The following is a 72,089-nucleotide window of genomic DNA, read 5'->3' as shown; positions in this document are numbered from 1 at the left end:
TTTTTTACTCCAAACCTACTGATCGGAAAACATTATGTGATGCTGGAAGTTTTCATCCTATCCATCTGCAAAACAAGTTTACCTGTAAGCCAACACATTAGACGTAAGCAAATTTGTGAAATTCCTGAACAATGTGCTTTGTGGAGTAGCAGTAGTACTAGAACTAGTACTAGTAGTCCTAGTATTCTGCAGCAACCAGGCTTCAAGAGTGATCACTCTTCTGGCTTTCAAATGGTGAAAACATGTCACAGTCTTAACCGCAAATCAGAAATGTTGGTAAATTTAAAAAGGAATTTAAACGTCAGCTTTGACATAGACACAGACTTTATTAATGCCACACTCAGGAAATTCACATGTTACACATGATTTAGCTCACCTGCTAAATCCCCAGAGCAATAACCACATCAGCACCATTAGCCTGAGTGTTGATCCTCCAGGTGAGTGAGTGGAGTTGAGTGTGTGTGTGTGTGTGTGTGTGTGTGTGTGTGTGTGTGTGTGTGATCAGAGGTGAAGCTGCTTTCTGCAAAGTCTCATCAACAACCAGGAAGAGTCTAAAAGCACTAAATATGAAACAGACCATTTACCATACCCAACACTGAGCTCCTGCATAGTCAGATGGAGTGAAACATAATGTCCCAGTGGTGTTCTGTTGGATTTAGCAGGTGAGCGTTGTTGCCAGTCAAAACCTTTTTGGAAACTCTTTACAAGAATCAATGTAATTATTTGTTTTACTTGAATCAAATGTATTGGTTTATATACCTGAAATAAAACTTTTTTTTGGAAACCCGTTACATCAAATAAAACTTTCTTGGAAAAGCATTGCAAGAATCAATCGAGTTATTTGTTTTACCCCATTCAAATCTATTGGTTTCATTACATCAAATTAAATAATTTTGGAAACCCGTTACATCAAATAAAACATTCTTGGAAAAACTTTACAAGAATCAATGTAATTATTTGTTTTACTTGAATCAAATGTATTGGTTTATATACTTGAAATAAAACTTTTTTTGGAAACCCTGTACATGAAGTAAAAGATTTTTGATCTTGTAAGTTCTGGCTTTAATATTTTCAGCTGATAAAGTGAACTTCATACAAACTCTGTGTTAGAAAAATCAAACTGTGTCTCGTGCGGGTGTATTGTGACTGCTCCATCACAATGTATAATTTGACTTGTGAGGTACACACAACAAGGCCAACAAGAAAAAGTGAATTAGAGATTCATTACAAAATACAAAAAATAAAAATAAATAGTGCACAAATTTAAAACAAGCAAAACACCTATGCAAGAGTAACTACTAATGATTTACAAATACTTGTCATATACAACCAATACACTCAGAGAATTTTACCATATCAGTATAAAGCATATCAGTATAAAGGTTTATGTCTTAGATCTACGGATACAGCTAAAACACTCTGCTTGTATAATGCTGTATTCTCTCCCAGCTTATCCTTTTCTCACAACAGGGTGATTCCCAAAGTACGAGTCAATAAAACAATCACTCTAAAAACCAGAACAGAAAGATAAAGTTGCAAAATAAAAGATTAAGGATTGTGTTTTTATAGCATGTAGTAAACTATCCCATTTTTCTAACACAGAGTTTGTATGAAGTTCACTTTATCAGCTGAAAATATTAAAGCCAGAACTTACAAGATCAAAAACCTTTTACTTCATGTACAGGGTTTCCAAAAAAGTTTTATTTCAAGTATATAAACCAATACATTTGATTCAAGTAAAACAAATAATTACATTGATTCTTGTAAAGTTTTTCCAAGAAAGTTTTATTTGATGTAACGGGTTTCCAAAATTATTTAATTTGATGTAATGAAACCAATAGATTTGAATGGGGTAAAACAAATAACTCGATTGATTCTTGCAATGCTTTTCCAAGAAAGTTTTATTTGATGTAACGGGTTTCCAAAAAAAAGTTTTATTTCAGGTATATAAACCAATACATTTGATTCAAGTAAAACAAATAATTACATTGATTCTTGTAAAGAGTTTCCAAAAAGGTTTTGACTGGCAACAACGCTCACCTGCTAAATCCAACAGAACACCACTGGGACATTATGTTTCACTCCATCTGACTGTGCAGGAGCTCAGTGTTGGGTATGGTAAATGGTCTGTTTCATATTTAGTGCTTTTAGACTCTTCTTGGTTGTTGATGAGACTTTGCAGAAAGCAGCTTCACCTCTGATCACACACACACACACACACACACACACACACACACACACACACACACACTCAACTCCACTCACTCACCTGGAGGATCAACACTCAGGCTAATGGTGCTGATGGGGTTATTGCTCTGGGGATTTAGCAGGTGAGCTAAATCATGTGTAACATGTGAATTTCCTGAGTGTGGCATTAATAAAGTCTGTGTCTATGTCAAAGCTGACGTTTAAATTCCTTTTTAAATTTACCAACATTTCTGATTTGCGGTTAAGACTGTGACATGTTTTCACCATTTGAAAGCCAGAAGAGTGATCACTCTTGAAGCCTGGTTGCTGCAGAATACTAGGACTACTAGTACTAGTTCTAGTACTACTGCTACTCCACAAAGCACATTGTTCAGGAATTTCACAAATTTGCTTACGTCTAATGTGTTGGCTTACAGGTAAACTTGTTTTGCAGATGGATAGGATGAAAACTTCCAGCATCACATAATGTTTTCCGATCAGTAGGTTTGGAGTAAAAAAGAACTGGACATATATTTGTCTTCTTTGGGCTACTTTTATGTCAAGAAAGTTAACTTATTTAGAACTGTGATCAAGGATAACACATAAACCCTTGCAAATGTGATGGTAAAAGACTCTAACATCTAGGTGTTACATGGTGTTGCAGGTGATAAAGATCCATAAACTACTTCCATTTGTTTAGAGGTGATTGCCAGTTTTGTTGGGATTTTTAGAGATACAGAGATCCTGTTCTGCTTTACTTAAAAAAAAAAAAAAAAGGATTTTCAGAGCTGTTGATATATTAATCAGTGTTCATAGAAACATGGATCAACCCTGTTTTGACAGTGAGAGTGTTACATTGTGACAGTTTCCATAAAAGTCTGCAAATTCTCTGAACAGGTAGCCATGAAGCAGCCATTTTTTTTTTAAGATTAATTAAACTTAATATTATTTGTATGGCCATATCACAACAACAGCATAGCCTTAAACCAGGTTTGGAGTAAAGAGAACTGGACATATAGTTTCTTTTTTTGGGTTACTTTGAAGTGAAGAAAGTTAACTTGTTTAGAACTGTGATCAAGGATAACACGTAAAACGTTGAACGTTTCAATATAAAAAGTGTACAAACTCCAGAAAAGTGGCAACTGAGGTGGCAAAATTGCAGGCAATTTTCACTTAAGTAGAAGTACAGCTGCTAGTGTCAAAAACACTCGAGTAAAAGCTTGATAAAGTATCGGGTCAGAAATGTGCTCAAATTGAGGAAGTCAAAGTAGTAACCTAACTGAAACTTGTGCTATAATAAAAAATAAAATAATATTAGTAGATAGGACTACAAACTTAGTCTGGTGGTAAAAGGCACAAAGGCCTCAGGGGGACATTTGGCAGTCAGGGTTAGAGCTCAGACACCTGGAGCCTGGGGGTTGGGGCTAACAACACTGACTGGTAAAAGAATCTAACATCCAAGTGTTACATGGTGTTGCAGGTGACAAAAAGCCATAAACCACTGTTTAGAGGTTGTTGTGGAAGTTTTCCATTTAATAAAGCCTGCAGACAAGCGATGAGCGGTAGCTAACATTCTTTAATCAAGACAAAGAACAGAAATCGAGCTTGGTGAGGGACTGCCATCGCTGGGGCAGAGGGTGAGCAGAGTCTCTCACTGAGCCTAGCATGGCTCTCAGTTTTGTCTTTCCCGCAAAGAAAGTTTCACACTGCCTTGCTATCTTTTACAGTGGAGAAAAGACAAAAAGACTCTTCCTATGGAGTTGTCTGCTTCCCCCCAACTTCCTTACCAGACCCCACTATCTGTTAAACTGTTTAAATGGAGTGTGAGGCAGACATGCTAAAACAGTGACCTAAAAGCATTACCAATAAACAATGGGATCAATACATAAATGAAAGAAATGCAGCTGATAAAAAAGCCATAAACTACTTTCATTTGTTTAGTGGTGATTGCCAGTTTAGTTGGGTTTTTTTGAGACACAGAGAGTGAGAGATCCTGTCCTACATTACTTTAAAAAAGAAGATATTTTCAGAGCTGTTGATATATGAAGCTCTGAGCATTGAGTGTTGCATTGTGAGAGTTTCAGTAAAAAGCCTGCAAATTATTGCATTTATACTGGAGAGCAAAGAAAAATTAAATTCTACTTGTACTATGGAAAATCAGTTTCATAAAAGCTACATAACAGAGCTGAAGAAGACTGCGTTTGTAAAACTAGCGGTAACGTGTGAGAACTATAAGTTATAAGACTGTTTCTGCTATCGATACAATTTGTGTTGTTAATCCTAAATGATTCACGGTGACAACATCATAAGAACAAGGTCATTTTACTCCACACACACACACATTTGGAAAATCACATAGTTTGACCATAAAAATTCCCAGAATAATTAGTATTTGAGATTGCTGAAGCAACATCACTAAAGAAAAATATCCTTGCATGTCACTTTCATTTAAAAATATAAAAAATGTGAAGTTTTTTTTTTTGTAAAACATAAAAACAACAAAACTTAAGACCTTAAGAATCTCCTTATGAATTTTGTGAATATCTAGATCATTGGTGTTTGGATTTGAGGGTCAACAGGGCGAACACTGAGGCTGGGTATTAGAAATACAACATGGCAACCTGAGACATGTTAACTCTGAGAACACTAACATCTAGATTAAGGTGTGAGAGGTAAATACATAACAGAAGCTAAAAAGGAGTTGCTTGTCTCTAGATTATTTTCAATTTATTTTAACTAAACTGATTTGAACACGTTTAATGCATTATACAAAAAAAAGGTTCATGATATAGTTCACATGATCTAAGCAAGAGTGACTCGGAATCTCAAATGTTAAAGTACACTTACTGATTGTACTTTTACTACATGAGCTAATGTAGATGCTCTAAAAGCACGCTGGCTGAAAAAGAACCACACGTTTGGAGAAAACTGTGCTGTAACTTCTCATACTGTGAAGTTTTCTGACAAAAGTGAATTGAAAACTTATGCTGTACAGCTTACTAAGGGGTCCTTTGCTGGGCCATGTGCAATTACACAAAAGAACAAGTTAAATTTCACCATAACACTGACTGGAGAAAAGCCAAATTGGGATTCTAATTGACATTACAACTGAAATCAGTGCTGTGATAGTTAGTTTAAGATCACAACCTGATTTAAAACACAGTCTAACATCAACATTCTTGCCCCTGAAAATAGGTCAGGATGGCCGAAAAATGTACTTTAAAAATGAGATTTTCTTTTTGTTTCATTGGAACAGTAAAGTACCATTACAAAGAAATGAGTACACCTTTGTAGATATCACTGATATGGAGTTTTTCATGTTTTACATACAGACTTTCTCATTTAAACCATGGTGACTTAAAAGTTTAGCAGCAAGACACTTGTTTCCTTTGTTCCATCAAACATTTCTTTCAACCATCTGTGTTTATCAGAGCGATATGTGACTAATTTTTTATTGAATCACCAGAAAGTACACAAATACAAGATTAAATATTTTATTTATTTATCAAAGATACATAATTACACATTGATACAATGAATAAGGTGTCTATAAAAATTACACATGGTGTAAGAAAAACATTATAACATACAAATAAGTGTTTTAAGATAATCTGACATACTTTAAAAGCATAAGAATAAAAGTTTTTTTTTTTTAAATCATGTTCTTTGATGATCTCATTACATGTATCACATTTTTTAAAGCATAACGTAGGGTGTTCACAAAAACAGTTTTATGATTACTTTTTCCACAGTGCTTGTATGCCTCTTGCAAAACTATGTACTTATCACCATATGACATAATAACTCACGATTATGCAAGACCAGCCATGAAATGTCCGTCGCTTCATTACAATCATTTGTCCCCGCTGCTGCCCTCAGACCCAGTCTATGGGGTAAAATTGCTTTTTTGATGGTTCATAAAAAATATCTCAAAAAGCGATGTTAGTGAGGGGACCAGAAACACTGGGTTGCAGAGCAGTTGGTAAGGACTTGTATATTTCTGGAGAGTCTGCAAAAGCTGTCTTGCTCGTGCTCCTGATTGGATATGTGGAGCCCGGCTCTGATATCTCACTGGTGGCAGCTAAAGGTAGGCATGCCTTGGAGGCGGAGTTGGTCTCGGGCGCAATCTTTCAAACGAGCCTCACGGCATTTCAGGCAACCTCAGGCCGGAAACAACATCCGGTCACTCGCGGTCAAAATCCACGCAGAGCTGGTGTTTCACAGGGATCAGGTTAACACATCTGGGTCTAAAAATATAAAGAAAAACAAAAAGAGTTTTAAAACACGCAAACTAGCAAAATATCAAATAACATAACAATAACAAGATGATATGAGATACCCGATGAGGCCATGATCGCTGCTATAGTTTAACTTACAAACGCACTTTTTAGCTCTGAGTGTTAGAGGGGAGCTTATATATATTTTAAAGTGTATTGTACGTGGGATAGGCTCCAGCGCACAGCGCGAGCCTAAGAAAAGGATAAGTGGAGGCGAATGGATGGATGGTGTATTGTACCTGTTACAAACCATTGTGATATTTATTTATTTTTTTTAAATGAAAGGATTGACAGAATGGTAAAAAGGAAAATACAAAAATGTAGTTAGAGAGGAAGATTAACACTTACCGAGTGATATGCACATAGGGCACGCGAAGGTAGTTGCTGTTGAAATCGGCCGCTCCCTATGCGAACTCGCAAGCAGTCTGAGCGGCGCCAGTTGTTGATACGTCTGAAGTCAGATCTCTTCTGGGTTCGAAGATAGTCTTAACATCAGCGGGAGATCGTAAAATCAGAGCTGGAGCGGATTGGCTAACCGGGGTGCGAAGGGAGCGGTGCAAGGGTTATGTGATTGGCAGCGGGGCGCAGTGAGGCGGAGTTGGTCTAAGGGGGGAATTTTCAAACGAGGTAAGCAGCGCATTCGGGACCAGAGCGGGGAGCGAACAAGCAGGAAAAAATTGTGCTCTGGAAGCTGTTGCGGGATCGGTGCGATTAAGAGCGAGGTAGAACTTAGACTCTGCGTAGAATTTTAGAGGTAGCTAGCAAGAGGCAAGTTTTTGAAGAAAAAAGAGTAAGGAGCTTTCCCAATGTTTTTGGATTATAGCGCTTTTTTTTTGGGAATAGAGGGGTAGCTAACAAGTTATTCTAGGGGTTTTGGAGAAATCGCGGAGAAATTTTTAAAAGGAGTTTTGGCTTTGTTTGGCTGAGCATGAAGGGAGCCGCGGGGCGCTGAATTTGAGAAAAAAGACTAAGGATTTTTTCAGGATTTTCCCTGTTATCGAATATAAGGTTTTGGGAATAGAGGGGGTACCCTAACAAGTTATTGTAGGGTTTTGGAGAAATAGCGGAGGGTTTTTTAAGGAGTTTTCCCTGCTTATGTATCTAAGGATTAGGTTAAGGGGGCTGCGGGGATCGCGCGAGTTGTTTTTTCTGAGTATGAGTTTTATTCTAAATCTACAAATGCATATAAATCTAAATAAAGTTTTCCCCCAAGGCATGCAGCATGTGTTTGTGGCCATACTGAACGTTACAAAAGCACAAGTTTAACTAAACAATTTTAATATGGTTTAATACATTTTTAAACACATGAGCACGGAGCCCGAGAGAGCACGGTCCGGAGACACGGGCGCGCCCCCGCGCGCCCAGACACACAGCCTCGGGCGCGCGCGGGCGCGCGCACACACTGACCCACCACCAGATGGCGTTTTTTGAGCATAAAAAAATAAATAAATTTTTTAATTGCTTAAAGAAATAAAAGAATGCTATTTTGATATATAAGAAACTTTCTAAATAATCAATTATATTTTTATGAATATCATATTTTTATGAATATCATATTTTTATGAATATCATATTTTTATGAATATCATATTTTTATTATTTAATTACTTCCTACTTCCGGACTTCCGGAGCTAATTTAATTAGAGGATAATTTAATTAGGGGATAATTTAATTAAGGGATTGCTTCCTACTTCCGGACTTCCGGAGCTCATGAATAATTAATGAGCTCCGGAAGCAACCTGTCACTTTTTTTGACGAAAGGGGTATAATATCACTCTCTTATGATGATTTTTAGTGCTACTATAATCTAGTTCTGATTCTGGTTCTGTCTTGGTTACTGTTGTAGTCCTGTTTTAATTCCGGATCAGTTCTGGGCCTGGTTGAATTGGGGTTTAGTCCCTGTGTCTTGATACAGGCCCGACTTTGTTCTGCCTTGCTGCTTAATTAAAAAACTAGTTTAAGGTGTGTGTTTGTGTGTGTGTGTGTGTGTGTGTGTGTGTATGAAGTCATTCTTTTTTTTTTTTTTTTTTTTTTTTTGAACAAAACTCAGACCATAATAATCTTTCAGTCATTTCTACCCTCACTTAATTTCCTTTCGCTGCTCAGCTCTCACAAAGTGGCTCAGTTATGCTCCAATCACTCCATATTGTGGCCAATCACATGCGAGGATATAGGATAATATCATTATGTGAAAAACAAAGAGGGTGAGAGACGCGACAGTCAAGTGGAGCATCCGTCTGTCCTCTCAGTAAGTGAGTGAGAGTAGACAGCGGTGAGGAGGGCTGTGCGAAAGCAAAAACTCATAAATATGCCTGACACCCGTAAACGAAGCAGCATCTGGCTGCAGTTTAAAGACTTTTTTTGTCTCGGTCTCAGTCTTGCTCTTGGTCTCGTCTTGACTCGGTCTTGGTCTCGTCTCGACTCGGTCTTGGTCTTGTCTTGGTCTCGGATTAGGCGGTCTTGACTACAAGTCTAATGAAGAGTAGACCGATACATGAAATATTCCTTTATTGGGTGAAAAAAATCATACCATTTCATAACTGCTTTAACACTAGATTCACTAAACCTGTGCAAATTTGCATAACTTCCCTCAACTCACCACCTACTAGAATTACTGGGGCAGATTCTGATGGAGGAGAGGTTTCATTTGTCCAGCAGGCCACTGATACCTCCTCAGAAGAATCTGTAAAGGAGACGGAACAAGAACCCAACATGCCTCCACGGAAGAGGCCCTGTGGTACTGGGAAGCCCAGCCAGAGCCACACGGCAAAAGACGGCACTGTGTGGGTAGAGGAGGACATTGGAATGCCCAGTGCAGTAGCAAATCGCTCGTGCTTCACTGTGCAAGCTGGACCCACAGAGTCTGCTAAGGTTTGTCACTGCCATATTACATATGATATTTATATAAACCCATTTAGAATGAGGTTCATGTAAATTGACCATTCTCTATTTGTTTATCTTCTGACAGCGTAAGATTACAAGTATGCTCCAAAGCTTCCTTTGCCTGTTAGACATGGGAATGCTGCAGACCACGTCCACATGTACAGTCCATCAAGCCCACAGAACAAAGCCGGACTGGAATTTGTCAGTTCATGAACTAATGGCATTCATTTCAATCCTGTTTGTAAGAGCAATCATGTGTCCTGTTGGTGCCATTGTGGACTGCTGGTCAGAAAGATTTCTGATGCTAGTAATCAAAGAGACAATGCCCTGAGATTCATTTCAATTATGCAACACCTTCGATTTGATGACAAGGACACGCGGGCAGAACGAGTGAAAACAGATAAATTTGCGGCCATCTCCGACATCTGGACACGCTTCAACAAGAACTGTGCTAAGAGTTTCACTCCAGGAGAACACATGACCATAGACGAACAGCTGTTCCCTACCAAGGTTCGTTGTCCATTCACGCAGTATATTGCAACCAAGCCAGACAAATTTGGGACCAAGTTCTGGTTGGCCATGGACTTGTACGCCAAATATGTCTGCAGTGCATCTCCTTACTTGGGAAAAGACCCCAGTTGTCAGAAGGGAGAGAGGCTGGCAGAGAACGTGGTCATGAAACTGAGGGAGCCGTTTTTGGATAATGGGAGAAACGTCACAACAGACAATTTCTTTACTTCACTGTCACTGTCGCACCGACTGCTGCAGTGCAAAACGACGTTACGGGGCACGGTGAATAAAGTCCGGCGTGAACTAAGAGTAGCAACACGCAGGTGGCCAGTAGCGGTTTTCTACAATATGCTGGACCTGGCAACGGTGAATGCCTACATTTTGTACAAGGCATGTACAGGGTGGACAGGCAAAAGAAGATGGTTTCTGAGTCTTCTAGCTCAGGGGTCCGTTCTTCGTACCTCGCTAAGTAAGTTAGCTGGATTTGATTGTTGACGATTTCGCGTGATCTTGGATCGTTCGGTTCTCTGAAGCTCATCCGGGACTTGCTGTCATAGCAACAGATCCGTAAGCATAAACCTGCTTGGGAGCAGGCTTACTTTATGTAAACAGGATTAGATTGCGGGAACTCAGGTATGTCCGCTTCATTTATACGAAAGCAACAGCGATATTTTACCACTGTCCATCCATCCATCCATCTTCATCCGCTTTATCCGAGACCGGGTCGCAGGGGCAGCAGCCTAAGCAAAGAGGCCCAGACCTCCCTCTCCCCAGCCACCTCCTCCAGCTTATCCGGGGGAACACCAAGGCGTTCCCAGGCCAGCCGAGAGATATAATCTCTCCAGCGTGTCCTGGGTCTGCCCCGGGGCCTCCTCCCGGTGGCACATGCCTGGAACACCTCACCCAGGAGGCGCCCAGGGGGCATCCTTGTCAGATGCCCGAACCACCTCAGCTGGCTCCTTTCGATGTGGAGCAGCAGCTGCTCTACTCTGAGCCCCTCCTGGATGGCCGAACTTCTCACCCTATCTCTAAGGGAGAGGCCAGCCACCCTTCGGAGGAAGCTCATTTCTGCCGCTTGTATCCGCGATCTCGTTCTTTCGGTCACTACCCACAGCTCGTGGCCATAGGTGAGGGTAGGGACGTAGATCGACCGGTAAATTGAGAGCTTCGCTTTTACACTCAGCTCCCTCTTCACCACGACGGACCGGTGCAGCGTCTGCATTACTGCAGCTGCAGCCCCAATCCGTCTATCGATCTCCGGCTCCCTTCTCCCATCACTCGCGAACAAGACCCCGAGATACTTGAACTCCTCCACTTGGGGTGGGAACTCATCCCCGACCCGGAGTGGGCACTCCACCCTTTTCCGGCTGAGAACCATGGCCTCAGATTTGGAGGTGCTGATCCTCATTCCCGCTGCTTCACACTCGGCTGCGAACCGTTCCAGTGCGAGCTGGAGGCCCTCACCCGATGAAGCCAACAGAACCACATCATCCGCAAAAATTGGAGATGAGATTCTAAGGCCACCAAAGCAAAAGCCCTCCGCCACTTGGCTGCGCCTAGAAATCCTGTCCATAAAAATTATGAACAGAACCGGAGACAAAGGGCAGCCCTGGCGGAGCCCATCACCCACCGGGAACGAGTCCGACTTATTGCCGGCAATGTGAACCAAGCTCTTGCAACGGTTGTGTAGGGATCGAATAGCCCGTAGCAATGGGCCAGACACCCCATACTCCCGCAACACCTCCCACAGGACACCCCGAGGGACATGGTCGAATGCCTTCTCCAAGTCCACAAAACACATGTAGACTGGTTGGGCAAACTCCCATGCACCCTCAAGTATCCTCGAGAGGATAAAGAGCTGGTCCAGTGTTCCGTGACCAGGACGAAAACCGCATTGTTCCTCCTGTATCCGAGGTTCGACTAGCGGACGAACTCTCCTTTCCAGCACCCTGGCATAGACTTTCCCAGGGAGGCTGAGGAGTGTGATCCCCCTGTAGTTGGAACACACCCTCTTAACCCTTTACAGCCGATCGGAGCGGGCACGCTCCATTTTGCGTAACTATTTTTAAATCCCGGTAGCTCTGCAACCACGTAAGCTAGCGCAATAATTTTTTTTGCATATGAAACCGGAGGAGTTGTACTTACATCTGATGCCATCAGCTTGTCCTAGGTCACAGTTTCCTTCCACATATAGCTTTGCAAAAACTGCATAAAAATCACTTGCAGCAACAAAAACATGATATTCCAGAAACACGCTTCGCCGATCCGATCAGCTGTTTGTAACACTTCCTACGTCCATCAGCGCGAACTATCACATGACCGCATGACCTGCCCGAAACCGGAAGTGACGTCATTATGCGGAAATGTAGTTTTTTTACGATCGGGGCCTTATGAGCCTATACTTGTGTTTTAAAAAGTTATGTTTGAGTTTATGACTTTCTGTGTCGTTTCTGGGATGCTTAGGACTCATATTGCACTGCTGGAAATAGTTTATTTTGATGCATATGCTGTTATTTTGCAAATTTGCACTATAATATTTATTTTCGTTTTTCCTGCAGTGTATAAAAATTGGTGTATTTCAAAAATAAAACTATGAAGATACTCAAAATAAATTTCCTGTGGTGGGAAACTAGTTTGTGCAACTTTTTTGTATTTACAGTTTTGAGGGATGAGCCTCTTAAATTTCTCTAACTAGAAATATATGTTAAAAAAACAAAAACGATTTTCAATTTTTTTGTAGTTTATTGCACTTTTTTGCAATTTATGTAATTACTATGCACCTAATGCAGACATATTATTAAAATTTAGGCTGTAATGGTTGTATTGATGTATAGCAACTTGAAATGCTCCCAAAAATGGCACTACAGCATGTAAAAATATAATATAAGCTCTGGCGGACTTAGTTCTATGGTAGGTCTTAAAGGGTTAAAGATGGGGACCACCACCCCGGTCTGCCAGTCCAGGGTGGTGGACTGTTTTTCCATAAATAAATATTATCAATGTAACTAAAGATAATGCAGTACTTGATTCTTTTATTGATTTCATACAGATACTGTACATACAGGTCATTTCCTAAAAAAAGGGAAATGTACTATTAATCATTCTATTTCATGTATTTGATTATTTCAGATGTAATTCATATTTTAGAGTAGTAATAGTAAATTACTTCATGTAATCAAGATGAGAGACCACGGCTATAAAAGCGAAGGTGGATCTGGGAAGTCTGTCGCAGCCATGTCCTGTCCGTATACGCGAGCCACCCATTGCGGAAGGTGCAAGATTGATAAGGAGAGTTTTCAGAATTCAGCGTATATTGCGGGATAGACAGGATCCTTTAGCTCAGCGCGACAGTGTGCTCATGGAGAGATATCGATTTTCCCGTGAGGGTATTATTTACTTAACCAACTTGTTGACGAGGGGGTGCAGGACTACCACCTGTCTTTTTCTGCTCTTCCCTTTTCTTGGTTGCTGTTATAAACAAACAAACAAACAGATTATTTCAGGGTCTCTTTTCAAGAGACTAAAAGCAATATAAGTGATAAATATTACCATTCTGTAGAATATTCTTATATTTCACTTTTACTTGTTCTAGTGGGTCCTGTTGTGGCTCTAATGTGAAAGAGGATATAATGTAATATAATATAATATGATATAATAAATTTACTCTACCGCCTACTGGTGTTGGCCAGAGGGACCGATGGCGCGATATGGCAGCCTCGCTTCTGTCAGTCTGCCCCAGGGCAGCTGTGGCTACAACCGTAGCTGCTTCCACCAGTGTGTGAATGTGAGAGTGAATGAATAGTGGCATTGTAAAGCACTTTGGGTGCCTTGAAAAGCGCTATATAAATCCAATCCATTATTATTATTATTATTATTATTATTATTATTATTATTATTATTATTATTAAATTACTTATGAGTTTAATTTGTCAGCAACTTTCTGCCAGCCCTCTCTCCTTGCTTTTGCAGCCTTTGCAGTGTTCCTTGCGTTTTAATTAAACTCTGAAATTCCTGAAATCCCTCAATCAAGAGTTCTTGCTCTGCTGCCGAAAAATACTGAGCGCGCTCCTTCGACATTTTCGCCGACCAATCAAAGGGTTGCCGATCAATGTTTCTACTATCGATGCGTAGCCCCTGTTAAGCCACCCAGTGATCTCACATTACTTCGTCCAGCTATACTAATCGTCAGCAACAGGTGTGTTCGGAGAACTGGAATAGCGAGCTCAAAGTTGGCGCGATGATTTGATCTTGGATGTGTCATTTGATCTTGGATGTAGTAAGCGAGGTATGAAGAACGGACCCCTGGAGCTTCATTGCCGATTCATGTAGCACAAGGAAATATTAGCACAGAGGCAGGCTGCTGAAGCTGCTGCAGCTGCTGTGCCAGGGACTGTAAAGACAACGCAGTGCCAGTGGAATTTGCGCAGGGCTAGTAAATCTAGTAGTAGGGACTTGCACCAGGGGAGAAAAGGCTCAGTAATTCTAGTGTTAAGTCATACAGAATAGATATCAGGGCCTTAAACAGGCTGACTTCTGCTAAATGGGTCAAACTGGGCAGAAAGTATACAAACACATAACATCCTTATAGAATATGATGTAACAGTATAGATCAACTTACCTCAAAATACATAAAACATATAAACAATTACAGCAATATGATGCAACAAACACAGCAGTACTACTAATCCAAAATACTCAAAGCTTCATAGAACTGAAACAAACATTTATTTTTAGGTCCATTCTGCTGCTGATACATACTTTAGGTTTCTGAATATTAAACTTGTTGCTGCCTTTCATAGTGTGTAACTTGAAGACCCTGAGTACTTTCTCCCACATTGAAAATACTTGAACGATAACATTATTTTAACTATTCCTAATAAGACTGATTCAGGACAGACAATTAGTTATGTTAAACTTTCCTAGCAGTCCTTCACAAACGGGGAACAGTCTGTCTATTCTCTCCATCTGTCAGCTGCTGCTGGCTCTTCCTCCTCCTCTTCCTCACACACTGCTGAGTTTGTCCTGGTGGATCATCAGGGGTGCAAAGCCTCACAGATGATGTGCAGCAGTGGGTCCCTCAGTCTGTCCTCACTCTGGACACTTGCAGTTGTCACATTTGGAAATCAAATGTGTGATAAGCTGCAGGATTCAAACAGTGTAACTTATAAATACATGTTCATACTTTTATTACACAATCAGAGAGAAAGAAAAGGAGAGAGAGTGCAGGTCAGACAGACAGGTGATAGTCTCAGGTGTATACACTGCTACAAAACAGCACAAGAGAAGGAGGATTTACCCAATGTATATACCAGTCACCCAATGTATATACCAGTCACCCAATGTATATACCAGTCACTGTGCGTGTGTGTGTGTGTGTGTGTGTGTGTGTGTGTATTGTTAAGGTTCAAAAATTGAGGAAGGAGATTACAAACCACCCATTGGTCCAGAAGATCTTGGTCAAACAATGATTCTAATGACTACACACGTGTGGGAAGAACACTCTGTACGCAGACAGCAAGTGATCTCCGACTTCCTCAAAGCATACACAGATTTTTATAGCATCAGGGTTTGATTTAATGACGCCCCTTCATGCGTCACAGACAGGATATATACATACGTCAATATCAAAACCACAACGACTTTTGACACAATTTGAAAGAACAATTGTCTTCTATCTTCATAACAGGTGCTTCCTGTCACTGCCGGATGCTCGCTTGTCATCTTGACACCTCAGCAGCAGTTCTGCGACAAACTGCTCTTTTTTGCAACCCCAAGCAAAACATAATTAAACTTTTACCTATAAATGATTCTCTCTAACTGAGTGTGTGTGTGTCTGTGTGCTAACCACAATTGCACCCTGTTTCACCTCGCTGACTAGCTCCTGACCTCTAGACAGAGAGACAGAAGCCACTCTGTAATAACCGAACTGAAACTATAGATATGTGTCATCTACTAAATAAATGTTTTAATCAAGAACCCCTACTAAAAGCTTAATACAAAAATATGAACATATAAAAGATATTAAAATGAACTGTTGTGTAAGCATGTATTGCAATTCCTTCTATGTTCTAGTTTTCCCTCAGCATGGATCATCTAGACACTCTCACTAGTGAAGCTTTAGACCATTAATGAACCTGAACATCAACTCAAATAAGCACAGATATGCATTGTGTATAAAATAGTTATAACTGCACCTGGAATACAAGATTAATTTAATACCTGTATGCATAAAACCTTAAGGCCATCTTAAAGCTATCTGTTACATTGTTAAAGCAATGATCAATTTGAATAACCTAGTAATTCAAATGGCCTCGTCTGGCCTGCTGCTCAAAATAACCTAAGACTGGTTTCACTTCTGCAAACTCTCTGCAAGCCTGTTTCCTGTCAGCCTGCGACTTTTAGCCTTTCTGAAAGACACACTGTTCAACCTCTGAATGCAATATAAACTACAGATTATATTATTAATGCAATGGTAATAATGATGATTATTTAACAATAGCAGTAAAATAATTTCCCTGCTCCACAGAGATATATAGATATCTTCTTCCTCTACCCCCCCCCCCCCCCCCACAATTTTTGCACATGTCAAGGAGCGTGTCAGGCTACATTTCACTGTGTGTTATACTTGTATAACTATGCACGTGACAAATAAAGAACCTTGAATTTAGTGTTTGTGTTATTACGAGTGCTAAACAAGAAGAGTTCCCAGATGGCACAGTGGACACATGTGTGACTCCTGTGATTAAAGCATCTTTCTTTCAGCTTAATGAGTGAACCGTCAGCTCGTTCATACACACGTTAAAGTCCGTTTGGCTCAACACCACCGAACAGAGGCAGCAATATAACATAGCTAACATTAACAGTGCTTTGAATCCTGCTTTTGCCGTGATATTCAGGACTGCCAACCGAGCAGAATCACTGACTTTCAGCTTGTTGTGTTTGTGGATATATGACTGACTTTACTTATCCATAAAATTATCACATTCTCTGTAGGATTAAGGTCGACTATTGAACGGCGTATATTTTAAAGTAAAGGCTTTAAAACAAGGTTACCGCTGAAAGTACAAACATCACTAATGTCACATAACTCTGCCGACATGTGGCCAACAGTAATGTTTTAATGTTCTTCATTATTAAACATTCGCACATAAATAAGTGACATAATATTCAGTACTTACTTTTAAATGTTTACTCTTCGGCTGCCCTGCTTCAGCCATCTGCCGTTTTTTTTTTTTTTTTTTTTTTGAAAAAAATATCCACACCCACCGCCGCACTATGAATTCTGGGATATGTTGGGCCACGAATGATATAGCTGACCCATCCTTAAAATTCGGGGAAATGAAGGACGGTTTTTCGGCCGCATTTGAAGCAGCCTTTGAATTTGGACAGCCTTCGTCATGTTGCTGTGACGTATTCGGCCTTCAAATGCGGCTTTGAAGGATGCAGACCCTGAATTTGGACACGCCATATATCAGGGGTGTCAAACTCCAGCCCTGGAGGGCTGGTGTCCTGAAACTTTAACTTTTACCCTGCCGCAACACACCTGAATAAAATTAGTAGGTCATTAGCAAGAGTACAGAACTTGACTGCATGCTGAGGTGACAACCCCCAACTCTACTCAAGCAAATTTAAGTAAATGAAAGTGTTTGGAAAAATATACTCCTAAAAGTATTTTATTCTATGATGTTCATTAAATCATGAGCTGCTGTAACACAAATCAAATGGCTGAATTGCCACCTCAGCGTGCACTCAAGTCTTGCTAATGACCTACTAATTGTATTCAGGTGTGCTGCAACAGGGACCCATTTAAAAGTTTCAGGACACCGGCCCTCCAGGATAGGAGGTTGCACACCTTTATATAGAGCAGGGGTGCCATTCTTTTCATGCAGCGTCTCTTCCTCAGGCAAAATGGGACAAAAAAAGAGATTTAAAGGACTCTGAAAAGTCAAAAATTGTAAAAAGTCTTTCAGAGGGATGCAGCACTCTTGAAATTGATAAGATATTGGGGTGTGACCACAAAACCATCAAACGTTTTGTTGCAAATAGTGAACAGGGTCACAAGAAACGTATTGAGAAAAAAAGACGCAAATTAACTGAGAAGAATCAAATGTGAAGCTACCAGGAACCGATTATCCTCCAGTGCTGCCATATTCCAGAACTGCAACCTACTCGGAGTGTCCAGAAGTACAAGGTTTTCAGTGCTTAGAGACATGGCCAAGGTAAGGTAGGCTGAAACCAGGCCACCTCTGAACAAAACGCACAAGTTGAATTGTCAAGACTGGGACAAGAAATATCTGAAGACAGATTTTTCAAAGGTTTTATGGACTGATGAGATGAGAGTGACTCTTGATGGACCAGATGGATGGGCCTGTGGCTGTATCAGTAACGGACATAGAGCTCCACTTGGACTCAGACGCCAGCAAGGTAGAGGTGGAGTACTGGTATGGGCTGGTGTTAGTAAAGATGAACTAGTTGGACCTTTTGGGGTTGAAGATGGCCACAAAATCAACTCTGAAACCTGCTGCCAGTTTTTAGAAGACACTTTCTTCAAGCAGTGGTACAGGAAAATCTTTCAAGAAGAAGAAGAACATTCAAGATCATGATTTTTATGCAGGATAATTCTCCATCACATGCATCAAAGTACTCCACTGCATGGCTAGCCAGTAAAGGCCTTAAGGATGAAAAAAAAATAACGACATGGCCCCCTTCCTCACCTGATCTAAATCCTATTGAGAACCTGTGGACCCTGCTTAAATGGGATATTTACAGTGAAGGAAAACGGTACACCACTCTGAACAGTGTTTGGGAGGCTGTGTTTGCTGCTGCACAAAAAGTTGATCATCAACAGATCAAGACACTGACAGATGAATGGAAGGCTTGTGACAGTTATTGAAAAGAAGGGTGGCTATATTGGTCACTGATTTTTTTTATTTTATTTTTTTATTTTTTGACATGCCAGAAATGTTTATGACTTTCTTAAACATTCAGGTTTAGGTTCATTAACATTTTGGATTGACTGAGAGCACTGTAGTTGTTCAATAATAAAATTAATCCTCAAAAATACAACTTGCCTAATAATTGTGCACACAGTGTACAGCTGAGGATGGAGGACTTCCCCAGAGCGAACACTCACTCAAACCAATGGCACAGAGACAATAATAACCACCATTGATGCTATCAGCAAAGTGCCAGTCCAATTTATTTTGAGAGGTATATGTCTATCTTCTCATGTTTTCATATTTTTTTAATATTTCAATCTTTTACAATATCAACCATATGCTCTGAATTTAAATTATAGTTTATATTCGGGGTGATCTTCACAGTGAGTGAAAATATTGTCTGTCCAAAGTTGCATCACTAGTTTGAACTGTGTCATGGCTCACCTCCAACATAGACACTGAAAAAAGGAATTCAAGCCTCAACAGATTTATTAAAAACACAAAGCTGGGAGTTGACGGTAAGGGGATGGTTTAGGTTACCTGATATGGCAAGCTGGTGAATGTTTCTGTACTGCCTCTGCTATGATTGGGCAGTCAGCTAAAATCTGCCTACAGTTTAGCCTCCATGAAGACTCTGATGGCAGGATTTTTGGTTCACAGGTTTAATGACCCTGGGAAAGGTGAAACTGCAACATACAGTACAAGGAATAATCACTTCTACTGGTTCACCATGTATAGTTATAACAATTGAAAAACCTACATCAATTCCCTTTCTAACTCAAATATAAATATGAAATTTTGATTCTAACATCTCTTGCTGTGATGAATTGCTTGCACATTTAATATGTGTGACTCAGTGATTGAGTGCTAGCATAAATCATAGGATATTGTTTTTATCATTAATTTTGCAGAAAATCTTTCTTCAAAATAAATGATCCATATGCACAAAAAAATAAAACAAATCTGTACAAAATCACAGTGCTAACTAGCTTAGATCACCATTGCACAAGCCTTGTCCTCAATTCTTTAACTGACTTCCTGTTTACTGATGACATCTTTCCTGTTACATACTACACTGATTTTATGGTGGTTGTGAGTTAAAAATAACATATTTAACATCTAAGAAATCTAAAACAACATTCTACCTTAAACTGATGTTACTTTTGATATCAGAAAACTCCCCGCCTGGCATGATTACAGCCACCACACTTACAGTTCAACACCTGACATCTGGAGGGAGAACAAGAACTATTCCTGTAAGAGGTTTCACAAACATTGTTTCTCCTCTGGGCTTGAAGTTTCTTCGTTGTGGTCGCGTTGGAACATTGGGCAATATGTTTCAGGATCCAGGGTCCTTCACTCATATCCACGGTGGAGATCCTGGATGTAGAGCTGTGTTGTGTCTCTCACTTTTGCACTCAGAACGCTGCCCTTGACCTTGAAATTCTTCTTCTAAGTGTGTTGATGCTAAACAGATTTTATTAATAATAATAATAATAATGAATTGGATTTATATAGCACTTTTCAAGGCACCCAAAGCGCTTTACAATGCCACTATTCATTCACTCTCACATTCACAAACTGGTGGAGGCAAGCTACAGTTGTAGCCACAGCTGCCCTAGGGCAGACTGACAGAAGCGAGGCTGCCATATCGCGCCATCGGCCCCTCTGGCCAACACCAGTAGGCGGTAGGGTAAAATGTCTTGCCCAAGGACACAACGACCAGGACAGAGAGCCCAGGAATCGAACCTTCCGGTTACAGATGCGCTTCCCAACCCCCTGAGCCACGGTCGCCCATTTTAGTTAATTATTCATTTGTTTAGGGGGGTTTTTTGTTTTTTTTTCTGGCACAAAATGTCTTCAACAGAAACAGATGTTAGACTTTGACTGTTAGACACTGAAATTTTAGAATATTTTCAGTCTATTCATGGATTTTAAAAAAAGTTATTTTAGCCTAAAAAAAAAAAACAAAACAAAAGAAAAAAGTTGGAAGTTAGAAGTTATGGAAGCTTGTTTCAGGAACTGAAGACTTTTTTTTCTTCTTTTATTGTCCATAAGTCAGTTTTGGGTATCTCAAAATTTGGACTGAGAAAAAAATGGAAATTTCTAAATAGTTTGTAAGTTAGAATAATGATATAACTTGAAATTCCAACTTGGTTTTCCTTGACAATTTTTCTTTAAATTCTTATTATAAATTTTAAAGGTGGAAATGAGCTTTCCTTCAACAACAGTGCTGTATGTAAGAAATATGTATGTAATCTGGAGGAAGAGCAACAGAGGTAGAGGGTGAAGGAGACTTGATTGTCTGCAGGGAAACTTTTCACACCAGAGAGGAATAAAAATGTCCTGCTGACAAACAGCTGATGTCCAGCTGATTATTAATAAAACAGCAGCTGACCTCCATGCACGACCCCTTTTTCAGGACATGCAGTGGTTTTACAAACTCAGTCTGTTTTTAGTTGTCTGTACTGAAGATCCGAGGAAAAATATTACATTTGTAAAAGCAGTTAAAAAACAGCATTCATTAAAAAAAATAAAGTCAATAAATGATACCAAATAAAAACATGAATGGAAATAATGTATAAGCAGCACAACTTAAACATCAAAAAAGAGAAATGCCTTTAATTTTGCGAAAAAAATAAAATGAAATTAAAAAAGCCTGACCAATTTATTTTCATACAATAAATTAGAAAACTATTAATACAATATACCTGAAATGTTTATTTATAGAATACAAATAAAACATATTAAAAAAATAAATTAATAATATTCAAATTGGTTAAAGGATTTTGCTAAATGTGCTTTAGAAACAACCCAATAATGTTTTTTAATGCTCTGTAAATATTTGAATATTAATATTAAATATATAATATTCTTTTAATTTTTTTTTGAAGTGCTATGAAACTGATGTAAAAAAATAATTTAAAAAAAAGTTGTGAAAATATTGATAAGTCATCCAAATTATTTTAGAATAAACAAAATAAATTCTTGACAATTGTTAAAAAAATTCTTAATAAAATATATTTAAAAGAATCTGTTAAACAAATGTTGATTTAAGTCAAAGTTCTAAATAATAAAATGTATTCTATGGGTATCACTAAAATCTAAAATATGAAATAACTGTCAGAGAATATGTGAAATACAACTCTATACAAACGTAATGTAAAAAATAAGAAGCTCTCTGTGTTGTTTAAATATTTGGTCATGTTTCTTCTGCAGCAGAATTTTCTTATTTTTTCAAACTGAAGAAACAAAGTCGAGTGAAAGTCGACACGTCTGCAGCCCGCAGGAACATCATGCCGCTGTGGACGTTTTCACACTTCCTGTTTGGGAGTGACGGTGACGAGCAGTGCCTCAGCTGCCGGACAAACAAAACATCTGTATTTAGATCCACAGCTGCTGCTGCTGCTGCTGCTGATGATGATGATGATGAAGCCCTTGCGGAAGCTGCTGTCCTCCTGACCTTCACACCAACTCTTACTGCGACTCTTATTGTGTAAAGCAGACAAAAATAATTTATCTGTTTATAATTCAGACTTATTCATTTATTCATTTGTGCCTTTTCTGTACCTTTTTAATTAGATCAGAGTGTTTTCATGGCTGAACGTCATCCTCCTCTGAGACACTGAGTTTTAATGAAGAGTTAGATTTATTATTTACATCTTTAATTTTAAATGGGTCACCAAAATAAATCGGTATCACAGGTATTCTTCTGAGAACATGCCAACATCAGCCACCAATATTATTCATCAGTTACAAGCATTACTGCTGAAATAGGCTATTTCATTAGGGCATGTTATGTTCACTAACAGATGGTTCATCTGAACCTGATGGAAAAACCTAATAACTCTGATGAGAACATGTTTACCTTGACCTGAGTAGCATCGAAAGGAGATGACAGAACACACATCTGTGAATTTATCACTAGTCCTACCCGACCCAGCTCTTTAGAACAATACTATTAAGTAAATGATCAATTTGTGTTTGAGAAAACAGTAAATAAGCACATTTCACATGCTAAGAAAAAGAACAACCACCAGTCTTCACTAAAACTCCAAAACCATGCACTTCCTCTAATGTCCACTTGAGCCTCCCAAAATGAGTCAGTCCCCATAGTCTCACATGTTAAAACCACCAGTTTCCCCCTCATCTTAACAACAGAAGGGGGAGTGAGTTTCTAGCACATCAGGCTGAAGAACCAATCAGCTTATACGACGATGAGGTGTCCGCCATTTGGGAGTCCTGATATTGCTGTGATTATTATTTCTTATATTGAGACGATGAATGTTATTCTCTCACTGACAACTTAAAAAAACTTAGCCTGAAATCCACAGGAGGAATCAGTGGTGCTGAACAGACCAATCAGAGAAGTTGCGGGCTATTTTACAATCAGGACATGTCTTTGATTTCAATTCCATTTTATGTATATAGTGCTAAATCAAAACAACAGTTGCCTCAAGGTGATTTATATTCTAAGGTAAAGACACTACAGTAATACAAAGAAAACAGAAAACCCCATCATATGACCCTTTATGCGCAAGCACTCTGGCGACATTGGGAAGGAAAAACTCCCTTTTTAACAGGAAGAAACCTCCAGCAGAACCAGGCTCAGGGAGGGGTGACTGGTTAGGGGCTTCAAACACATCAAGCAGTACAGTAAACTTAACAAGCATTAAAATGCACACTAACACCAAAGTAATAACAATAATCAAGTCATCCTGATAATTTTAGAAACTTTTTTGTGGATAACAAGGTTAAAATAGATGTTGTATTGTTCTTAATTTCTCAGAGTCATGCAGCTGAGAATCTTTTACACCCTCTGATTTGAGGGACTGTACAGCGCAACACTCCCAAGTGTTTATTTAAGCCTGACAGTTGTGGATCGGTTATTGACTGAATCCTAGGAAGATTTTAAGAAAACAGCCTTGAGCCTGGAAAATAATTCTGCAACGTTAGAAACCTACTTTATTATCCAAACATTTTACAAGGTCAGGATTAGAAACTTCTGCATGGCTGCTCTCTGTGACTCTTTGCTTCTTAAATGTCATTAACAGTAGCCCTGCAGCGCTCTAGTGGCTCTGGATGTCTGAATCTCCCAAGGCACAAACATTTGTGTCCTTTCCAACATCTGGATCAAATCACAGCTGCAAACGTTATGTTCTCAGTTTGTCTTCAGGGAAAAAAGATGAAAAATTAAGAATTCAGCTGACAGCTTCCTGAAGGAAATGCCGCTGTGGATCACATGACCCTGTGGTTTGACCTTCAGGAGGCGATATCAAAGGAAAGCTGATCTTCAGGATGTTTTTCTGTCATTGTGATATCACAGAGAGATTCAGTAGCCTCCTGAAACCCAACACTCTGCTATTATCATGCAGGAAGAAGAATACTCCCACTCAAGAAGGACATTTGTGTTGGAAGGACAATTCTCCATAACCCTTAGCACTAAAACTAAAGAGCATCTCTTTAAAACAAGCAGGTGGACACGTTGGATCCACAGGTCCATATCAGACCTTTAAAGTGATTTTGACTGTTAAAACAGTGTTAACAATTGTAGAGTTCAGGGTGAAACCAGCCCCACCAGATCCAGTCTTTTTGCAGCCTTGCCTAGTGGACTCTGTAAAGTCTTTCCAATTCCTGGTAATCATCATCTCCAGAGACCTAAAGCAGCAACTAAACATGAGCTCCTTCATGAAGAAGCAACTACAGAGCATGTACTTTCTGCAGCAGCTGAAGAAATTCAACCCGCTGAAGTCAATGATGCTGCACTTCTACACTTCTACTCGTTCATCACAGAATCTCTACCCACCTCCTTCATCACCATCTCGGATATTTAGATTACTTAGCCTATACATCTCTGTGCACCACCAGAGACTGAGTCTAACATTCCTCAACTTGACTTCAGGATTTTAATGTTCCCTGCAAACATGAAAATGGGTTCAATATGTGCCCACTGGTTTGGTTCTGCTTTGAACTTGGCCTGCTACCAGTACTTGTGTCCTGCTTTTCGTGTTTCATAAAGGATCAGAACAATGGTCTTCTCAGGGTAAGTCCACCTCAGTGGAAACATGGAACTGTTTAAACTGTGTTGATTGGCAGGTTGAATCGATTTCTTCTCTCTTCATATTGATCAGAAAACCTTACATTTCACCCAGCTACTTCATAGTTAATATCAGCATTTAGAGATGGAAAAAGACTTCAAGCTTCTTTACAGTTGGTCAGTTTGCAGGAGGATCTGGTTCAAAAATCTAATTCTTCCTCAGCCTCTGGTCAATTTTTAAAAGAACCAAATAAAAAGTCAGTAGTAGTAAATGAGGGGTTGTAGGAGTTGTGTTTGCACACATGAAAAAGACATTTGATGCAGTCAGCCTGACTGCAAAGAAAATACTGTTCAAGACTTAAAGGAGAACCATTAATTCTTGAGAGTTCAAGTGGTGTCCCGCAAGGTTCAATATAAGGCCGGTTTTTTTTAAAGCTCTTTTGTTTTTAATTATTGATGGTGTTTTCATGTTGTTTGATACTGCTTGTTGCTTCACCGGACATTTTCTCATGTCGCCATCAGACAGCTTCATCAGGAGCCACACAGAAGAAGCAGCAGCAGCTCGATTTCAGGTGAGAATGAAGACAAACGAGAGTTCCTGTCCTTTTTCCTCCAGCTGATCTGACTTGCAGGCACAACATAAAAATAACCTGATTAGTCGAGTTGGTGTGAAAATAAATGTCAGTGTTTGGAGGTGGTCTGGAGGTGGTTTTTTAAAGCTTTTTTTTTGGGGGGGGGGGCAACTGCATGTTTATCTCAAGCTTCACAAGTTTATCTCAGTTTATATCTTTTGAAATGCTTATTAAAAGACAAGCAGTTTTTTTTAACACGATTTTACAGTTTGTGTTGTTATTTTACTTTTATTGTGAAAGATTCCAATGTCATAGTTTTTACACAGTCAGTTGTATTTCTAAATAAGCAGCTTTTACATAGTGACTCATGTCTGCCAATCTTTAAAAATGAACAAGAGTTCAGTTTTGCTTTTGGATACAGAGGTCAGGCACACACTGACGTCAGGTCTGCTCCTGCCCATGTTATGTGACCAATATAGGTTACCATGGTGATTTATCCAGGTAAAAAGAGAGCCAGTTTGGTGACACAGAAACTTAACTTTAAGCCTGACATGGCTCGCTACTCCACGAACCTGGCTTCATAGTACACTCCTCTGGACCCTCTATCAATTTTCAGGTGAGTTAAACATCGGCTCATACCTACGCATCACACATTGTGGACGAGTTCTGATTTCAGAAATCTGAACTGAACCATTTTAAAAACATGGAAAATAAGATTTTAGGATAAAACCTGAAGAAGGAGATTTCCCCTTCATCATCAGCTTGTCTTCTTCAGAGACCACGTGAGTTCTGAGGGACCTGACACGCTTTCCTTTTCATCCTGGGTGATGGCAGAGGACAGAAGAATGTCATCAATCACATGTTTCTTCAGTTTATTGCAATACCAAAACTAGCACATACACCCTTAGTATTATTATTTATTTATTTTTATAAAGCCACATAAGACATTTGAAAATTCAAAATGACTGTTTATTCTGAAGAAAAGAAAGACGTCCTGAAAACCAACCAGAAGATTCCTTTTTAAATGACTGAAGCGTCAACTTTTATACCTGACAGTAGAGAAGTTGATTGAAAAGGGTTTTCACATGATTTATTTTTTAACTGCAAGTCTGCATGTCAAAGAGCACAAGAACCTCAAAGGGAACTGCCGCTGATGCACCTGTCAGAGTGTGAGAGTTAAAAAGTGTTTAATGTACAGCAAGTTTAACTGTTGTTCTATGAAAACTAACACATTTTACAAGAGAAGTGTTTTAGAGACAGCACACTGCTGAACTCCAGAGCGAGAGAGGAGAGATCTGTTTACAGTCTTAACTTTTATTTCTCAGGACAAAAAAGGAGGGATTTACAGCTAAATAAAAACTGACACGTAACACCAAAAAACAAACTTTAGTTTTAATTTAAGCTGAAAGAAGTTGGGAAGCCAAACCTTCCGAACATCAGGGTGAATACTAATGTCAAACTGGTTACTTACAAACATCAAAGTCATTTAAATCATGCAGCAGATTATGAAATGCTGCTGTCTTCGCTAGTCGGACCATAAAATCTTCATCAGTAAAACTAAGTATTGTTTTTATTTTCATGTATGACACTGGGACTGTGACTCAGTCTGACACTCTCAGTGAGCTTTGGCCCTGCCATACTTGCAGGCAAACACTGCTGCATCTTTATACCTGCGAACACTTTATAGTTTATTTTAGTCAATTTTTAATTCTGTGCTTTAATATTTTTTTCCTTTTGTCAATTTTGTGTTCTGGTTGATATTTTTAGACCCTGTAACACGGCACATACACCGAGCATAAAGTTTTATTTGGTATTCATTACTGCACTGTCATGACATCCTTACATGTTTGACCTGGTAGTTGAACTGTGCGGTGAATCTAAAAAATTAAAGTCATTCAAACCTATTTTGTACCTACATTATAATCAGTCCAGTCCTTTTTGGTTACTTAAATGATCCTGTTAGAGCTGTGATGTCACATGTGTTTCCTGTTGGTCAGCTCTCTCTTGATAAAGACATTTTTACTTTTCTTACATTTTGTTTTTGTTGCTTTTTCCTTTTTATCCTTCATAAATGAAGGATATTCAACAGTCACTCTGCCAAAAACAGATCGCAGTTTCTACCCTGACATGTCCTCTCTCAAAATGAGCTGATATCACTCATGAGAGAAATGTTTGACATGTGTTTAATAGATTATAGACCAACGAGTCATTTACAATGTTTAAATAAGGGCAAAAATGAATTTTTGGCACAACGCCTGCTCTGAGGCAGCTGTTCTCAGGTGTTCTGCCTCCTGTCATTTGAAACACAGTTTCCTCACTCTCTCTCTGTGTGTCGTCACTCCTCTCTCTCCCCTCTGTATTTAAAGTGTGTTTCGCTGTGCTCGGAGCTGTGAGGAGTATTTCTGCTCTTCCTCAGCGGGTCCTCGGACTCCTCCCTGCCCGGGGATTATCAAACAGCCTGATCCGAGCGGGGGTCTTCAGCAGGAGGATGGCGCAGAGCGCAGCGCGGAGGCGCCATGAGAAGCTGAGCTGACTTGGATCCACTCAGAGGAGAGCAGGAGGAGCACAAGGACATGTTCTCGGAGCTGAGCGGCTTCAACCTGACCTCTAACCTCAGCGAGCCTTCCACCGCTCCGGGTCAGGAAGGGAACGAGGAGTGGAGAGACGCACCGCTGGAGCGGCTGTCGCGCGGAGGTCACGTGGTGGTGTCGGTGTGCCTCGGCTCCATCATGGTGTTCGGCTTCCTCAACAACCTGCTGGTGCTGGTGCTGTTCTGCCGCTTCAAGAGCCTGCGGACGCCCGTCAACATGATGCTGCTCAACATCAGCGTCAGCGACATGCTGGTGTGCGCGTGCGGCACCACCCTCAGCTTCGCCTCCAGCCTGCAGCGCCGCTGGCTGTACGGCCGCCGCGGCTGCATGTGGTACGGCTTCGTCAACTCGTGCTTCGGTAAGTGTATGTACCCCTGGAGCCTCAGAGCCCGAGAGGCTCTGTCAGGTTACCGGTCTGAGCTGACCAATCACTGGCTTCATTTAAGAGCAACTTAAAAAAAAAGTTTTTCTGTTGAAACAAACAGTTAAACTTAATTTTAAACTTTATTTATAAACACCAAAAGTGAAAAGATTATGTCAACGTTTCTGCGCTTTATTTTGAAAAGTCTCCAACCAGACTCCCTGCAGCTTTCAGAGGTTTAAGAAGCGGTCCTCTGTTTTTTCATGCTGCCGATTTTATTCAGTGTTTACTTACTTTACAGCTTTATTTATTCCATATTTTCTGTGGATCCAGCTGCACTTTATTCGCTTTACATTTGAGCAGTGCACAGGTTTGATCCTGATGTTTTCTTCTCCCACCTGTTGAGTTCTCAGGGGTCACGTGGGCCATGTTTCGTGAAGTGGGTGGAGATGCAGATAAAGTGCAGCTGCCTGCTGCAGATAACAAACCTCTGTCCGAACACGGGACCTCAGGGGACCCACACATGAGCTCTGGTAATGTGATCAGAATCAGCTCTGGGTGGTTTTATTAAATGTAGCACACAACAGAAAATAATCAGACCACAGGAAGTGGACTGTTACCTGCTCTGTTCTCACCTGGGCTCAGTTTGAGCTACATGGAGCTGCAGCTTCAAGACTTGTATAGGCTCAGTTTCACAGACATGGATCAAGGCCAGTCTGGCTGGTTAGTAACTAGGGCTGGGCAAGGCTGGACTGGGACAAAAAATCGGCCCGGGCATTTTGACTAGAGACCGGCCCACCAGGATAAAGATTGAAAATGTGACGTCATTCAGGGGTAAAACCGCAAAGGATTCTGGGAACTTGTGGCAAGAGGTACTAGCGCACGCAGGCTTTCAATTGAACTCAGTTATACAGCGATAAAAAGAAACCCAAAAAATGTCAAGAAGCTGTTGTATTATTAACTGCAATAGCCGGTCGCATGACAGCCACGGAAAGCCGACGGGTAAACAGATCGTTTTTTTTTTTTATCGGATTACGTCGTTGAAGAGAAATTTTTTAAGCCATGTTTCCGAAGTAAGAGCCGACGGATGGTCTGGATATACCAAATATAACGTCTCAGAACACTCCAGCTCACATGTTAGTCTGCTCCAAGCATTCCCACAAAGGTCAGAGTTTTGTAGTAGTTAATACGTCGTTTTTCTTAACATAATTGGTGATATAGGTTACAAGCAAGTCTGGCGCTGAACAGAAATTGTCGCGCTATGCTCCTTTATTTATTGTGCATTAATAGTGAATTGTCCTGACACAATATTGCGTTTCGCTTCTGTTATCACCATGGTACATTGACAAAAAACATATACTTTTATTCACAGGGTAAAACAGTTGTTTTGTATCACTAATTGTCCATTGCGATTACAACATACAATATTATTGTCACTGCTACATTTCTGTAATGCTACCAGAAATTATTTCCACTACTAATTAATTACCGTTGAGCTCAAAGGTTATATTAATAAACGGTTAACGAATGTGTATTTATGACGACGATTTGTGAGACTGGTAAACTTACCTCTGTTCGTACGATGGTCTTTCGTTCTACACGGTGCATTTCAAGGTCCTGCACCCATCCGTCGGTAAACTGTACCTGGGCTTGTTGCAGTGACCTGAAGTTACTAAAAACTTCATGAGTGTATGCACTCACTCCCAGAACCGTATAATTATAAATCTGAGCGTGGTGAAAGTTGGGCAGCACGCTGACGTCTTTTGTCCACTCTGTGTGCTCGTAAAGGTCTGACCCTTTCACTCCGTTGATTTTTTCCTCGTATCTTTTCTTTGTCTTTTCATCGAGTCTGTCTTTGTACGGACCGGCATTGTCCTCCTTTTGTTTTGTACATTCCTTTTTTGTGCGGCAAAGAAAAAACAAGAAGGTATTGGAACCGGAGATTGAACGTTTTGCGGTGCTGCAAATGCTTGCATTTGATGCGGTACTTTGATTGTTTTGCCACTAGTTCCCGGCATGCAATGCGCGAAAATCACGTGATTGCTAAACAAGGGGGCGGGTGCATCCGGCCTCCTCGGCTGTAATTGGTCCAGCCCAGAGTCGATCATGACAAACTGGCCAATCCAACACCTTTCATTATATATACCCTTCCTAAAAAAAAAAAAAAAAAAAAAAATCCATCGGCCCATAAAAACAAAAAATCACCAGCGGCCCACCGGGCAAATGCCCGGTATGCCCGATGGCCAGTCCAGCTATGGGGCTGGGTATCGTCACTGATTTCTAGAATCGATTCGATTCCGATTCACAAGGTCCGATTTGATCCACGATTCGATTCGATTTAAATCTGAGAAATTTTGCCTCAGACAGTCAGAAATATTATAATTCAGATCAGTACATTTACATATTTTTGTATCTATAAAAAGGAAGCTGACACTCGCAAGACTCTATCAAAAGTGTGAGCATCACAGTAGATGCCTTTGTGTCAAAGTAGCTGAAGATAAAACACAGAAAAACATGAAGGTGATTTTCCTGGCCTGGGATTTTATAAAAATATTCTGCAGTACATCAAAAACGAAAGAAAACCATTAATCAACATATGAACATTACCTCTGAAGTTACAGCAGTTTTATTACAGACACAGCTAAGCGTTTTGCATTTTGTATAATTTTAAAAAGTTTACATTTGTTCAGAAGCCTATTGAACAGCAGAAATGAGTCTTTCTTTTCAGAAGTAAGTAAAAGGGAAAAAAAAACGGCGGCCGACAGCGCTGTAAACAACAGTAGACTTGTGCGTAACAAGCAAGTGAATAATGCAGAAAACAGATTTTTAGACGGGAAACTGTTCTTGAAGTATATAGAGAAAGCGAGAGAGAGCGAGAGAGAGCTGTGAATGAAGTGTGATTTTATCATGGTGCAAGCAAAACAGCAAAAGTCAGAGGGAATTCATGACGATGTTTATGTGAAGTGTAGTTTGGATCTTCTTTTGCTGCTGGTTCGGTCAATAATGTTTGGAGAGAGATAAAACCAACAGCTTTAGAATCAGTGTAAAAAGGGCGTAAACACAAAGCGCGGACCCGCCGAAACATTGGAATCAGCGAGCTGTCGGCTTTCAACCCCGACCGTGTCCGTGCCGTCGGGTGAGAAAGGCGACATCTCACTGATTCTGATCCGTCGGCGGGTCCGAGCTTTGCGTTTACATCTTTGTGCAGAATCTGTGTACCTGCTCTCATTTACTGTTTTAGCTTTTCGGTGGTTCTTGAAATTTTGTGAGGTTTAACCTGAGATTCTGGCGTTTCGGGCATTTTAAAAAAATCAATTCAGGATTTTAATGAATCGATATCACGTTATCCAAGCCAGAATCGATTTTAATCGATAAATCGATTATCAAAACCCACCCCTATTAGTAACCTTGGTTGTTGTTAACAAGTACAACAAATTTAGATTGGCATCAGAAAAAAAGAAATAGTTAAAAACAGCAAACAGACAATAACAACAATAATAAATACACACCTGAGGGAATGATTGTGCAAAGTGCAATGACAGTCCTGAAAGTTGTTATCAGTGCAATGCGGGAAGTGGGGGGGGGGGGGGGGGGGGGGGTCAGTTTAAGCAGTACTGGATTTGTCTGTGCCTTTTGCCTGATGGCAATTTTGCAGCTCAATCCAATTCATTTTTTTTATATGGCACCAAATCACAACAGCAGCCACTTTTTCTTTTAAATAAATTATTAATTACTGATAAACTGTTGAGGTATTAAAGACTTCTTGGGTATAGTGAGAAAAAGATTATGATTATTTCCAACTTTTCTTTTGATGAAGCGCCAATTTACCTGTCGCCATGGTGACATCCCCTCTAAAGAGCCTGGACAATATAGCAGCTGGAGGCTCAGTTTATACTTCCAGTTGATCGATATAGTTTCAAATGATGCTGAGGGTTACAGTAAAAAAAAAAGTGACAGGTTGTTTACCAAACAGCAGATCAGGTGCATCAAGTCAAGTAAGAACATAAAACGTGGATGGAGAGGACCCTAACCTACAAGCAGCCACAGAAAAGCTTCATTCAGACAGATATGAAGAAAACCATTTCAAAACAGATCCTGATCCACCCACCCAGCTTCTTAGGTTTTTGTGCATAATGTGATGTGATAGGTTTGTAGCATAAACCCTATTCGCTGGAACGTTGAAGACAATATAATTACACTGCAAAGCAAGACACAAGGTTCTGGTTTACTCATGCATGAGGGAGGTGTCTGGCTGGAGCCAAGTGTCGTCCCACCACTTGACCTCCGTCAGAGACTCTCAGCCAGGCTCCCCATAGCACTCCTTTTATTGTGGTTACATGAATATGCATAGGTTCATTAACATATGACGTCTTACATAGGTATACATGTGAACAAAGAATACTGTGTGTGTGTGTGTGTGTGTGTATGTAGGTGTGTGTGTGTGTATGTAGGTCAAGATGTGACCCTGTGAAGCCTCCCTAAAGCTAGTGCCAGGATGTCTGAGTCCATCTAACAAAAGGCTCTTATACTTAAACAGATATACATGTGCTTGCTATACCATAAATCAACAAGAAAAGATAAACTCTCCTAGGGAGTATGTGATTTATACCAAGGACACTCTAGAAGAACGGATGCACTCCCTAACACACAGAGCTGTTACTTTAGGATGAAACATCCTTTCAATCCACCAATGATTATATACACTTCTAAGCATATATGAGTAAATATTTCTAAGCATAAATGACAATCAACAATACAAATCTAACATGATGTCAACAGTATAACAGGCAGAGGTCACGTCCAAAATCAACAGACCAGAACATTCTCATGCATCGCAGCACACTCTACGAAAACATGTTGCAGTGGAATGAGCTCTTCAACAGCTGGATTGAAAACTATCCAGAATGCTGTATTTGTCCAGAACAGCTGTAAGCTGCTCAGCCTGAACCTTTTCCAAAATCTTAGCAGTAAACAGTAATTTAGAGAAGAGTATGTAGCTGCTAAGAAAAGAAGGGTCAGCTTATTTTTTAAGTGGGTGGATAAGAACATTCTTAAAATAAATAGGAACTTGACCAAAGACCAGTGACGTGTTGATTTTAGTGACCACAGTGGCTGTTAGGCTGAAAGACATTTTTTGAACAAGTATGCTGGTATAATGTTAAGAGAGCAGGAGCCTACTTTCACTGAGACAACTAATTTTACCAGCTCAGGTAAAGGAGGTAAAAAATAACAGGCTGACCTGGGGTAGGAACAGGCACCAAACAGGAAGATGCCAAATATTATGTCTCACATTACAGATTTTTACTACAAAGAAAGAAAGAAAAATAAATATCAAATTTTATGACTGTTTTTTTTAACATTGACCATTGTTCACTGTAAATAGTCTCAGCAGAATTAAGGCAAATCTATTCAAATTACAATTTTTGATGCTAAACATGATTTAGTTACTGCACAGAGCTCAAATGGAGTCAGTACTGAAGATGTGAAAGCTGAAGTAGTGGTGACCCCTCCACACTATCATGATTTGCACTTATCTGCCCCTCTAGACTGAGTGGCAGGTACAGTAAGTGGACTTCCAGGGTAATTCTTTTATTTATGTTGCCTTTAAATTTCTGTCAAGAGTCGGTCATTCCCAGTTCCAAGGCAACATACCAATCTGCTTACTGCTGAAGATCACAGTTTTTATGCAGTATATGTTTTTGAAATGCTGCTCTCTGTGGAATTATCATTCTTATTCTTTGTTTTTACTAAGGTTACTGTAGCCCTGTAGTTATTCTGTTTTTTAATCTGCTCATGGCTGCTGGATTAAACTTGAGCTGGAGTCCATTCATTTTTCTGCATGTTAACGGATGTATTTTCTTTATTTCCAAATTGTAGATGAGTCCTTTTTTTAAGTTAACCTGATCACATCCTGTCTTTGTTCTTAGGCATCGTCTCCCTGATCTCTTTGTCCATCCTGTCCTACGACCGCTACAGCACTCTGATGGTGTACAACAAGCGGTCGGCGGACTACAGAAAACCCCTGCTGGCAGTGGGGGGGTCGTGGCTGTATTCGGTGATATGGACAGTGCCCCCCTTATTGGGCTGGAGTAGTTATGGCCTGGAGGGGGCGGGGATGAGCTGCTCGGTGTCGTGGACTGAGGAGTCACCTCGCTCACATTCATACATTATCTGTCTGTTTGTGTTCTGCCTTGGGCTCCCCGTCCTGATCATGGTGTATTGCTACAGCCGCCTGCTCTATGCCGTCAAACAGGTGGTTCACGTTCACAGATGCTGAACATCTGGCAACTTAATTTATAATTTATATTTTCAATACAATAACGTCAACTAAAAGAGTTTTTAGTAGACATGTGTGTATATATTATATATTTTATATATGTTACATATATTTTTTTCCTTTAATTAAATTTGCATATTTATTTACATTATTCAGTTTATTAATTTATAATTTGCTATTTTAGGTATTTACACTTTTAAAGATATTTTTACTACCTAAATATTACAATATTTGTGCTTTGTTGCTTCTGACAGGGGTTTTTCTGTCTTTATCTTTTATTATTTCTGTATACTTATTTATGTTCTATTTTCGTGTCATGAGATTTTGATGGGACAATTTTGAAAATGTTTTAATGATAAAGTCCCTTCGTCTTGTCTGTCAGGTGGGTCGTATCAGGCGGACAGCAGCTCGTCGGCGAGAGTTTCACATTCTGTTCATGGTCATCACCACGGTGGTGTGTTACCTGATCTGCTGGATGCCATACGGCATTGTTGCCATGATGGCCACCTTTGGCCAGCCAGGACTCATCAGCCCCGTTGCCAGCGTCATCCCTTCAATCCTTGCCAAGACCAGCACCGTCATCAACCCTGTGATCTACATCCTCATGAACAAACAGGTGAGTGCTGGACTGAGCTGTTATCAGGTAGAAACAGGGCTTAAAATACGATTTGTCAGTACGGTAGGTAGGAGCACTGACACACTGATGAGGAAGAAAATAAAAATGCTAATAAATTAAAACATGCACCAAAAAAGTAAGATGAATAAATAATATTTTCTAATTTTTAATGTAGATTTTGTGATTTTTTTTCCAACTTTCATTATATACATATTAAAAAAATGTGTAGGAAAAACTAAACATATATATAAATATAATGAGTAAATGAACATTTTTATGTTCATGTTTTTTTTCTTTTTGAATATTTAATTTAAGTGAGACAGAGAGGTGTGGCAGGATTGTTTTTTAATTTAATCTCAGTGCAAACTACATCAGTATGATGCCTACACACAGACAGAAACACACATGATGTCATTAACAAAGTACATCACAATGTTTTCTTTTTTTTTTTCAAAATCGTATATTTATTTAAAACTGTATTTAAAAAATGAACTTTAAATAGCAAATAAATATTCCATACTTTGAACAACCTAGCTCTCTGAAGCAGGGGTGTCAAACTCCAGCCCTGGAGGGCCGGTGTCCTGAAACTTTTACATGTGTCTCTGCTGCAACACACCTGAATAAAATTAGTAGGTCTTTAGCCAGACTATAGAACTTGGCTGCATGCTGAAGTGGCAACCCCTAACTCTACTCTACTCAACTCTACTGAATCAAATGGCTGAATTGCCACCTCAGCATGCAGTCAAGTTCTATAGAATCTTGCTAATGACCTACTATTTGTATTCAGGTGTGTTGCAGGTGGGACACATGGAAAAATTTCCTCGAGGACTGGAGTTTGACATCCCTGCTCTAAAGGAATAAGAAGGAAAAATAGAAAATAAATTCTTAACATATCTAAAAAACTGAAAAAAAAAAATATTGGTTGTAAATATTTTAAATATTTTAATTGATTCTACATGTACAAAGATATACAGTTACACCTTAAAGTTTTAATGGAAGATCAAAAAGTAAGACAATTGAAATTAAAAAAAAAAACGATGTTGCTTTTTTTGCTTGTTTTTTAATTAAGAACATCTATTCAACTCTTTGTTAACATAAGTATCAGCGAGTCACATGGCAGCAACTCAGTGCATTAAGGCATGTAAACATGGTGAAGACGGCCTGCTGAAATTTAAACTAAGCATTAGAATGAAGGAGAAAGACATTGTGGGAGCCAGATCCAGATACTGCTGCGACTTTCCCACATAATCATCTCTACAGTTTACAGAGAGTAGTCTTTAAAAAATTTTTTAAAAATCCAGTGAGTGGCAGTTCTCTGGGAGAAAATCCCTTGTTGATGCCAGAGTTCAGAGGAGAATGTCCAGACTGCTTAGAGCAATTAGAAAGGAAACAGGAGCTCAAATTACCGCTTGTTACTACTAAGGTATGCAGAAGAGCATCTTTGAATGCATTCAGCCATGTCTCAGCGGTTGAGGCTGGTGATGGTGCTACAAGTTGTTTTAGAAAACAAATTTAATTTAATTACACTGATAAGCAAAGAAACATTTGGTTTATTTTGTGAATAGCATGTTTGCTCAGTAAGAGACTATCTGCCTGGAGATAACATCAACATCTGTCTGTTAATGAAGCAGGTATTATCATACAGAGCGAGTTTGGACTGGAGAGCTCACAAACTCCCATTTACATCGTAAAAAATATACTTTCATGGCATATCATTTGGCTAATCAACAAACTTCAGATGAGGTTATTGGGTAAGTGAGGATGGAGCTTAAGACAGAATAGCTGCCAACACTGGCATTGACATATATTATATTAAAACCACTAACAAAAACAAAAACAAATCTCTTTGTCAGTTCTACCGCTGCTTCCTGATCCTGTTCCACTGTAAACACCCACTGACGGAGGATGTACAGTCCTCCATGCCCTCCAAGACCACCATGGTCCAGCTGAACCGGCGCGTGTTGGATGGCAGCCCCGCCGGGCCATCTGGTACCAAACCCATTGTGCAGGAGGTGGAAGGAATCAGCGCTGCAGAATCTGACAAAACCGACCCCGTAGAGCTGCCGCTGCCACCCCTGCCACTGCCTGAAATCTCCTCCTCCTGACAGCCCTAAGCACTGACTGTTCACTGAAAAGTGGGGCCAGCAAATGTCTGTTTTTTGAACCCTTCAACCACCAACATCTCAGCTCATACTCACACCCATACTCATCACTTCTCAGTTTGTATGTGTTTCATTTTTTTTGGGAAACGATGAGGTCATACCCTAGATGCCAACCGTATTCAGCTGCTGTAATTATTGATTTAATAATGTGAGCTAAACTAATCTAACAGAAGAGTTAAATCCTGTTGTCGGATTCAACCGTTGAAATCAGAGGCTCGGTAGAAATCAGATTTTGCTTGTTTGTTTGCAGCCCTCAGACTTTAATGACTAATTTGTGGGTATTTTTCTATGGTCTGTGTCCTGTTGGTGTGTTGGGAATAAAGTGCTGTGCTCTGCTTTGACTCTCTGACTTTAATTTTAGCAGGCTCAATATGAGCGATGATTAGTAGTTCTGATGCATGCATGTCCTTTGATTTATTTATTTATTTTTTGGAAAACTACACAATTTCACTGTCCATAAAGAAGGCCACTAATACAAGATACAGTACGAGCTATTGCAAAGAAATGGAAGTTAAGGCCACTGTACAGGCCTGATTTTACAAACTTATGCTTGGTCTTAATGGCCAGGTCTCTTTTTTGCTGCTGCAAGTGCAACTAAAACAAGTTGTTGTCTGTGTTTCCACAAGCCCCGCTGGTTTAGAGACATATTCATCATGAAGAAAACAAGACAGTCAGCGATCGATCGATTTACTTGCAAGGGAGGCCTCGTCGGTGTCTACCACGACATCGGGGTCATTTACCACGAAATGACCCCGACGGCCTCCGCTTGCTGCCTTTTATTGGGAAAACAGTTCACACAATACACAGTAGTTTACACGTACCTCCCCTCGTAACCCCCCTTGGCACTGTATGTAGATGTGTGTGGGAGTGTAAGAATGTGTGTGTATGACCTCCTGCTGACCAAGGGTCATAAAAGCAGGAAGCAACATCACAAGAAACAGATCTTCCAGATAGGATGTGCCTGTGATAAAACACTACAGCCCCTACCCAGAACCTCGAGAATCTGGGGAGATGGACAAAGAATTCCTTTCATTACAGAGTTAAAACAATGTAGAGATGGTAAGCATAAAAATGACAACATTTAACAATTCACTTTAACAAAGTCACATTAGAAAATTCATCACTTACATTAAATGATTTTGACTCAGTCAGATTAGTAATTGAGCGCTGGTTAATAGAGCTACGTTGTACCTGCGGAGTGTTACTGAGCGGACCTAAAGCATCTTGAGCTGGAGCGGGGCACAGATTAAGTACACTATTCAGAAGTCATTCGTCATGTCAAATGACAGGCGGATAAACTCTCAGGTTGGTAATAAATGTATTACCTGTATAAGAAAAAGCATCATGTAAACAAACGAGAGCCTAACAGTAACTGTTATGCTGGTAGCTAAAAATGCTAATTTAGCTTAGTTTGCCCTGGGTTCATCTTTGACAAACAAATATGATTGAATGTTTCCAGTAGAATTCCACAGTTGCCATCTTGTACCCTCTCAGAGCCCCGTATGCTTGCAGAGACCCCTACAGTAGGGAAATGTGTAAAAAGACTGTAGAAACCATTGTATTTTAGGTTTATTTATGTCTTACACAGCATCCCAGCTCTTTAGCTAACTTAATAACTTTAGCTAAAGTGAATAGTTAGTCTAATTAATTAGTGCAGCATTACTGGATCGCCCCTGTTTGACATGATATGATATATGACTCACACTGTGTTTAACTACCATAATAATTATTAATAATTCTTGGGTTACTGAGTGTATGATTAATTAAAGTTTTTTTTAAGACATACATACATTGTTATGTTTGACATGCAGATGTTTTCAGATCACCAAAACACCTCCTAGATCTACTCTACAATCAACTTTTACAGGTTTTTATGTGCCAGAAATTGGAATGTCCACTGAAGACTGAAGATGGTGAATTTCTGAATCTCTACGCCTTGCCATTGATCTCCTTGTGCCTTCATCTAGTTTTGGAAGAGACATTTACTTAACCACACTCTCACATGCTCTGTACCTACATCACCATCCCTGACAGTCATAGCTTGGCCCATCAGAATGTGAAATTATAAGCGTGCAAAACGTGTTATTTTGCAAAGTACTCTCTAGGGTTCTTAAATCACATATGACATTGAGATCATTTCTTTTGAATTCTTTTAAATAATCCCTTCTTCTGAAAAATAAGAACCTCTCCTGGTTTTAATGGTACTTTGGAGTTCCTTACTTTCTGTTGCACTCCCAATCCCAAATAGATGCTGACAAGCTGGCACAGTAACATGGAGGAGAGAAAGAAGTTGGCAAGGACTACTAAAACTCTTTTAAGGATTTCAATGGCAATGAACCTAATGCCTAACAATGAAAAATGTAAAATAATAATAAAGATAACGCATGTCTTCTTTAGTTTTTTGTTTATTCTATATAATCATCCAGATGTCTGGCTGGCTGATCATCAGTGTTGGGTAAGTTACTTTAAAATAAAAACAAGAATCACTCAGAAGTGTTCGTCTATACTCTCGTGTCAGGCGCTTCAGTAGATTACTCCTGCTATTAACAGCAGCCGATAGTTTTTTCTCCCCAGGACATAGCTTACATATTACTGTAGTATTCTTGTCTGCTTGTTTCAGAAAAGTGAAAAGACGGGAATATGTCCATTTCAAAAAACAGCCACACGCTTCAGCATAGTCCGACATCTTCCGCTTTAGAATACGACTATGCAGCAAACTGGCGCGAAATGACGTGCACCTGCACTACGATGTTAAAGCGGCAGAGTTTACTTCTACGTTTAGAAGATAAATTATTGAAATGAAATAATGATATTCAGCGAGTTTAATTATTTTACAATGTAAAGCAAGTAAATTGTAAGTAACTGTAATTAAAATACCTAAAAATAAACAGTAATTAGTCAATTAGTGGAAAAGTAATTTAATTACAGTAACACTTTACTTAGGGGGATCACGCTTTTCAAACCCTGGCTCCAATACTGTGGAACGGTTTACCCTCCTCACTACGCACCATCAACACGGTGGCCTCTTTTTAAAAACAGCTTAAAACTCATCTGTTTAGACAGGCATTTGGGTAATGTTAATGCGTAATATGTTGTTTTATTTTATATTTATATTGTACTATTGCTTGTTTGATATGCTTTTATATTTCCTCTATGTTGCTATATTGTTTGTTTGACATGTCTTCATGTGAAGCACTTTGTAACAGTGTTTTTGTCTTAAAAAGTGCTATATAAATAAATTTTACTTTTTTACTTACTAGTAACGCATTACACCCAACACTGCTGATCATGCTTCTAAACATGATCAGCCAGCCAGACTTGTGATGACAAAAACCACAATTGAAGGCCTTTATCATCACATGCTTGAACTCATCATATGTTTTTTGCATATGCTGAACAGGCAGTTGGACATGCTGTAACTGCTGGGTAGAAAACTGCATGAACACTATATGGACTATGACAGGTGTGGTTGAACTGCATGAAGACTCTCTTCTGGCAGGACAGGAATGTGGCCTTGTCCTGTGAGCCACTGTAAGGATGTACTTAGAGTAGAACTGGACCATCACTGGCCTCAGGCTCTTCACCTTTTCGAAGACAAAGCAGTCATTTAGATAAAATATTGGATATTATTTACCTGTAACTGCACAAAGAGAATTTAGAAATATAATTATTGACAAGAGTAAACAAGCACTGATAGTGTAATATACAGCTACAGATTTGTGTGTGTGTAAAAAAGATTTGTATGTGTAAAAAGAATTTGTATGTGCGTAAAAAAGATTTGTGTGTGGACTTAGCCAAAAAAAACCCTGCAAGTTACAAGTACGAATTTTGACCCTATTTTTCTTCCTTTCATCTGATTGGTCAATGTCATGTCAATCACAAATCTAACAATCCAATCAGAGAACAGATGGGTTTGGCTGTCGGAGGGGCACTTTTTTGAACTGCAGGTTCTTATGTGTTTGTACCTCTGCGTACGTGACTTCCTGGGGGGTCATAAAAGTCCATCCCCGTTCCAGACCACAGTTATCCAGTTACAAATGTTGAGACCCCCACCCAGGTATGCCCTGGGGAATTTCCACTCAGCATTAACTTCTCTTTGTCTTACTTTCACAGCTCAAGTGGGGGAAGGTCTCTTAGAAATCTACTCCTAAGTTTATGACACTCAGGCCTTTAATACATCGAGGGCAGTGTCAGTGTCTCTACAATAATTCTACATTTCTGAACTCTAAAATAGGCTAAACATATCTTCAAGACTTATTTCGGTAAAAGAAATCAAACATTTTCAATCCCAACAACACCCAACATCCCAACATCACTCCAAAAGCATAAATATTGAAAAATATTAAAAAATAAAAATGGAATCTCAAAGGATATCATCCTAAAAATGGCATTCAGGGTTTTGTTTTGTTTTTTTTACAATAAAATAAAAAAGCAGCCAAGTTTTCATTGAAAATGTTGAATTTTAGTAAAAACAATGCTCTGTAGCTTGATATTGTTGTTACAGACAAAGTGGATGTTTAAAGCCTTTGGATGTGCATTTAAAAGTCTTGCATTGCTGTAAGTCTCCTTATCAGCTGAAAATATTCAAGCCATGAAATTACTTTTTTGAGCAGCTAAAAAAACATTAAACAACAGCAATGTTCATCCTGTTTCAAATTTTGAAAAAGCAGCTAAAATACACTGAGATTGCTCCACGGTTTTAGTGAGTTAACTCTGGATGTCTGTGGGTTTTGTCAAACTTGGAGTGAACAAAAGCAGAAAAACAGTAAAAGATGCAGACAGTGAAATTCTGGTTTATTTCATGAATACAATGAAACATTTTACAGTCCACAGAGCAAAGTAGCATACAGTACATGGTAAATAGATACACATAAAACGAACAGTGAGAAGTAAAAACCATCGTCTTACCAGATGTTTTATTCTGTAAACTTAAAATAAACCCCTGAAATTAGAGTTTAGTGTTTTAAGTCATCTATTAAAAACATGAGTCAACACTTCTTTCTCTCAGCAGCATTACTGAAGTGACACTTTAACAATCCTTCATATCACAGACTTTATGATGATAAAACATGTTCTCCCATTAGTAGATGTCTGCGCTGTCAGTTGTCATGAAAATGTCCAGAGCCAGGGTTCAAGCTTCCGCTTCAATCACCATTGATCATTAACCCTTTAAAACCGGTCAGAGCGGGCATGCTCCATTTTGCGTAACTATTTTTAAATCCCGGTAGCACTGCAACCACGTGAGCTAGCGCAAAAATTTTTTTTGCATATGAAACCGGAGGAGTTGTACTTACATCTTATGCCATCAGCTTGTCCTAGGTCACAGTTTCCTTCCACATATAGCTTTGCAAAAACTGCATAAAAAGCACTTGCAGCAACAAAAACATACTATTCCAGAAACTCGCTTTGCCGATCCGATCAGCTGTTCATAACACTTCCTACGTCCATCAGCGTGAACTATCACATGTCCGCCATGACCTGCCCGAAACCGGAAGTGACGTCATTTTCGCGGAAATGTAGTTTTTTACCATCAGGGCCTCATGAGCCTATACTGGTGTTTTTAAAAGTTATGTTTGACTTTATGACTTTCTGTGTCGTTTCTGGGATGCTGAGGACTCATATTGCACTGCTGGAAATAGTTTATTTTGATGCATATGCTGCTTTTTTGAAAATTTGCACTATAATATTTATTTTCCTGCAGTATATAAAAATTGGTGTATTTCAAAAATAAAACTATGAAGACACTCAAAATAAATTTCCTGTGGTGGGAAACTAGTTTGTGCAACTTTTTTGTATTTACAGTTTTGCGGGATAAGCCTCTTAAATTTCTCTAACTAGAAATATATGTTAAAAAACAAAAAAGATTTAAAATTTTTTGTAGTTTATTGCACTTTTTTGTAATTTATGTAATTACTATGCACTTAATGCATGCATATTATTAAAATTTAGGCTGTAATGGTTGTATTGATATATAGCAACTTGAAATGCTCCCAAAAATGGCACTACAGCATGTAAAAATATAATATAAGCTCTGGCGGACTTGGTTCTATGGTAGGTCTTAAAGGGTTAATAGGACCCACAAAAGATTTGTCACATTATCCCCGTAAACAACATGTTTTTATAGAAATCATTGTGACACAAATATTGAGATTCTTGTTTCACAATGTGCATGAACGCAAAACCTTTAGTTTCATATTTGTAAAGTATCGGAAAGAATACATTTATTCCACTGTATGAACTACACTTGTTGTAAAAAAGCTGATTGGAAATGCATTTAAAAAAAAAGCTCCTGCCATGACCTTCCTTCTGCGAGCACACATGCACAAACACACGCTCACATAGTAGCACACGCAGCATTGCACACACACACACACACGTGCGCGCACACACACACACAGAGAAAAGAGAGATGAGTGTTTATAAACCCAATTTCTGCTCCTCTGCATTAAGCAAAACACAAAATGAATGGATATAGTATCAGATGTTAACAGGGCCAGGATTAATGAGCAGAAAAATATTGGAGCTAAAAAAGAGCAACACAGGCAAAGCAACATAAAATGCTTAAGCAATGACAAAGGTCAGATGTGAGTTTGAATTTCAGGTTATGAATAACATAGAGTTGATGAAATTCCTGAGAGAGAGGGAGAGACAGAGAGACAGATAGAGAAAGGTACTCTTGGTGGATTATTTTGACACCAACTTCAGAGTATCAACAACATTAACTTAAATCGTAAGGCAGCTGTTAACATCTTGAAGTCACAGGCTGCAGGTGTGGTGTGATCACTCAGGTGTGTCTGCCTTGCTGCAGCTGTGAAACCAACCACACCCCGCCACATGGAAAAAAGCTGAACAAGAATCAAGATCACATAGTCTGTTAAGAAATTGAGAGCAACCTCACCGCCTGTGCTACCCTTTGGTACACCTGCTGCACAGCTGTGAGAGGAACAACATGCAATGCATGTTAAATGTGACTCAGTGGATTACTAGGTCAGCAATAATTTTAACCTCCTAGGACCTTGCGTCCATATATGTGGACATCACATTTTGGGTTATTTAGACCAAAATACAAAATTTTGCTCTACAAGGGCCTGATATCCACTTACGAGGACATTATACTGCCACTGTTCTATCAGAATTTTAAACGAATATCCTCGTAAGTGGCTCTCATTTTTCTTAGAAACAAAAATCAGGTTAAAAAAAACCCCGGTAATTCTTTGTTTTTACATTCATTGGGTCCCAATCAGCCTAAATAACAAAGAGAAATTAAAAATGCATGCCATGGCAGAGTTCGGTTCTTAGGAGGTGGATCATCATCAAAACTCACAGAAACAGTCTGAGAAACAGCTTTTTCTGCCATGTTCCCATGCCATGTTTTTTCAAGGTCCCATTAATACACTCATTTCACCAACCATAAACAGATATGCACATGTGACATGGTCTTCGTATCACTGACCACATTTCCTGTTAAACAGTGTTAAGAGTTTAAACAATATTTTTTAACTTATATATTTAAAAAAGACTTCTTAGTCATCTATAATTCTTATTTGAGTGTGTGATCATAACTCTTATTCACTTGGTACTTTTTGAATTTTCAAGTATATTTGGGAATAATAAGTGTCAGTGATTATTGACTTTTTCTTTATTGTTCGTGTTGTGACATGTTGTGACATAGCAGTATGCTTCGTCAATATGCTAGCGGAAGAGATTATCCCCACTGCGGAGAAGATTATCCCCACTGCGAGAGTCACCACATTCCCAAACCAGAAACCGTGGATGGACAGATCGATCCGCACTGCAGTAAACGCCAGGACCGCCTCCTACAACGCGGGTCTCGCCACTGGCGATATGAGCGCCTACAAAGCGGCCTCATACGGCGTGCGGCGCACAGTGAGAGATGCCAAACGCCGGTACCGGGAACGTGTGGAGTCCCACTTCCACCAGGGCGACACACGGAGTATGTGGCACGGACTACGCACCATTACGGACTACAAAGCCAGGGACACTGCGCTGATCAACGCTGACTCTGCATTCACCAACGAGCTGAATCAGTTCTACGCCCATTTCGAGGTTAGCCAGGCGGCTAATGCTATCTACCGCCTGACTACCGAGGACAGTGACGTCATCAGCGAGAGACCGGTGACCAGCATCGCGGAGCATGACGTCCGAGCGGCACTGAGGAGAGTGAACACAAGGAAAGCGGCGGGGCCAGACGGCATCACCGGCCGTCTGCTGCGCTGCTGTGCTGACCAGCTAGCAGGTGTGTTCACTTACATCTTCAACGAGTCCCTGGCGAAGTCTGTGGTCCCCACATGCTTCAAAAGATCCACCATCATCCCTGTGCCCAAGAACAGCAAACCCTCATCCCTGAATGATTACCGGCCAGTTGCACTGACCTCGGTAGTAATGAAGGTGTTTGAGAGGCTGCTGAAGAACATCATCTCCTCCTCCATCCCAGACACCACAGATCCGCTGCAGTTCGCCTACAGATCCAACAGATCCACAGAGGATGCCATCGCCCACGTCCTACACACCACTCTCAGCCACGTGGACAAGAAACAGGGTAACTATGTGCGAATGCTGTTTGTTGATTACAGTTCAGCTTTTAACACAATAGTGCCCTGCAGACTGTTCACAAAGCTGAGGGATCTGGGACTTAACAGCCGTCTGTGTGCATGGGTGTTGGACTTCCTCACTGGCAGAACTCAGGTGGTGAGGGTGGGCAGGTGCTTCTCCAACAGCATCACCATCAACACAGGAGCACCTCAGGGATGTGTCCTCTCGCCACTGCTCTACTCCCTCTACACTTCAGACTGTGTGGCCACCCATGGCTCCAACACCATTGTGAAGTTTTCTGACGACACAGTGGTGTTGGGTGCCATCTCCAACAACGATGAGACGGCCTACATGGATGAAGTGAAGAATCTGGCATCGTGGTGCCAGGACAACCACCTCCAGCTGAACGTCAGCAAGACCAAGGAGCTGGTGGTGGACTTCAGAAGGGGTCAGCACAGAGACTACAAGCCCATTATCATCAATGGAGCTCCAGTGGAGAGGGTGCAGTCCTTCAAGTATCTTGGTGTCCACATCTCCTCAGACCTGACATGGGCTGCCCACATTCAGGTCCAGACCAAAAAGGCTAGGCAGCGCCTGTATCACCTACGACAACTGAGGAAGTTCAGGGTCTCTCCAAAGATCCTCAGGATTTTCTATACAGGCGCTGTGGAGAGCATCCTCACACAGAACATGACATCGTGGTTTGGGAACAGCTGTGTGAAGGACCAAAAAGCTCTCCAGAGAGTGATCCGTACAGCAGAACGCTGCTGCAGGATTGCTCTCCCCCCGCTTCAGGACACCTACACCAGGAGATGCCGGACTAGAGCAGCGCAGATACTGAAGGACCCATCCCATCCTGGCAACAAACTGTTCCAACTTCTGCAATCTGGTAGAAGGTTCTGCATCATCCGGGCAAGGACAGAGAGACTCAAGAGGAGCTTCTATCCCCAAGCCATCCATGCCCTAAACACACACACCCGCCCTCTCACATCATCTATAATTGATTGAGTCAGGACTCTTCCAGACACTAAACCAAGGCACAATGTACATTTCAATTCCTTTAATTTTAAATATGTTTATATTGTCTATCCTGTAAAATAGTCAGATGTCTATTCATATTAATGTACAGAATTCACCTGCTTGCTGCTACTACTGCACATTCACCCAGTGTATATACTACATATATATATATAATGTTCTTCCTCTACACCCCCCCCCCCCCCCCCCCCAATTTTTTTGCACATGTCGAGGAGCGTGTCAGGCTACATTTCACTGTGTGTTATACTTCTATAACTATGCATGTGACAAATAAAGAACCTTGAACTTGAACCTTGAACTTGAACTTGAACTTGAACATCTTGTGGAGAAAGACAGGATGCTTTCTTGGTTAGAATCAGATCATTCACATCTAAATAAGTAGACCAAATAACAGTGAGAACATTTCTCTCTATATATCTGCTTAATTTAGGAGAAGAAACAGTTTCATCAAACTAGTGCACTTCCTGTTGTCACAGTCACATGTCTATTAGTGGTTCAGTGTTTGTCCCATATATGTGGTGAAAACAGGAAAGGTGGTTGCTAAGCTGTTGCTATGTGCTCTGATGTCACACAGACTATTGAGGAGTAGGGTATAAAACAAGTGGTCACAGAGATAACTTGAGTTTCTTCTGAGCTCCTGAAAATACAGAGTCTCTTCATCCTTTCATATCTTGATATTATTTTGGCCATGACACATCTTAAGAGAAAAGGTAAGTGACCTCTTTCTAACATGCCCTTAAGTGTTACCAGTAAGGTAACTACGTCCCCCAGGAGGGAACATAGCTCATATTACTGATTATTATTACTGAGATGTAATCGAAAATGCTATCCACTTAGCCTTTATTTTTTAGTATAACAAATAAATTCAATTCAGTTTTCAAAAGTGTTATATTTCCTAATGCCACTTTAGTATAAATGACAAAATTTGCAAGACAGATTTTTTTTTTACTTGTGACATAGCAAATAGATAACAAATAGGAAATGAGCTAAAACTGCACCATAGTTCCCCAGCTTCACTGCTCACTTAATGCAGGATAAGTGAATCTATTATTATATATTTGTTAACTTATAGGTTATCCTTATTACTGCAAAGGCCAGTCATTCTGCAGCCAGCTTTTTGACTAATCCATAACAAATATCTCATTCTATAGATTTGAAACTACATAGGCATTCTAGTAATTACATTATTATAGTTATGATTTATTAACAATAGGTTTGGAATACCTCCAGTTTAAAATCTTAAATTAAAATGATGCTCAGTATATTAATAATCTACCTAATATTTGCCCACTTAATGCAACTTGAGAGATATTTTTTTGGTTTGACAGTGTATATTGAAATCTATCTAGAAAAAAAAGTATTAACTAACTTAATTAAGGTGTCGCAGATGAATACAACAAAATAAAAGCAGTACCGATACCAAAAAAAAAAGATTTAATCATAACACACCCAGACCCAGGGAGACCGAGTTAACGATAAAAACAATCAAAAAAATAACGAGAAAAAATGAGAAAAACCATGAAAACCATGAATTTCACACCCTTGTGGTCCGGTACCAAACGACTCATGGACCGGTACCGGTCCATGGTTGGGGACCACTGATGTAACAGAACTAGAATGATTTTTGGAACTGTGTACATAAATATCTTATGCTTAGCCTGTCCCACTCTTGTCTCACTTCACAGATTTATCCATGTGACTGTACAGCTGTTGTCCAGCTTTGATTGCCGTGTAATCAGCAGTGGTGACACAGGGTAACCCTTCTTTAGGTGCAGGGATAGCTCAGTAGGTAGAGTGGTCGCCCCATGATTGGAAGTTCAGGGGTTCGAATCCACTGAACGGCTACCCTGCGGTAACTCTAAGCAAGGTACCGTCCCTGCACACTGCTCCACACATGTTGTAAGGTTTCACTGAATTTACAAGTTATTTGAGTAATAATTGCAAAATACTTCTTGCAATGTCTCTGTCAGTTAACAGCTAACAATTTCCTTTAACATTTTTTTATACAAATCGTTTAGAAGACCAACTGTTCCTTTCCTAAAATTCATGCTATCACTTGCATTTCTAGTTTATTACTTGGTAATTTTTTTTTCCACATATTTGATTTTCATCTGAAAAAGATGGTGTACTTAACTCAAGAATGGATATATTAAATGAAAGTTCTCTAATGGCTACGTTAAATTCAACAGGTTTTTCAAGATTGGTCTTATTGGGGGCGATTGTGGCTCAAGAGTTAGCAGTTCGTCTTGTAATTGGAAGGTTACAAGACGAACTGTCGTTGTGTCCTTGGGCAAGACACGTTGTGTCCTTGGGCAAGACACTTCCCCCGGTGCCTACTGGTGGTGGTCAGAGGGCCCGGTGGCGCCAATGTCCGGCAGCCTCGCCTCTGTCAGTGCGCCCCAGGGCGGCTGTGGCTACAATGTAGCTTGCCATCACCAGTGTGTGAATGTGTGTGTGAATGGGTGGATGACTGAATGTGTAAAGCGCTTTGGAGTCCTTAGGGACTAGTAAAGCACTATACAAATGCAGGCCATTTATGATTAATGTAACTGACCATACATCATATTTAAGTCAAAAGACACTTGCAGCTGCTTTGTAATATCAACAATTCTGTGTATTTCTCTTTTTGTATTCTTATATCTCAAAGATGGAAATACCTGTTAAGGAGCAGCTACTGCACATTCTGGAGAATCTGGGAGAGGTGGAGCTAAAGCATTTCCACTGGTACCTTCAGAATGCAACAAAAGGTGATTTTCCATCCATCAAAAAGTGCCATCTGGAGAACGCAGACAGACTGAAAACTGTAGATTTAATGGTGCAGACATATACTACTGACCATGTCATTGAAGTAGCAAGGACAACTTTAAAGAACATGAATAAAGGTAAGTTTAAAAAGAGATGTGAAAACTCCTTAGTTCACACTGTTAGTGTGACTTTATATCTTTCCTCTGCAAATTATGTTTGAGGAAAAATAACCTGTTTATATTGTCTTAAAGTATAGATTTCCTCTCAATGTATACTATCCTCCAACAGGAAATTCCTCAGCCCAGGCATATTTATCACTTTCATCACAAGGTAAGTATTCAGTGGTTTGTGTAAGGGATCAGTGGTAAGCGAGGGGACGTTGTAGCCTCAGTGTGCATTAATTTAGAAGGTCAACATCAGCTATAGTTAAGCTGCGCCTACAACTCCAAAACATCATCAAAGGTTAGATACACCTTCTCGTTCAATGTTTGTCTTTTTTTTTTTTTTTACTATTTTCTACATTGTACATACATACTGAAGACATCAAATACATGAAACAAGATATCTGGAATTATATAGAAAAGAAAAAATTGATAAAGAATTCTATGTCTTATGTTTTAGATTCCTCAAAGTAGCCACCCCTTGCTTTGTTGACAGCGCTACAAACTCTTGGCCTCAGTTTTATGATGTAGTCAGTATTTCTTGCCTTCTTAATGGGGTTGGGACTGTCAATTGTGGTGTTGCAGAGGTCAGGTTGGTACACAGCTGACAACTGTTAGAATTCATACTTTGGCAAGAACCAATCAGCTAAGTGAAGAGAAATGACAGTCCATCATTACATTAAGAAGTGAAGGTCAGTCAGTTCAGAGAATTGATATAACATTGAATGTGTCCTGAGTACAGTCGCAAAAACTGTCAAGGGCTACGACAAGACTGGCTCAAATGAGGACCGCTCCAGGAAAGGGAGACCAAGAGTCACCTGTGCTGCTGAGGATAAATTCATCTGAGTCACCAGCCTCAGAAATAGATCCCACACAGAGTTTCAGTAGCAGACACAACTCTAAATCTGTGCTTTTGATCTGATGGGTCCAAGTTTCAGATCGTTGGTTGAAGGTCAGGACTTCAACTAGGCCACTTCAAAGTCTTCATTTTGTTTTTCTTAAGCCATTCAGAGGTAGACTTGGTGGTATGTTTTGGACCATTGTCCTGCTGCAGAACCCAAGTGTGCATCAACTTGAGGTCAAGAACAGATGAAAATCATTCATGGTTCCATTTATGACAGCAAACCTTCCAGTTCCTGAGCCAGCAAAACTGCTCCAGAGAGTTACACTATCACCACCATATTTTACTGTTGGTATGATGTTCCTTTTCTGATATTCTGTGTTACTTTTATACCAGATTTTGATGACATTCCTTCCAAAAATTAAACTTTTGTCTTGTCAGTCCCCCAGAGTATTTACCCAAAAGTCTTCTGGAAAAAATGAGAAAAAACAAAGTTTTTTCATCTTGCCATGCAGGCCATTTTTTAATGTTAAGAGAGGCTTGCATTCTTTGGATATTGTGTGACCTGTTGGATGAGTTATTGCTGCGCTCTTTGGGTTATTTTGGTCAGCCGGCCATTTGTGGATAATAGCTGTCACTGTCATTTGCTGGGGTCCTACAGCTGTAGAAATGATTTTATAACCATTTCTAGAATGAGAGATCTTAAGTACTTTGTTTCTTATTTGTTTCTGAATTTCCTTGGATGATGGCATAAAAAATTACAACAACATGATAATTAAACATAGACAAACTACAGTTGTGGTCAAAACTTTACGTGCGCTGATCATTGGTAATGGATAGCATGGAAATGTTGAGCTTTCAAATGAGTTATTTGAGGTGTTCTTTTCCAGGGTGGAATAATTGCATACTATACAATTTAATTAATTTATAAAACAAGAATTGAGTGGACAAGTTTGAATTTAATTTGGATTGCCTCTGATCCACACAAGCTGAAAGTATACATACAGGATCAAAATATCCAATAATTCCCACTGATATTTGGTTAAATATCCATAAGCATGTTGTACCTTAACCAGACACTTGTGGTTGGTATCAACACGCTTTTGGCTAGGTAAAGTTTAAATAAATTATTTGGTTTCCTGATACTGGCCTGACCATAACAGATTTTCAATTGTGTTAAGGCCAGGGTTTTGGAAAGATATTCCTCTGCAACACAAGTTGATCAGTTTCATGGTTTTCTGAGGAGAGGAGGAAACTCCTTATGTCATTTTTGTGGGATATTTGTTATAACCAAATGATATTGCTTACAAAAGTGTTAAGCCCCTTACCAAAACAAACAAACAAACAGGAAAAAAAGGAAAAAGTGATTCACTGAATTTTGTTATGAAACTACTGAGGCAAAAATTAGGCTGAGGATACAAACTATTTCTAAATCTCAGAATGTTTCAGCTACTCATCTGCAAATAACTGGCCAGTAATAATTCAGAAACAAGATGAAACCAGGAGCACTCACAGTCAGCAATCCAACTGACAATGTGTCCAGAAACTTATAGTGTCATAGTCTGGGGGGTTTTGTGTTGTTTTGAATTGCTGAATTATTTATGTAAAGTGCTCCATAACAGACAGTGTTGTTATCTGCTGTTTATTCATTTAGAAGTTCTTCAAAAATGTCAGCCCAAACTGAAGGCTAGGCTAAAGGAGAAATTCCAGTCTGTATTTGAGGGGATCGCTAAAGCAGGAAACCCAACCCTTCTGAGTCAGATCTACACAGAGCTCTACATCATAGAGGGGGGGACTGCAGAAGTCAATGATGAACATGAGGTCAGACAGATTGAAACGGCATCCAGGAAACCAGACAGACCAGAAACAACAATCAGACAAGAAAACATATTTAAAGCATCACCTGGAAGAGATAAACCAATCAGAACAGTGCTGACAATGGGAGTGTCTGGCATTGGAAAAACTGTTTTAACACAGAAATTCACTCTAGACTGGGCTGAAGACAAAGTCAACCAAGATATCCACTTCATGTTTCCTTTCACATTCAGAGAGCTGAATTTGCTGAAAAAGAAAAAGTTCAGCTTGGTGGAACTTGTTCATCACTTCTTTACTGAAACCAAAGAAGCAGGAATCTTTGATGACTTCCAGGTTGTGTTCATCTTTGATGGGCTGGATGAGTGTCGACTTCCTCTGAACTTTCAAAAAACTGAGACTGTGACTGATGTCACACAGTCCACCTCAGTGGATGTGCTCCTGACAAACCTCATCAGAGGGATCCTGCTTCCCTCTGCTCATGTCTGGATAACCACAAGACCTGCAGCAGCCTATCAGATCCCTTCTAATTGTGTTGAAAGGGTGACAGAGGTCCGAGGGTTCACTGACACACAGAAGGAGGAGTACTTCAGGAAGAGATTCACTGATGAGGAGCAGACCAGCAGGATCATTTCCCACATCAAGACATCACGAAGTCTCTACATCATGTGCCACATCCCAGTGTTCTGCTGGATCACTGCTACAGTTCTGGAGGACATGCTGAAAACCAGGGAGGGAGGACAGATTCCTGTGACCCTGACTGAGATGTACATCCACTTCCTGGTGGTCCAAGCAAAAGTGAAGAATGTCAAATATGATGGAGGAGCTGAGATGGATCCACACTGGAGTCCAGAGAGCAGGACGATGGTTGAGTTACTGGGAAAACTGGCTTTTGAGCAGCTACAGAAAAGTGACCTGATCTTCTATGAGTCAGACCTGGCAGAATGTGACACTGATATCAGAGCAGCCTCAGTGTGCTCAGGAGTGTTCACACAGATCTTTAAAGAGGAAAGAGGACTGTACCAGGACAAGGTGTTCTGCTTTGTCCATCTGAGCATTCAGGAGTTTCTGGCTGCTCTTCATGTCCATCTAACCTTTATCAGCTCTTGTGTCAACCTGCTGGAAGAACAAAAAGCAACCTCAAAATGGTCTAGATTGTCACTAGGGAAAAAGAATTTAAAATATCTCCACCAGAGTGCTGTGAACAAGGCCTTACAGAGTCCAAATGGACACCTGGACTTGTTCCTCCGTTTCCTCTTGGGTCTTTCACTGCAGACTAATCAGCGTCTGCTACAAGGCCTGTGGACACAGAAACGAAGTAGCTCACAGACCAATCAGGAAACAGTACAGTATATCAAGAAGAAAATTAGAAAGGATCTGTCTGCTGAGAAAAGCATCAATCTGTTCCACTGTCTGAATGAACTGAATGATTGTTCTCTAGTGGAGGAGATCCAACAGTCCCTGAGTTCAGGAAGTCTCTCTACAGATAAACTTTCTCCTGCTCAGTGGTCAGCTCTGGTCTTCATCTTACTGTCATCAGAAGAAGATGTGGATGTGTTTGACCTAAAGAAATATTCTGCTTCAGAAGAGGCTCTTTTGAGACTGCTGCCAGTGGTCAAAACCTCCAAAAAAGCTTTGTAAGTAAATATGTAATCAGCCCTCTGAAATAGATGGTAGAATTGCCCATCTTTCACTACTTTTGAATTTCTCCTTTAAAAACTGTTTACCTTGACTTATTTGGTATTCTTATTTTCGGCACAACCTCACATATCTTTTGTTGACTTACTGTATTAACACACAAAAACCCCCATAAAATGGCAGTAGAAGAAAAATTTCCTGTCTAGCAGAAGACAGAGGGGGAATGTACACAAGAGGTATATCACTCCTCGTGTTTCCAGCTGGAGACAGCATTTGCATTTAAATCTGCCTTTTGCGGCTTTTGGCAGCAACTGTGACATTCAGTAGTCCCCTTATTGTTTTGTCAAACAAAACAAAGGAAAGAACATGACTATAACACTTACCAACTACACTACAAACTAACTATGCACTCAAAATATGCTAAACGTGATCTCTCACATCCCAAAACTCACTGTTGTCACTCCCACAACTTTCCTCTCTTCCTAAGTAACCAAATGCCCAGGGTTGCCATATAAGGTTTTGTTTGGTCTATGTGATTTGTTTTTACACCAACAGGAAAGTGGTTATCATGGGTATTTTTGTTTGTTTGTTTTGTTTCTTGCTTGCAAGAACTGTCAGCTAGTGCGTACTATGCTTTTACTTGTTTTTTTTTTTATTTCCAGACTGAGTGGCTGTAACCTCTCAGAGAGAAGCTGTGAAGCTCTGTCCTCAGTTTTCAGTTCAAAGTCCTCCAATCTGAGAGAGTTGGATCTGAGTAACAATGACCTACAGGATTCAGGAGTAAAGCTTCTATCTGCTGGAGTGAATAGTCCAAACTTGAAACTGGAAACTCTCAGGTCACATTCTCGTTTTTTGTTTTTTTGTTTGTTTATTTTTTGTGTCTGTGTTTTTTAATCAGTTGACAAAGATAACCAGTAAGTTTTTCCTGTGTTTAAATTTTTTCAGACTAAGTGGATGTAACATCTCAGAAAGAAGCTGTGAAGCTGTGTCCTCATTTCTCAGTTCACAGCTGTCTAGTCTGAGAGAGATTGACTTGAGTAATAACAGCCTGCAAGATTCAGGAATGAAAATTCTGTGTGCTGAAAGTCAGTACTGGAAACTGGAAACTCTCAGGTCATATCAAGTGATAGTCTCTTATTCACCAGCTGACATAAATAATGAATTGAGTTAATTTCATCTATGTGTCATTTTAGCTTTGCATTTGTAGTATTTCAATCTAAATCATAGTGTGCTAACACATTTTTGTGTTGTTAACACAAATCAATAAGAATGCCAGTGTAAAATATTGTTAAATCTGTTAAATCTTACTGCAACATGAATACACTTGAACACCAATATTACTTTTTTTTCATCTTGTTTTCATCTTCATAATTTTTCAGACTAAGGGTCTGTAACATATCAGAAGGAAGCTGTGAAGTTCTGTCCTCAGTTCTCAGCTCGCAGTCCTCTAATCTGAGAGAGTTGGACGTGAGTTATAACAGCCTGCAAGATTCAGGAATGAGGTTGCTGTCTGTTGGAATGATTTCCCCACATTGTAAAGTGGTAACTCTCAGGTCAGAAAGACAATATTTTGATATTTAATAATAATAATAGTAATGGATTGGATTTATATAGCGCTTTTCAAGGCACCCAAAGCGCTTCACAATACTACTATTCATTCACTCTCACATTCATACACTGGTGGAGGCAAGCTACAGTTGTAGCCACAGCTGCCCTGGGGCAGACTGACAGAAGCGAGGCTGCCATATCGCGCCATCGGCCCCTCTGGCCAACACCAGTAGGCAAGTAGAGTAAAGTGTCTTGCCCAGGGACACAACGACCAGGACAGAGAGCCCAGAGATCAAACCGGCGACCTTCCAGTTACAGATGCGATTCCAGTTTATAAGTTTACAGAAATAATCAATAATCTGCTGTAAAATTAATAAAGTTTTGACTTTCTGTTCATATATTCCTTATTATGATTTTTTCCACAGACTAAGCGGCTGTAACCTTACAGAGAGAAGCTGTGAAACTGTGTCCTCAATTCTCAGCTCAGTACATTCTAGTCTGAGAGAGCTAGACCTGAGTAACAACAACTTGCAGGATTCAGGTGTAAAGCTTCTCTCTATTGGAATGAAATGCCCACAGTGTAAAGTGGAAACTTTCAGGTCAGATCAATCAACATTCTCATTTCCTTAACTGATAAATGTAATCAATAAGAACTGAAAAAAAAATTAAGTCAGCGTCATTTTCATGTTTTTGCATCTTTGTAGTTTCAGTATTTCACCTTAAGTCACAATAGTCTGCTACAACTTTAACTTTAACTTCTTGAACAGCATGTAAATACTACCTAATGTTGTCTTTTATAAATGCAGCATGTATCATTTTTTTTTTTTAGTCTGAGTGGCTGTAACCTCTCACTGAGGTGCTGTGAAGCTCTGTCTGAAGTTCTCAGCTCACAGTCCTCTAGTCTGACAGAGCTGGACCTGAGTAATAACAATCTGCGGGACTCCGGACTAACGCTTATGTGTGCTGAAGTGGAGAGTCCACACTGGAAACTGGAAACTTTGAGGTCATAATAAGTAATAAGTAGCATTAGCATAGGTAACATGGAGAGTACATAACTCTGTGACAATATGTCCATGTGTTGTTTTATCTTTTCGTTATAGTCTAAATGATAGTGAACTGCCTTGCTTCTACATAAATTGCATAAATACTGCTAATTTGCTGATCACTTCACTGCACCATGTATGCCTTTTTAAAGCAGTGTGCTTTTGTACATTTTTTTCTAGACTGAGCATCTGCAACCTGTCAGAGAAAAGCTGTGAAGCTCTGTCTTCACTTCTCAGCTCAGAGGCCCCTCGCCTGAGAGAGCTTGACTTGAGTAACAATAACCTGCAGGATTCAGGAGTAAAGCTATTGTCTGTTGGATTGCAGAGTCCACATTGTACACTGGAAATTATTAGGCTAGTATTTAGAATTTTCTAACTTTATCTTCAGGTTTTTCCTGACACTAGAAAACAGAATAAATAGAAACAACAGAATTTCCATTTAAAGAGATTTTAGATTAGCCAGAAGTACAACCACTGCTGGGCCTTCTTCTTGAAAGAGTCTATAGATGAATGGCATTCTTTCAGGAAAAAAACAAACAAACAAAAGAAAACTACTAAATATATATGTGTGTGTGTGTGTGTGTGTGTGTGTGTGTGTGTGTGTGTGTGTGTGTGTGTGTGTGTGTTTGTCTGCAGTCTGTCAGGTTGTTTGATCACAGGGGAAGGCGGTAATTCTCTGGTTTCAGCTCTCAGCTCCAACTCCTCCACTCTGAGAGAAGTGGATGTGAGCCACAATCATCCAGGTGACTTGGGAATTCTTTCAGATGGACAAAAAGATCTGGACACTCTCAGGTATGGTGAGAATATCTGATAAAGAAGGAAGTGCTTAAAACTCTTTTTAGACAGACCTCTGTATGTATCTCCCTCTGACCCTAACTAATATTAGATTAATCTCTCTATAGAAGAGGACCTTTAATATATTATTCTAGATTAGCACAAAGTCTTGAGGCAGGTGAAATGATTTAAGAAGAAAAAGATCATTCTTCGTATCATAAAATCTGACTTGCTATAGCTAATGGATGATTATACAAATTTAGTGTCATCGTCCAGGTGAGTGCTGGGTTTTCCTGCGTGCCAGTAAATCCATCACTGGGCAGAGTCACCACACCCCTAGTTTATGGCACCTGTGTGTAATTAGCTGGCAGGCTCTTAAGACCAGCGTTCTCAAACATTCTTTGCCGGAATGTCAGCTAACCCACCTTCTCAGAGGATTGGATCTTGTTGTCAGCAAACTGTCTTCTTCCCGTCGCTGGCTTGTTTTCTATTCTCGGCGCTACTCACCTGCCTGCCTCCCTGCCCAACACTTCACAGTGAGAGTAGACGAACTGGTTTAGCCTCACCCGGACCTCTATACCCCTCCAAGCCTCACCTTCTACCCAGACAATGACTCAGAGAGAAACGCTGTAATCCTGTACCTTGTGTGCCTGCTCCGGAAAATACCCAAGTATTGTGCCCAGGCTGTTTTTTTCCCAGCCAGCTAAAGAGACTATTGCCTTTGGACTTTGCTGCGGCACACGCGGTGTGATTCTTGTTTTCTTGTTTCGACAATTATTGTGGAGATTGTTCTAGCCAAGCCTCGTGTTTCATAGCTTTGTTTAAATTCACAGCATCCCTAGTAATAGTTTGTCTTCTAGTTCTTGCCAGTCACAGTGTGTATTTCGTTATAGATTCTTAGTACCTTAACATGAAGCTTTGCATTAGTTTAGTAGGTAGTTTATATTCAGAGGTCACGTGTTTTCCCTCTCGCCCTTAGTTCACGTGTAGTGTTTTGTTTCATTCACCTCTTTCATTGTGTGCCAGTTTTGAGTGCCAAATAAATTGTTCGTTTGCACTATACCTCCGAGCCTCCGTGTGGTGTCTGCATTTTGGTCCACTTACCTGTGCTTGGCTGCCCAGTCATGACATTTAGTTCATTTTTAAACTTCTTTAAAATTAATTAATTTATTATTAATAGTCTCCCTATAGGAGATTTTTTTTAAAAATTAACTGTTTAATAAAAACCATTTATGATGCATTCTGAACCCTACAACGCATTTTTACAGCATACCTCCTAGCATGGCTGACCAAAAATACAAAGTGGCAGCTTTACATGTGGCATACCTGCTGCTTCTATACAGGTTGGGCCATTTATATGGATACACCTTAATAAAATGGGAATGGTTGGTGATATTAAAATCCTGTTTGTGGCACGTTAGTATATGTGAGTGGGCAAACTCCTCAAGATGGGTGGTGGCCATGGTGGCCAATCAGAAGTCAGCCATCTTGGATACTACTTTTGTTTTTTCAATAGGAAGAGGGCCATGTGACACATCAAACGTATTGGTAATATCACAAGAAAAACAATGGTGTGCTCGGTTCAACGTAACTTTATTCTTTCATGAGTTATTTACAAGTTTCTGACCACTTATAAAATGTGTTCAATGTGCTGCCCATTGTGTTGGATTGTCAATGCAACCCTCTTCTCCCACTCTTCAAACACTGATAGCAACACCGCAGGAGAAATGGCAGTACAGGCATCCAGTATCCATAGTTTCAGGTGCTGCACATCTCGTATCGTCACACCATAGACAATTGCCTTCGGATGACCCCAAAGATAAAACTGGCCCACGACGACCAATCCACTTTCCAGGAAACTGTTCATCTAGGAATGCTCGGACCTGGCACCCATAATGTGGTGGTGCACCATCTTGCTGGAAAAACTCAGGGAATGTGCCACCTTCAGTGCATAAAGATCATCATCATGTAGCAATTTCAAATATCCAGTGGCCTTGAGGTTTCCATTGATGAAGAATGGACCCACTATCGTTGTACCCCATATACCACACCAAACCATCACTTTTGTTGTTCCAACAGTCTTGGAGGGATCCATCCAATGTGGGTTAGTGTCAGAGTAATAGCGGTGGTTTTGTTTGTTAACTTCACCATTTACATAAAAGTTTGCCTCATCACTGAACAAAATTTTCTGTGTGAACTGTTCCAAATTTTGTTTTGCCCATTCTGCAAATTCGGTGGGCCGATCTGGGTCATTCTTGTTGAGATGCTGCAGTAGCTGGAGTTTGTAAGGGTGCCATTTGTGAGTAGCTAATATCCGCCAAAGGGATGTTCGACTAATGCCACCCTCCAGTGACATGCAGTGAGTGCTACGCTGTGGGCTCTTGCTGAATGAAGCTAGGACAGCCACTGATGTTTTTTCATTAGTGACAGTTTTCTTGCGTTCGCATTTTGGCAAATCCAACACTGAACCAGTTTCACAAAACTTAGCAAGCAGTTTGCTAACTGTAGCATGGGAGATGGGTGGTCTCGTAGGGTGTCTTGCACTGAAATCTGCTGCAATGACCCGGTTACTGCGTTCACCAGATATCAACACAATTTCGATCCGCTCCTCACGTGTTAACCTCTTTAACACGTCAATGGCTGTGAACAAAGAGAAACTTGTAAGTAACTCACGAAAGAATAAAGTTTCATTGAAACCAAACACACCATTGTTTTTCCTTTGACATTAACACTAAGTTTGATGTGTCACATAACCCTCTTCCTATTGAAAAAACAAAAGTTGTATCCAAGATGGCCGACTTCTTAATGGCCACCATGGTCACCACCCATCTTGAGGAGTTTGCCCCCTCACATATACTAATGTGCCACAAACAGGATTTTAATGTCACCAACCATTCCCATTTCATTACGGTGTATCCATATAAATGGCCCACCCTGTACATTCCACAGTGCCAGGATTCCCAGAACATATGGCCATAGAAGTACAACAACAAAACAACAAACTGGTTCAGATCCAAGAGGCTGTTCCTCCCACTCCAGGTCTCACTGTCATTGCCCACATGCGCATCGAAGTCTCCCAGAAGAGCAACAGGTGGAGCACCCTCAAGTACCCCGCCAAGGGACTCCAAGAAGGCTGGGTACTCTGAACCGTCATTGGGTGCATAAACTTAGATGACAGTCAGGACCCGTTCTCCCACCCGAAGTTGCAGGACACAAACCCTTTCATCCAATGCGAGAAATCTCAACATACAGGCAACAAGCTGACGGGATACTAAGATACCCACTCCAACACACTGCCTCTCACCAAGGGCATCTCCAGACCAGTCCAGCCCCTCTCTAGGAAACTTATTCCAGAGCCCAAGCCATGCCTTGAGGTGAGCCCAACTATATTTAGCCAGTACCTCTCAACCTCATGCACTAACTCAGGCTCCTTTCCAAACAGAGAAGTGAAATTCCATGACCCAATTGCTAGTCTTGGTAGCCAGGGATTGGTCTGTCAGGGCCTCCGTTCCTGGCTGCCGCCTGACACACATTGCACCTGACTAATACATGTGGCTGGTGAATGGCATGTCTGGATTATTCCCTCAAAATTGATGCAGCACTTCTCTAAATTTTATGAGTCAGGAGACCTAAAGGATCATGATGATCATACAATATCCTTCCCACTTGAAATGTTCTTATTATAAATGCATTGTTCATTAAAATGGTGGAGCCGTGCATTAAATTATATAATAATAATAATAATAATAATAATAATAATAATAATAATAATAATAATAAACAATTCTCCTCTCGCCCCTGCGGGCAGTCTATTCTTCAAGTTTGGGTCCTCTACCAGAGCTCTGGGAGCTTCAGGGTCCTGTGCAGTATCTTAGCTGTTCCTAGGACTCCGCTCTTCTGGACAGAGATCTCAGATCTTATTCCTGGGATCTGCTGGAGCCACTCGCCTAGCTTGGGAGTCACTGCACCTAGCACTCCGATTACCACTGGGACCACTGTATTCATGTAACTCCCTCTGCTGGGGTTACTTGTGTAGTAGTATTCCAACAGTGCCCTGTTTTCATCTGTTGCCCACCAATGCTGTCTTGTTCAAGTAGCCACCTTCACCAGGGGGTACTGGTTCCCCAACACCTGATGCAGACCTTGTTAATCCGGGCGATGCCCGAGCCGGTATGACTTCATATCTCTCATGTCTGCAGTAGGCTTGATTTAGCAATGGGGGGGGGGGGTCTAGCCTAGGCATGCAGTCTTCCTACTATGCTATCCAGCTGCTATATATATATATATATATATATATATATATATATATATATATATATATATATATATATATATATATATATATATATATATATATATATATATATTTAGAATCTTGTGTGACAACAATCCCACAATGGAACAGAAAAGGTAGAAAAAGCCAAAGGGTACACTTTGACCCTATAGATTGAAGTGTATTGGTGAAAATGTTGGACTGTTCCTTTATCAGTGCCTAACAGTATGTGTATGAGAGCGATATAATGTCCATGTGTGCATGCTGATAGAGAGTCTCCTGATCTGACCCCTCTGTTCCTTTCAGGGTGGAGCCTGCTGGAGTCCGTTGGTTGACACCAGGTCTGAAGAAGTGTAAGTGTGTTTTTAATGTGATTTATGAAAACAAAGCAGCACACATTCAACGATCTTCACATCACTTATTCACATCTGGGATGTCAGGTGTCATCATCAAAGTGTCAATCAAAGAACAGATGATGGATCAATAACTGCAGCTGGATTGTGTTTGTTCTCTCCATCAGATTCCTGTCAACTCACAATCGACACGAACACCGTAAACAGAAAACTCCAACTGTCTGACAACAACAGGAAGGTGACACATGTCGAGGAGGTTCAGTCATATCCTGATCATCCAGACAGATTTGATGGTTGGCCTCAGCTGCTGTGCAAAGATGGTCTCACTGGTCGCTGTTACTGGGAAGTCGAGTGGAGAGGAAATGTTGAGATATCAGTGAGTTACAGAGGCATCAGGGGGAGAAGAGGTGGGATTGTCTCTGTTTTTGGATTTAATTATCAGTCATGGAGTCTGAGCTGCTCTGAGGATGGTTGTCAGTTTGTCAGGCACAACAAGATTAAAACACTCATCTCCTCCTCCTCTGTCTCTAACAGAGTAGCAGTATATGTGGACTGTCCTGTTGGCACTCTGTCCTTCTACAGAGTCTCCTCTGATACTCTGATCCACCTCCACACCTTCAAAACCATATTCACTGAAACTCTTTATCCTGGGTTTACAGTCTTTCCTGGTTCCTCAGTGAGTCTATGCCAAGTTTAGTTAGAACAACACTGTTGAACAGATAGTTCAGTCTTTACATGTCTGTCTCTTCCGCTCAACATGCTTTCAGATTCATGCTGATTGATTCTTGTTGATCAACCAGATGATATTTTACATCATTAAAAATGGATGATACGTTTGTTCCAGAATCAATGTGTTGTTTTTCTGTCATTTCCCACATAAAGTTTCATAGTGAATATCAGTATGTTGTGTAGCTCAAGCTCAGCTCACTACGGCAAGCAAAAGAATTCGAAAGATACCAGCCTTTTAGGAAATCTGCTCCAACGAGACAGACTCTCACGCTGTCTATTAAATATCATGGGCTGTTCAAGTGTACCACACATATTAGTAGAGTAGCGCGTACTGTTGAATTGGTTATCATGCAGAGGTCAACTCTGTAATTCATGAGTTTGGTTACCTATTTAGTATACAATGAATTGATAACTTTTTTTTAAAAATTGATTTTTATTAATTCTTTAAATGTTATTATGAGCAATATTCTTAGCATGATGTTTTCCTCTTTAGGCACAAGGGATCCAGTCAAGCGTAAAAATATAGCTTAGCACATTTTCATTTGGCTTTCTGTGCCATTAAACATCAACAAAGTTACATTTTTGGAAATCAGACTTTCAAGTTTAATTGTTAATAAATGCATAAAAAAGTATAATTGTCTGCAATATGTTGGATCACAGTTGGATATATATGTTGGAATGTAGTCTGTGTAAAAATATTAAAGACATTCAGCATCTATCACACTGCTGTCGTTGATGATGAACTCTTCATTGATGGTGATTTATCGCCCTCGGCTGGTCAGAAGTTGAACTGCATGATGTCAGTTTAATGAACACCGATGGCTTAAGTGTTTTTAAATCTGCTTTTTATTGTTTGGGGTTCTGCTCCACAAGTCTAAGTTTCACAATGAAATCAGTTGATGTGAGTTGGAGAAATGAGTCATTTGAATCAGTTTAACCACTCTGTCATCATCATAGACAGAATCAAGTTTGATATCAAATATATCATTTTGATCTTGAAGGAAATCAGTGTTCTTCTTTGGTGCTCTATAGATTCTAAAAAAAAGGATACTTGGTTTTGTTTGTAAATCAGCAGCTAAGTATTTCTAACTGGGGCACCATCTTCTGTGAGAAAGGTTTACACAAGGAACATTCAATTTGATTCATTTTCACTCATTAGATTTTTTTTTTTTTTTTTTTTTGTTTTTTGCCTGTCCCGTTTGGCTCTTTTGCCATCAGAATTATTGTCTAAAGGCAAGGAAAGATGGCCAATGGATTTACTTTACCAAATTGACCATCCCAGCCTTGCCGTAATGGTCCATTTGATTCACCTTTTATTGTTTATTTTATTTTCACTTGCTGAATACGGGACAGACTTGACTGGGGGAAAGAAGGGGAGAAAGAAAGAGGGAAAGAAAAACAGCTGAGAAGAGGGACGGGGGAGAAGGGCAAAAAACAAAAACAAACAGAATGAGCAGAAAAAGAAAAAAAATGCATATATCGATCACCAGGATCACCTGTTGCAGGCACGTGCAGAGGGGGGGGGCTAGAGGGGCTTGAGCACCCGCCCCTTTCCTGATGGGTGCCCAAAGTGCCCTTTTGTTGAGGCAACTTTTTTAAAAAAAATATTCTTTTTTTTTTTATGTGTGTGTGCGTGCGGAGTCCTGTCTGTGCCCCTCAACAATAATATTTAACTATTAATCACAGTTTTGCTAAATAAAAGGATCTGGCTTGCATCAGTCACATGATCACATTTAACCAATGATCGCCCTTGACGGCAGAACGCGCTGGTTACGAGCCGGGAACGAGCTCACAAAGAGCACGCGCATTTTTAGCGGTCCGGAGCTGTAGGAGAAACACAAGTTAACTCAGAGACACAGACTGATGCGACAAAACCAGTAAGTAGGTGTACAGCGTAAACTGTAGTGTATAGCACCCAGGAGTATCAGCTTATTACGTACACGTTGGTAAGTTGTCTTGTGGCAACTGACAAACTGAAACAAACGAGTGTGCTGTGTGTGCAGCAGCGCGACAAACATTACCTGTCCTTTTATTAACTGCACAAGTAGTGCTGGTCATAGCTGCTGGCTACCTGTGTAAGGCTGTCATGGGTCTGTAGCTCTGTCACCGTTTTAGGGAACATATTTAGTTTTAAAGTATTTAGAAACATATTTAGTTTTAAAGTAAGTTTCCGGGCTTTTCCTGCCTTTCTGGAGGGATTATATTTCACTAAAAAACGATCTAATATGTATGTCCACATAATAATTATTATAATTATAATATATTAAAAAACACAAGCTGTATTTTAAAGGACATACATTAAGAAGCAGATTATATTAGATTTATATTTTAAATAAGACAAAATTTGGATTTTACAGCAGTAAAATTATTGTATCTCTACAGTCAAAAAATGTAATAAGCTTTGCCCCTGCACAGAGTGGATAGTGAAACAAATGGAATCATCATAAATACATTATTTCATATTTATTACTTCCCCCTCCTCATTGCTTTATTATTGTAGCTCTAGTAATAAATAATAATGTAAGGATTCTGGATCAGCACCATGATGCCCATAGTATATACAGTATTCTGAAGAAGGTCTAAAATGTCACTGTGTGTGCGTGCATGTGTGTGTTTTATTTAGATGGATTTTTAAAAAAAATATTACTCATGATATAACATTGTCCAGAAATGCCTGGTAAGGACATGAGGAGGAAACAGCAGGAGCTGTGTGAGGCTACTAAAGGCAGTGCTATAACATTTTTCTGTCATCATTTTATTATAGATTAAGTGCAAGAGTTGTTAGGTGTGGATAATTAGATTATAGTTTATTGCAATAGAAAGTTGTACCTTGTTCTCACATAGCAAGTGGAGAGTGACATATGAAATGATGGGATGGAAGGAAGAAGAGAAGCAAAGAGTGATTCACAGGCAGAGCCTAAATTATTTCTCACAGTTTTTTGTTGCCTTATGGTTCCAAGCGCTGTCACCAATCTTTGCATTTTGTTATTATCTCATGACACTTGTTTAATCAGCTACCATCTCTCCTATGGACTTTTTAATGTCTACAGTCTCAGATCAACACAGCCCTGCCCTTCCCATATTAGATTCTTGATGAATGTGTGTTGTTGTTATTCAGCCTGGTTCAATGTGCCCCTTTTTAACTTTGAGCACCCGCCCCTTTAAACCTCTCTGCACGGCCCTGACCTGTTGAGAAAGAAAAAAAAAACAAGCAGAGGAAAACAAGAGTAATAGAATAAACAACATCACAATGATATATGGGAATATGACAGTAAATACTAAATATTAAACATTATTGTGCAGCACATAAGATCAACAGAACACAGTGGGCTTTGAGGTAGGAGCCAAAAAGGGTGTAGTTTGTGGGTGTGATCACCCGTGTGTACACCTGTGAGCATGGACGCGCTTGTTTTTTTTAAACGGTTCCTTCATGTAATGATCTGCTCGAGGGTGTGGGGAGCCACTGCCCCGTCCTCCAGGGCATGAAGCAGGTATGGAGGAGATCAAAACTCCAGACCAAGACAAGAGACCAAGGAAGACCAACAGAGGGGCAGCCGCGCCACTGTCCCAGAAAGAGCTGAGGAGAGTCCCAGATGAGGGGTCACTCAGCAGCCGCGGAGCAGAAGCCAGGGGGGGTTGCAGTGATGCGCCCGTGAGCTCCGCTGGCTGCCAGCTGTGCCTGAGTGACCGAGCCCCAGGCCAAGAGGCCGGGGGCACCCCACCTCCGAAGTGGCCCGAGCGAGCCCCAGGCTCCAGGCCCCGATAAGCGGCCGCCAAGGAGTGAGCCGGTGTGTACCTGGACGCCCATCACCAGACACAAAGAACCACCAACGCACCGACGTCTGAGGGAGTCCGCCACCGGCAGGGGAAGTGGTGGTGGGGGGAGATAGGCCTCCAAACCTTGGAGGGCCTGAGATGTCCCCAGAGAGGTGGCATCTGATACCCAACCTGACATATAGACACAGACATACAGGCACACACAGATACAAACATCCATTCCCACCCTCATGCTCTCATATGCACTTACTCCACACTCAACCAACGTGGAGACAAACATAAAGAGATGCTGTACACACGATCACACTCCCCAAGCGTACTCTACGAACCGGGTCTAGGTACCCTTGCCCCTGGAGGGGGGAACTGCACCCAGACCCAGGTGGGTGGGGTGCCTCGCCCCACCGCTGCCTCTCCCCACCGCAGTGGGTGCAGTGGGGAGAGGCAGACCGCCTACTGGGGCCAGCTCCCCCGCTCGCCCCAGTAGGCACCCCCATACTCCGCGACCCGCCAGGGAAAGGGGGCCCGGGCCCATCCAGACAGGGGCCCAGTGCAGCAGCACCGCCCGGCCCCACAGAGCCCGGGACAGTCCACCCAACCCCACCACAGAGAAAACTGCACCCACCCCATCATTCACTCATCTTCCAGACTACATAAGACAATAGATGCCCAGGCTGAGATCTTCCTCCACCTCTCCTGTATCTCCCCCTCCTGCAGAGAGAGTTCCTGAAGAGAGGAAAGCTCCTGCAAGATGTGGCAATCTCCCCCACCAGTTGAAGAGCCCCCCAGGTGGCTCGATGCACCGGCGGCACCCTGCGCCATGGCTGCCCCCCCATGCACGCACCCGCCAACAACCCCGGCAACACACCAACCAGGACCCAAGCCCCCGAGGCCAGGCCAGGGCCCCAGCCCAGAGACGGAGCGCCCCCAGAACCTCACGCCCATCCCGGACCTACCCAGGGGCAGCCAGGCTACCAGGTCAGTAACCCACGTCCGTCAGCCAGCACAGACCCTCTCTTAGCCCCGCTGCACGCAGCCACGAGGAAACCGTCACCTAAGAGCCAACAGAGCCCCTAATTGGCCATGATCGCTACCCCAGGTTGAGCCCCCCAAGGAAGATGCCTCCGAGGAACCCCCCGACGCCCTAAGCCTGTCCCTACCCCCACACCAATCACAACAGTGAAGGCGGGAGCAAACTATGAGCCCCCACCCCCACTAGGTGAGGGAGCTGATCAAAGGAGCCCAGAGCAATTGATCTGATGTGGTGGGAAGTGATATTTATTCATCTGTTTTAGAAAGGATTCTGTATATTTTGGATAGTAATTTGGGGGGTTTTAAGAGTAAGAAATTGAACCACACTTGGTGGTGTTTGTAGTTCAACTTGACCCCGTTTAAATTTCTTTTTTTACTATGGATTTAATTTGTTGATATTCTAAAAATCTTTTCTTGTTGATCCCATATTGTGTAACTAGTCCGTCAAATGAAATAAATTCTGTTCCTTCTAGTATATGTTCTAAATATTTGATTCCTTTACCACTCCAATCTGAAAAGTTTATCATATTATTGTTTTGTAATATGTCAGGGTTGTTCCAGATAGGTGTACGTTTGCATGGGATTAATGAAGACGCCATCAATTTTAGAAACTCCCACCATGCTGTCAGAGAAGAGCTGGGCCCTGTGCTTCGTACGTCGCTTACTACATCCAAGATCAAATGAAACATCCAAGTATTTTCACGACCATAAGACGCACTGTGCTAAAAGGCGCAGTCTCAGTTATGTGTGCCATTACTGTATTTAACACACACATAAGGCGCACTGGATCATCGGGCGCAAACAAGTACCGTATGCGTATTTAAAAATAAAGCGGGAGCAAACCTGAGTTCGGTACCTTACTCACATTTTTATTACCAGTAATCGTCATCATCAACAACACACAAGCATACAAGTGTGCGTATTTAAAAATAAAGCAGGAGCAAAAAAAAGTTTGGTACTCACATTTTTATCATCAATCAAACCCATCGAAGTCCTCATCCTCTGTGTCTGAATTGAACAGCTGCGCTAAATCTTCATCAAACATGCCAGGTTCACTTTCTTCACTGTCAGAGTCACTTTCCGTGCCGTGCGGCTCCTCGGAAATGATGCCGGCTTTTGCGAAAGCTCGAACAACAGTGCCAGCAGACATGTTAGCCCAAGCATCTATAATCCATTGGCAAATTGTGGCGTAACTCGCCCGGCGCTGGTTTCCACTCTTGGTTAAACTGTGGTCTCCATCGGTCATCCATCGCTGGATGTGTTTGTCGCCGATGTGTTTGCTGCAGTAGGAGCGGAAGATGGCCAGCTTTTCCTTATAATCCGCTGGAAGTTGCTGCGCTACCGTAGTCCTGGTCCGGAGGGAAAAATGGCACCGTTTCATAAAAAGTGAAAGTGAAACTGCTTTTAGCCGAATGGTGACCGTCGAAACGCTTCTCCCGCTCGTTCTTTGCTCGATGATCGCCTTATGTCCGCGGAAACTCAGCTGCGTTTTCTTGACCTGCCGGAGCTTGTTTTCCAGCTTCCTCCACTTGCGAACCATCGATTCATTAATCTTAAATTCTCTCGCCGCTGCTCGATTTCCATGTTCCTCCGCGTAGCTGATGGCCTTCAGTTTAAACTGTGCTTCGTAAGCGTGTCTCTTTGCCATTTTCAGGGTTGTTAAAACAACGATGTCCTGCATAACGCACATACCTGTTCTTTTATACAGGTATGTGCAATAAAGTCAACGCACACACTTCACCCTTTAGCGTTCTCATGGTGTTCTCTACTACGTCCTCCTTACAACACACAGGGCGCACTGCGCTATAGGGCGCGCCGCACTTTTTGAAGAAAATCTAAGACTTTTAAGTGCGCCTTATGGTTGTGAAAATACGGTACTTCAGAAATGTGCAAAATTAAAAAATGGTCAGACACAGAATCTGAGCAGTGGTAAGAATAAATTTACAGTGATGTAAATACAGTGCGCATGCGCCAACCAGCGTGCAGCCTGTTACAGTCGCTCCTGCTTTTCTCTTGGTTTAGCTCTTTTTTGTTACGCATTCTTTTTTTTCTGACTTGTATTTACATCCGTTTATTATCTCTTACTCAATCATGTGGATTGAGAGAGTTTTTGTTCTTCTGGTGGCCGTGGAACTGTTACTTTTATCAAGGAATGGGACCGTGGCACATCTCCTACGCGCACGGACTGTTTACTCCAGAGATCAGCTGATCGCCCTGATGCCGGCCGGCTCGCTGGCCAGGCCCGCAGAAGTACCAGCTGAAATTTGGAGGAAAACACATGGGGGATGCAGAGGTCAAGGACAGAAGAGAAGAAAAAAGGAGATGGTGAGACAGCGGAGGCTCGAAGCGAGGAGGAGGTATAAACCGTGTCTGCCATCTATCGTGATGGGAAATGTGCGATCATTGGCAAATAAAATCGATGAGCTCTCAGCACTGGTACAGAGTCAGAGGGAATACCGAGAGTGTACCCTGATGTGTTTCACCGAATCATGGATGCACCAGGACATTCCCGATGAGAATGCTTCCGTGGAAGGTTTCCACACTGTTCGGGCGGACAAGGACAGCATCGCTAGCGGTAAGCGGAAAGGAGGTGGGCTTGCTGTTTTAGTTAACAAGCGGTGGTGTAACCCTGCCAACATAACAATCAAAGAAAGGATTTGTTGCCCAGACATTGAACTGTGTGCTGTTGGACTCAGGCCGTATTATTTACCCAGGGAATTCTCTCACGTCATCTTGGTGGCTGTTTATGTTCCTCCCTCTGCTAACCCCACAGCTGCATGTGACACTATCCACTCTGCCATAGCTCGGTTACAGACTCAGCACCCGAGTGCCTTTATTGTGATCTCAGGTGACTTCAACCATGTATCACTGGACAATACACTAACAACATTCAAACAATATGTGGACTGTTCCACCAGGGGAGAGAAAATTTTAGACTTACTTTTAGACTTTATGCTAACGTCAAGGATGCATACAGCTCCTCCTCCCTCCCCCCACTTGGTAGGTCAGATCATAACCTGATTCACCTCACCCCCCGCTATGTGCCAATTGTGAGGAGGGAACCTGTGACCACCAGGACTGTTAGGAGGTGGTCAGAGGAGGCAATAGCGGAAATACAAGGCTGTTTCGAGGTGACCAACTGGGAAACACTCTGTGAGCCTCACGCCGAGGACATCAATGGGCTTACTGAGTGTATCACAGACTACATAACTTTCTGCACCGACTCCATTGTTCCAGCTCAGACTGTTCATTGTTACCCAAATAACAAGCCCTGGGTGACTAAGGACATCAAAGCCCTCCTCAACAACAAGAAGAGGGCTTTCAGAGGGGGCAACAAAGAGGAGGTGAGGAAGGTCCAGGTGTTACTAAAGGACAAGATCAGAGAGGCTAAGGACAATTACAAGAGGAAGCTGGAGTGGAAACTCCAGCAGAACAGCATGAGAGAGGTGTGGAGGGGCATGAAGACCATCACTGGATTCAGGCCAACCAACAGCAGGGGACCTGAGGGAGGTGAGAATAGAGCCAACAAGTTGAATCTGTTTTTCAATAGATTCGACACCGCAGTGTCTGCTCCTACCCCCACAACCTCACCTGTAGTCAGCCTGGAATCCAGAGCCACACCACTTTGCCAGCCTCTCTCTTCACATGGCGCTGTTGCCTCCTGTGAGATTCCTGACACCCCTCCCCCACCTTCACTCAATACCAGGTTGAGATGCAAATGAGGAGACTTCACTCACGCAAGTCTGCTGGACCAGATGGAGTGAGTCCCCTCGTCCTCAAGGCCTGTGCCCCCCAGCTGTGTGGAGTCTTTCATAAACTATTTATGCTGAGTCTGAGTCTGCAGAGGGTCCCAGTGATGTGGAAGACATCATGCCTTGTCCCTGTACCGAAGACGCCACGTCCCAGTGGCCCCCAGGATTACAGGCCCGTGGCACTGACCTCCCACATCATGAAGACCCTGGAAAGGCTCATCCTGGACCAGCTGCGACCCATAGTAAGACCACATCTGGATCCCCTTCAGTTCGCTTATCAGCCTCGTCTCGGAACTGAGGATGCCATCATCTACCTGCTCAATCGTGTCTACACCCATCTGGACCAGCCGGCGAGCACTGTGAGGGTCATGTTTTTTGACTTTTCTAGTGCTTTCAGTACCATCAGGCCGACCCTCCTGGGTGATAAGTTAGCAGTGATGCAGGTGGATGCTTCTCTGGTGTCCTGGATTGTTGATTACCTGACAGGAAGACCACAATATGTACGTCTCCCACAGTGTGTGTCTGACAAGGTAATCAGCAACACAGGGGCACCACAGGGGACTGTCCGCTCCCCCTTCCTCTTCACCCTCTACACCACAGACTTCAGCCAC

The 72,089-nt window shown here is 40.9% G+C and overlaps 2 protein-coding genes across 2 annotated transcripts; both read left to right on the top strand.

Moving 5' to 3' along the window:
* The first annotated feature begins 27,454 nt into the window (after positions 1-27,454).
* On the top strand, positions 27,455-37,753 carry LOC113027950 (pinopsin-like). Its single transcript, XM_026177806.1, has 4 exons — positions 27,455-28,354; positions 34,285-34,610; positions 35,017-35,250; positions 37,104-37,753. The coding sequence occupies exons 1-4, from the start codon at positions 27,979-27,981 to the stop codon at positions 37,353-37,355; spliced, it is 1,188 nt and encodes a 395-aa protein (XP_026033591.1). The 5' UTR covers positions 27,455-27,978; the 3' UTR covers positions 37,356-37,753.
* An 11,092-nt stretch (positions 37,754-48,845) lies between these two features.
* Positions 48,846-62,913, top strand: LOC113027903 (NACHT, LRR and PYD domains-containing protein 12-like). The gene is made up of 13 exons (XM_026177727.1): positions 48,846-48,870; positions 49,651-49,885; positions 50,037-50,078; positions 52,405-54,199; positions 54,863-55,036; positions 55,146-55,313; positions 55,580-55,753; positions 56,174-56,347; positions 56,578-56,751; positions 56,972-57,145; positions 57,428-57,583; positions 62,145-62,191; positions 62,359-62,913. Exons 2-13 carry the CDS (start codon positions 49,651-49,653, stop codon positions 62,886-62,888), a joined length of 3,843 nt encoding a protein of 1,280 aa, XP_026033512.1. The 5' UTR covers positions 48,846-48,870; the 3' UTR covers positions 62,889-62,913.
* Positions 62,914-72,089: the final 9,176 nt, after the last annotated feature.

The sequence above is a fragment of the Astatotilapia calliptera genome, chromosome 8 (genome assembly GCF_900246225.1).
Source record: "Astatotilapia calliptera chromosome 8, fAstCal1.2, whole genome shotgun sequence".
Taxonomy (NCBI): domain Eukaryota; kingdom Metazoa; phylum Chordata; class Actinopteri; order Cichliformes; family Cichlidae; genus Astatotilapia; species Astatotilapia calliptera.
The sequence above is the reverse complement of the archived record's forward strand: the minus strand, read 5'-3'. Positions and strand labels throughout refer to the sequence as shown.

Excerpts from the sequence above, each read along its gene's own strand:
- LOC113027903 (XM_026177727.1), top strand. The coding sequence starts at position 49,651 with ATGGAAATACCTGTTAAGGAGCAGCTACTGCACATTCTGGAGAATCTG. Across the intron at positions 56,348-56,577 it reads TGTAAAGTGGAAACTTTCAG|TCTGAGTGGCTGTAACCTCT; the intron begins GTCAGATCAATC and ends TTTTTTTTTTAG. Across the intron at positions 56,752-56,971 it reads TGGAAACTGGAAACTTTGAG|ACTGAGCATCTGCAACCTGT; the intron begins GTCATAATAAGT and ends ATTTTTTTCTAG.
- LOC113027950 (XM_026177806.1), top strand. The coding sequence starts at position 27,979 with ATGTTCTCGGAGCTGAGCGGCTTCAACCTGACCTCTAACCTCAGCGAG. Across the intron at positions 34,611-35,016 it reads TGCTCTATGCCGTCAAACAG|GTGGGTCGTATCAGGCGGAC; the intron begins GTGGTTCACGTT and ends CTTGTCTGTCAG. Across the intron at positions 35,251-37,103 it reads ACATCCTCATGAACAAACAG|TTCTACCGCTGCTTCCTGAT; the intron begins GTGAGTGCTGGA and ends TCTCTTTGTCAG.